This window comes from Amborella trichopoda, chromosome 6, assembly GCF_054954075.1.
Source record: "Amborella trichopoda isolate Santa Cruz 75 chromosome 6, AtrichopodaSantaCruz75HAP2 v2.0, whole genome shotgun sequence".
Lineage (NCBI taxonomy): Eukaryota > Viridiplantae > Streptophyta > Magnoliopsida > Amborellales > Amborellaceae > Amborella > Amborella trichopoda.
The window spans coordinates 32,087,081-32,159,169 of NC_142341.1; the positions used below are offsets into that span (position 1 = coordinate 32,087,081).

General features: G+C 33.3%; 2 long non-coding RNA genes across 5 annotated transcripts; one reads left to right on the plus strand and one right to left on the minus strand.

The window, feature by feature from the left end:
* Nucleotides 1–8,244: 8,244 nt before the first annotated feature.
* LOC148781697 (uncharacterized) lies at nucleotides 8,245–20,421 on the minus strand. 4 transcript variants are annotated; one of them, XR_016056747.1, is made up of 4 exons: nucleotides 19,538–20,421; nucleotides 19,324–19,383; nucleotides 18,703–18,754; nucleotides 8,245–8,487 (listed from the first exon to the last, which is right to left on the minus strand). It is a non-coding gene; the product is annotated as an uncharacterized LOC148781697 (long non-coding RNA). The 4 variants fall into 4 exon arrangements; XR_016056745.1 differs by lacking the exon at nucleotides 19,324–19,383 and adding an exon at nucleotides 14,076–14,155 and having other exon boundaries at nucleotides 8,245–8,552; nucleotides 19,538–20,420; XR_016056746.1 differs by lacking the exon at nucleotides 19,324–19,383 and having other exon boundaries at nucleotides 19,538–20,414.
* Nucleotides 11,687–19,050, plus strand: LOC148781698 (uncharacterized). Its single transcript, XR_016056748.1, has 2 exons — nucleotides 11,687–11,840; nucleotides 18,709–19,050. It is a non-coding gene; the product is annotated as an uncharacterized LOC148781698 (long non-coding RNA).
* Nucleotides 20,422–72,089: the final 51,668 nt, after the last annotated feature.

Consider the following 72,089-nt stretch of genomic DNA (forward strand, 5'->3'; position numbering starts at 1 on the left):
GCCCTCCGACAGGGGTCAGGGGGCAGTATCGTGACAGTAATAAGACATGCCTATGAAATGATGTGTGTGCATGGTTGTAATAAGACATGTCACATGATGAAAAAGTTGTGACGAAAGTTGAGAATCTTTCTCTTACTCTTGATGATAGGAAGGAAGCTAGGATGTGATGTAAATTTGGGAGGGTCTCACCCCCCAAAATATATGTGGGTACTACGTATTGGGTCACCCTTTTGGTAGTGTAACGCTCTCTCGCCAAAAGGCATAAGAAAAGGGTCGTGTTTTACAATGCCACAACCTATCAAAACCCCAAAACGTGTTGGGGACTGTGTGTGTGGGAGGCACTATGCATCGGCTCATCTGGTGGTGGTGCATCCCTCCTAAAGTGATGGTAGAAGTTCTATGCATCGTGATTTGATTGGCTTGATGGATAGAGCTTCTACTTCGGGAGTAGGTGAACTTGAGAGTGAGTTCGTATTTGTTGATCTTGTTTATGCTTCTTTGATTAAGTTCATTTGTTAAGATTTGCATGCTTAAATGATATGATATCTGATTTGTTATAGCTTCACCATGAGATGAATCACACACGGTACATTGTTAAATATGATTTGGGCACATGGCTACATGTTTGTAAGATTTACATGACATTCTGATTATTATTATGAGATAGTATTCATAGGCAAGAATGCATGGCACCTTGACCTATTTACTAGGCTTTACAACTCACTCTTTTAACTTTCCTCTATGTAGAGTGATAGTCAACGGGTTTTGAAAGGGCGTTCTGGTGATCGCAGTTGGAGCCCCGTACTCCCTTCTTGTTTAATTATATGTGTTAGATGGAAATTTGGCTATATTGTTCACTATGTATTATTGTTGGGCCTTTTGTGCCTTAGACTCTTTTGTAATATTTTGGAACTATTATATGTAATTTTGTGGGACTTGTTTTTCATTTGGTTTATGGTTGTGTGTTTTTTTGCCCGGTTTTCCCTTTCTTTCGTGGTTGGCTTTGATCCTCCTTTATGAAAGCATTGAGCGCACTACACTTGAGTGGCTATCGCTACCTGTGGTCGCGACCCCACGCTCTATTGCCCTCACTGCGGACCCGGGTTAGCCCTGTATGGGTCTTGCAAGGACGGTAAAGGCAGGGTCGTGATAGGAATGGAGCCACAGAAGGGGTGGGAGTGCCCATCAAAATAGTGTTAGCAGTGGTGGAATCTACATGTTGTGTGGTAGCCTTCTTCAGGTCTCCTCTAGCAATAACCGTATCACATCCCTCTTCTAAAACCTTATTTGCATACTCATATACACCCATACATAGAAAATATGTTGGCCATTCAAAATGCATTGAAATGCAATTGTGTGCATTGGGAAAGTGACTCCATATTCGTTCACACTAAGTGCATAGCACCCTATCTTCCTGTACCACTTCACAAATAAGATTGAAGGATCTCAAAAGCTCTGGTTCAAAGTAATCAGTAAAAATTTTAATGCGTAAATTTGACCCATTTGCCTTTCAATGCAAGTCCCAACTTTCATAAATGGGGTTTTATCGTGAGAATTGAAGTCTTCTATGTTTTTATTGTCAAACTTTTGGTCAATCAATTTTTCCATTTGGGCAACAAATTAGTCAAGTTTGGATGATAATTTATGAGTTCCTTGATTTCTCTATTGATTGATTCACTTCTCCCATTACTCCTATCACCTTAAAAGAAAGCATCTTGTAAATATACATCTATCGATTGATGTCGAAAATCAAATATGGACTACATGCAATCATTTTTCACTAGATTGTATGTTTTGAACATTCATGACCATCTACCTTCAAAATCCAAAATTATGTTACAATGGTCATTGCATTTGTAAAAATCTTCATGGAATGATGGATATCTATGCTTGACATGCCCAAATTTTGTCACAAACGTTTGGGTGCTATGCCACCTGCACAAACGATATCGGGACTTCGGGAACACTTTCTTGATTGCAATAGCCATTGCCTTGTCTTGGTCAGTGACAATCAACTTGGGTTGGTGTCTATACATAATCTCAAGCCATGTTTTGAACAACCATGGAAAGGACTCCTCATTCTCTCTAGGAAGCAATGCACATCCCAAGAAAATGGTATTCATGTGATGGTTTATTTCCAAAATTGGACAACATGGCATCGAATAAATATTGCTCTTGTGTATACTATCAAATATAATGACATCCCCAACAAACTCAATTGAGCTCCGCGATTTTATATCAACCCATAGTGCATTTGACAAGTGCCCATCTTGATCAACCTGCATCTTGTATGCAAATGATGGTTTAAGAGCAGACTTAGTGGTAAAGTATTCCATTGACCCTCTATATCCACTCCACTTAGTTGTGATTTTCTTTGGTTTCTATAGATTTTATTCTTGCAATCTTGGACAATAAAATTGGGATTTCTTCTCCCTCCAGCCTGTGTACTTGTCACATTCATAATCTTAAAGGTTTCCACACCACAAAAATCACACATATGGATCTCCTCTCTTGTGGCCTCTGGAATATTGCGATGTGACCTAAGGAGATGCGTTTTGGATGGTGAAGTCAAGGCGTGACTTTGCTCCTTCTCATGCTTTGCAATGAAACAAAGTTTGGAATCATCTTTTTTTTATTCTTAGCATAGCTTTGCACCCTAGCCTTGTAAGGGGCCGAGACCGATTACCCTCATATTTCTTATCCAGATGACCTGCTTTAGAACACACATATTCACGAGTGATAACTATACCATCTTTCTTCGATCGCTTTCATGAATAACAACAAACACTAAACCCTTTTGTTTTTCATATTCATTATAAAATTTATATGCAGCTTCAGGGGACTCAAACTGCAAACCCTCTCACGGTCCACTCCATTAGGTTCAAATATTAGGGAATCCACCAAACTTGCCTCACTCGGTTCAACCATGTCAAGCTCACTTGGCTCCACCACATTAGGCACACTCTTCTTCCAGCCTACGTCAACCTCACTACTAGATTCATCATCAACTAGAATAGTATCTAGAAATTCATCATTATTGCAAAAGCCATCCATCCCATAATCCTCAATTGGAGGGCTTCCAATCTTCTTAGAAGTTTCCATCTCACGATTACCCCAATCACTCCCCATCTCCATGTCAGCTATCAGCCTCAAGTCCATGTTCATGTCCAACTTCGCGTCCGTCCTATTTAGTGCCTCCTAAAGAGGAAATTAAATTATCAATAACTAATACAAAAAAAAAGCACAATCATACGTGATTTAACAAAAGAACTTGAAATCTATTAAGGCTATTTGAAACAATGTTAATTATAAAAAAAAAAAAAGTAGAAAATAAGCCTATATATCAATGTGTATATCACTAATAACTGTACATGTTAGTGTATAGATCCCGACGCCTTGGGGTGCCCACGGAAAGTCCTCTGCACTTGATTTGGCTCGGTTTGGAGTCAACTCCTTCACGACCTTTTCTTAATTGTACGCACTTAGATGATTCATGTCAAATGGACCTTCAGGCTTGTCTTTTAGGCTTTGAAAGGTATGTGCTTGTATGAGAGGCTTGGTTACGTTAGAGATATGCCTAGATTAAGTGGATTAAGGTTTTGGAAGGCTAGGCTAGGTGAGTTAAGGTTAGGGGGAACTACTCAATGAATCCACGAGCCTTCCAACGTCTCCTCCCATAGGAGACAATACCGGAGACGGGAAACGGTACTAGGCACTAGGCCGAAGTACCTCGTAGATGAGTCAAGGGTGGTAACTGGATCTTACCCTGACGCTTAACCCAAGAGCAAGTCTCCTTAAAGAGTGGGGGTGAAGTAGGAGAATGAGATAAGGGAGAGAAGTTAAAGAAGTGGAGAGATCGGCACCTTGAGAGACCAACCTAGATGGGAGAGACCCTTACGTTGAGCGACAGATACCTAAGTGGGAGCAACTAGCACCTTGAGGGACCTGCACCTAAGTGGTAGAGATCGGCACCTAAGTGGGAGAGACTAGCACCTAAGTGGGAGAAACCAGCACCTTCAGGGACCAACACCTAAGTGAGGGAGATCGACACCTAAGTGGGAGAGGCCAACACCTTGAGAGACCGGTACTTAAGTGGAGTATAGGTTGATGTGGTGTAGGGATTGGTGTAGTACTGGGAGTATGAGAGTAGGAAGTATGGGTGTAGAGAGTATGGGAGTCGGAAGTATGGGGGTAGGGAGTATGGGTTGGTGTGGTGTGGAGAGTATGGAGTAGGGGTATTTCTCTTAAATATAAATTTTTCTCTCTCCTCATTGAAGGGTAATAAATCTTCAAGTAACCATAAAAAAATCTACTCTCTCTCCTAGGTCAAGTACAATTTCAATAATTTCATAAACTTTTCCAACCAACCTTTTACAACTTTCAATTCATGGGTTTATATTGAGTTACCCCTCGAACATGAGTGTACACTCAAAACCCAATAGAATTGCTAAAAATGTGAATTAAAGAGCTAATCCTGAAATTGAAGAAAAATAACTAAATATGACCTAAAGAAATCATGAAAATGGCATCCAAGTCCCCAAAAAGGGGTCTCTTCCCATCCACATGGTTTGGGACCTTCCCTCGTAGTTTTCGACGACGTTTCAGGAGCTCTATCATCACTAAAGGGTAGATCATCCTGAGTGGATCATTTTGATATATGATTTGCATGGTGTTGTGAAGTTTGCTCATGTTCTTGGAAACTTCCACTTTTTCAGCCAATATACAATTTTGAACTTTTCATCGCTAGATCTTGCTCAAAATGTCACTTCTTTGGTCTTCTTTTTGTTAGCAAATTGAAAGCGAAGTCACTGTGGTCGTTTTTCATAAAAAGCCACGCGTGATTTGGCCTTTGATTGACCAATTTGTGATTTTTGGGAGTTGCTTGAAAAGTGGTTTTCCAACAACCTGAAAATTGTATCTTCTTATAAGCCTTGGTTAGGTACTTTCCTAGACCTTATATTGGGTGTATTTTACCTCATATCGAAGCTCTTTGAGTTACCATCCAAATGCTTCTATTTTTGGGTCGAAGGACCTTGGAGCTATGAGTTATGTCTATTGGAGTGAGAGAATGTCCTGCACACAAAAATTTGCATAATACAATTTTCGTGAGATTTTGTCTGTAAGATTTCTCTCGGCTAGTTGATTATCTTCACAAAAGGCATATGTCAAATGTTTCCTCTTGTCGAGGAGACCAAAATATTAAAATTTGAGCTCGATCTGCCTTGTGGTTGATGAGATCTAAGCGTTACAAGACTGTCCCATTTTTGGAAATGCAATACTTTTTTTTACTATTTTTAGTAAATGATTTTGCTGTTTACACATGAATAGTAAGCGGTCCACCCTTTTTGGAAAATAGGACCTAGAAAGGTCCGTTTGAATTGAAACATGCTAGCCAAGGTTTCTTGGGCCTTTTGAACCTATCTGTATTGGTCTAAAGACCATCTGAGATCAGCTTCAGTGAGTTCTGGCTATGTGTAGCTTGTACACGCTTAGATTGCAATACTTCAAACTTGAACTTCTACTTGTCCCCTTGTCCCTTTGTCTGGTTGGGGTGAAACTTTGAGAGGGACATTGGGATGTCAAAAGTTGCTTTTCACACACCTTTTGGGGTCGAGATGACACCATTACAAGGGCTCTTCAAAATTAGGCTTATTCCGCAGTCCCTAAGCATATTTGGTACTTATGGGCCATAGTCGCAACCGCCTCCTCTTTTATACGTATGGGGAAAGAAGTGCGTCAAAAATACCTGACAATAGTGGGTTGTATCAAGACTAGTTGAGGCAATCTTTTGACACTTTACTTTATGCTATATAGTTTGTGTTTTCTTGATCCCAAATAGTCTTATTTAATTTTTTTTTATTGAAATAAAAGATTTTTATTCAGTGGCAGCTAGTGAGAACTTTTTTGTCGTTCATCGTTGTTTATTTTAAGTTTTATTCTGTATTATTTGGATATCTATAAGTATTCTAGCCGATAGAAAAGAGAAAAATTAAAAACCGCATATAGCATGCTAGTTCACTCTGTCTAACTTTATGTACATACAACATCCTCAATGGTGTTCACTTCCCAATATGACTATCATATGTATATGCCATGTGATGGTCATGATGAGAATTTGGGCCTTATCCCTTCAGACGTACCAATCACATATAATGTCACACATTCTCTTGGCTAACCACCCTAGGCATCTCTTCGACCTAATCAAGGGGTAACCTTGCTAATCCTTTAAATGGCCATAAAAACCCAACATTATCTTGACCCGATTGCAAGCCACTAGATATGTAGTAGAATGGAATTTTTTGTGGAGTTAAATGAATTACGTCATGGCCATGTGACATTTGGAGACATATCAACGAGCCCTATAGAAAGGCAAAGTTAAATTTGATTCAAATGAAAAATTGTGGTCATCAATTTATTTTCGATGCATATTATGTGCTAGATATGAAAAATAACATTTTGAATGCAGGCCAATTCTTAGAGAAAGCCTATGATATTTTTATGAAAAATCTTACCCTTTTCTCAAGGGACCAAATAAATATGTGATTGCCAAAGTGATTATGACTAGAACATAATATTTTCAATGAATATTAAAAGTGAAAATGTGAAATGCCTTGGAATCTATTTTGAGCGATGATTTATGGTTATGGCATTTTTTACTTGGGCCTCTTTACTAGCTTGAAATTGTTATAAAAGGCAAAAAAGGGGAATGACTTGTCATGGATAAAGCAACCCGATAGTGCATGTGAAATGTGCATTGTAGCAAAGTAACACAGAGAAAGCTTCAAGTGTAGAAAATCAAGGCAATCACAAAACCCTCTCTAATTTGTGCATACGGATGTGTGTGGATCACTACCCACCACATTTGGAAAAAGTCAGTATTTTCTAACCTTTATTGATGATTATAGTGGTAAAACATGGGTTTATTTTCTTAAAGAAAAATCATTTGTTTTGAAGTATTAAAGGAATTCAAATCTTTTGTTGAGAAATACCGTGGTTTTCAAATTAAAGTGATAAGATTAGATGGAGGTGGAGAATACAATTCAAACACTTTCCCAAATTTTTTAAAAGAACATGTAATTTGTCACCGAATGACAACATCCTACACACTACAACAAAATATAGAAAAAATAAAATGATTTTGAATATGGCAAGATGTACATTAAAAGAAAAATAATTGCCAAAGAAACTTCGAGCTGAGGCAGCTGCTTGTGCGGTGTATTTCTTGAATACGTGTCTCATGGAAGGTTTGTGGTATATAATACCTAAAGAGGATTGGAGTTCCTACAAGCCAAATGTAGAGCATTTAAGAATCTTTGGGTGTCTGGCTTTTGCCAAAATTTTTGAAAAAAAAGGGCAAAACTAGATGACAAAGGAGAAAAATGGATATTCATAAGCTATTGAGAAAATATAAAGAGTTACAAGTTGTATAATCCCATCACTAAAAAAGTATTATTGAGGAGAGTAATAGAAATAAAATTCAAACAAGAAAGAAAAGGGCATTATTGTTTTCATTTGAGAGGAGAATGTAATAAGATAGCAAAATGTATATTACATGTACCAAGATAGAAAAGTGTATTTGACACTATTGTATTATTATTATATATACAATGAAAGAACCACCACAAGAATTATGTGGGGCACAATTATTTTCTCAAAAAGTTCCTCTCTCTCTCTAAAATTTCTTCATGGTATCAGAACAATCATCGATTCCAATATCAACTTCCATATTAGTTATTCCTCTATTGAAGGTACATCTCTCTCTCTAGACTTCATATTCCCTTTGCAAACTTTGTCTTGAATTTTTCCCTTTTTAGCCGTCATCGATTGTATGCAAGAGTCCAGCCATCCTCAAGTTTGTACAACCAAATTTCGTCTTGTTTGCAAACTTTTACAGACAAAATTTCGTCTTTTGCAAACAATTTTTCATCTTTGTTTGTCTACAAAATTTCGTCTTTGTTTTGCAAACAAAATTTCGTCTCGTTTGCAAACCAAATTTCGTCTTTTGCTTCTCTTGCATCTAAATATTCGTATGTCTCATTACGCTCTTTACATCTTTGCTATTATTTACATTAAAAAAAAAAAAGAAAAGAAAAAAACTCTAAATCCACTCTCACACCCTCTCTTCTCAAATACCTCTTCGCTTCAATGGATGCTTCATCTTCATTAAACAAATATTCCTATCCCTCAACCTTTAATATAAAAAACTGTGTCTATTAAGTTGACACAGAACAACTATCTACAATGGGAAATTCAAATGCTCTCTCTCTCATTGAGAGTCAGGAACCTTTTGAATTCATTAATAGTGATTGTCCTATACCAAGTCAAAACATGTCCTCTCCCGATGGTAAGAGTGAAATCGAAAACCCAAATTACAAATCATGGTTAAAGTCTGACCGACTTCTTAAAGCTTGGATCACAAGGACATTATCAGAAGAGTGTCTTAGCTTTGTTGTTGGCCTCAAGACTTCTGCAGAACTTTGGAAATACCTGAAGAATGCCTGTATAGTTAATTATCAAGCGATTGAGCTCCAACTTACCCAACAACTCCAACTCTACAAGAAAGGGAATTCAACCCTATTAGGATATATATGTAAATTCAGGAGTATTTGCGATGATTTAGCTATTATTGGCAACCTGTAACAGATGAAAACAAGGTGTTTTGGCTTCTTAATAGACTTGGTTCAAAATATGAGAGTTTTGTTACCACTATGCTTAAGCCTTCGATTTTTTTTTATTCTGAAATTATATCACTTCTTCAAAGCCATGAGATTAGAAATCAATCTCATGTCTCTACAAAACACACATATCCAAATGAAAATATGGCTCTTGTTGGACAATATAGAAATTTTGGACCTAACTGTGATACTAGAAATTACAGAGGTATAGGCATACACAACTTTAGTGATCAATTGTTTTTCAATTCTCGAGTCGTGGATTTGCTCAAACATGCTAGAACAATAATGCGGGACGTAATGTGCTCATAGAAACCAAAAAAGTGGTGGTACACATATGCAACACGTGAATCAAAAGTTCCAACAAGATTCATATATACAATAATTAGCGTAGACACCTCAGGAAAATTGTGAAATTTGTGGGAAATTTGGACATACTGCATTAAAGTACTGACATTGATTCAATCATATATACCAAGAAAAAACATTCCTCAAGCCCTTGCTGCAGTGACTATAACAAATTCCAAGACTCAAAATGGTTCCCAGACATTGGTATCTCAACTCATATGACAGGGGACCAAGGCAAACTACAAAACCTTCAACCTTATAGTAGTAAAGATACAGTCATGGTTGGCAATTGTGAGCAATTGACTATTTCACATGTTGGTAATGCAAATATTAATGTTGGGTTTGGAAAATTTAATATTCCTAATGTTCTTTGGGTGCTAGAGATGAAAAAGAATTATTTTTATGTTAGTAAGTTTACAAAAGATTTTCCCTGTATTTTTTAGTTCTTATCAAATGGTTTTTGGATTAAAGACATGAGTACAGGAAGAACTCTAGCCAGCGGGAGAAGATATGACGAACTTTATGCACTTGAAGATGTCAATAAAGCTTTATTTTTTGATCAAAATAAGAGAACATCAGAAGATGTGTGGCATCAATGACTTAGACATCCTCAAAATAAAGTAATCAGTTACTTAGAATCTAAACAGTTAATTAATATTGATGCATGGAATAAATCTCATTCAGTTTATATAAGGCCTCTACATAACTTTTTTTTTAAGATTTATGGGGTCCTGTTCCTCTTTTATGTAATCAGAGTTATCATTTTTATGTGATATATGTGGATGATTACATGTTTTTCTTGGATTTATCCTTTGAAAAGAAAATCTTAATTTTTCTCTATAGTTGTGAAATTTCAACATATGGTTGAAATGAGATTTGGTAAACGAATTCAAATTTTTCAATGTGATGGAGGTGGTGAATTTGCTAAGAAATAATTTATTGCTCATCGTAATGAGAAATAAAATTGCGCAATAGATATCATGTCTAGGAACCTCGGAACAAAATGGATTAACTGAAAGGAAATATAGAAATATTGTAGAATTGGGTCTTACAATGATGTTTCATGTAAGAATTTCTAAACGGTTCTTTCCATACTACAGTCTTTGTAATAAACATAATTCCCTCGACTAATTTGCTAATGGATTCACCATATCCATTATTGTTTGGCCGCCTACTAGATTATTCTTCATTTCAGGTTTTTGGTTATCGGTGTTTTTCGTACATTTGAGACAATGCTGCAGAAAATTCTATCATCATTATCTTCCATGTTTATTTTTTTTACAAAATTCAGCATAAAGGTTACCGATGTCTGCATCCACCCACATGGCAGTATATATTTCTAGGCATGTTGTATTTGATGAAAATATATATCCTTATGCTAACTCCAATTCTTTGTTTGATGGTGCTATGGTTCAAAGGGAGTTGTCCACCAATGCAGAATGGTCAGAGTGTTATGAGCTTGACACACATATTCCTTCCTCTTCTGGTTCATCACATTCACATCACCTACCCGTATGAGACGTCCTTGATGTATCTAGTCCCTCAGGTCTTGCTTTACCCATCACCAATGATAGCTCTCTAACTTCTCTTCTAGAAGAAGATGTCACCATTGCAACACCAATCCAAGATGTCTTATCTGATAATTCCATTTTGTTATATGCTTTCTTTGATGCAGACTAGGCTGCGGGTCCAAACACTCGCCGTTCAACCACTAGTTTCTGTACCTATCGTCGTTCCAACTACATATTTTGGAGCGCTAAAAAATAATCCACTGTGGTTCGTTTAAGTGCTGAAGCGGAATACCGATCAATGGCATCCACTGCTGCAGAATTAATATGGCTTCAAGATATTGGGGTGCCTCTTCTTCAACCACCAACACTTTTTAGTGGCAAATATTAATGCTCTCTACATGACAGTTAATCCTGTTTTTCATGCCCTGACAAAGCACATTGAGTTAAAGTATCATTTTGTATGTGAAAATGTTGCTCTTGGATTATTTATCACTCAATTTGTTACCTCTCACAATCAAGTAGCTGATATCTTTACCAAGCCTTTGCCACGAGATGGTTTTTTAGATCTTTGCTTTAAACTAGGGATTCAAATGCCTCCTCAATGGAGTTTAAGGAGGAGTAATAGAAAAAAAATTCAAACAAGATAAGAAAGTATATTACTCTTTCTTTTTTAGAGGAGAATATAATAAGATATGAAAGTGTATATTGCATGTAACAAAATATGAAAGTGTATATCACCATATTGTATTACCATTATATATATACAATGAAAGAACCACCACAAGAATTGTGTAGGGCATAATTATTTTCTCAAGGAGTATCTCTCTCTAAAATTTCTTCATAGAGATGTGTTTTTTGATGAAAATGGAGCATGGGATTGGAAAAATAATAAAGAAGAGAAAACTATTGAGGTTGCAATGGAACACAATGAAGAAGTTAAGAATCAAGAAGGTTCTTTGAGTCCTATTCTTGATTCATCTCCTAGAAGCCAATCTACTTCTTTAACAAGCAACAAGCCTTCAAGAAATGTAATTGGTTACTTGTAGGCTTCATGTTAAGAATAAAGATCTCATATTGCTTTGTCTTTATGCAGAGTTTGATCCTATTTATTTTGATGAAGCATATAAAAGTAAAACGTGGGGAAAAGCCATTGATGAAGAGATTGAAGCAAATGAGAGGAATGAGAGCCACAAAGCCATAGGTGCAAAATGGATCTCCAAGGCAAAGAGAAATGCTAATGGGCATATAAGAAGGTATTAAGCAAGGTTCGTTGACAAAGCCTACAAGCAAAGACCCGGAATTAACTATGGTGTGGTATTTGCCCCCGTTGCCTTTTTTGAAACTATTAGATTAATCATTTCCCTTGCAGCAAAAACTGAATGGAAATTTTTTAAAATGGATATAAAATCAGAATTTTTAAATGGTTTCTTGAAGAAAATATATTTATTGAACAACTATTTGGTTATATAATAAAAGGACAAGAAACTAAATCATTGCAAATTAAGAAATACTTTTTATGGTTGAAGAAGCACCTAGGGTATGGAAATGTATAATTGATAAATATTTTTTTGAAAATGGTTTTTCTAGTGCCCATATAAACATTCCCTGTACATAAAATAAAATGATAATGGAGATATTTTGCTTATTTGTTTGTATGTTGATGACTTGATCTATAAGAGAAATAACCTAGGCATGTTTAGATAATTCAAAAAATCCATGATTAGGGAGTTTGAAATGATGACATTGGGCTCATGTCTTATTTCCAGGGCATCGAAGTTGAACAAATAGATAAATGGAATTTTGTGTCACGAAAGAATTATGCAAAAGAAATCCTAAAAATTTTTAATTAGAGAATTGCATTCCACTAAATACACCGATAGACTATGGTTTAAAATTGAGGAAAGAAGGTGATGGAGAAGGGTTCATCAGTCATGGTAGAAGCCTTTGATACTTAATATGCACAAGAGCGTATATTCTCTATAGAGTTGGTTTGGTTAGCTACTAAGTAGACATTCAAAATTTCTCTCCCTTGCAAGAATTAAAAAAGATTCTCCAATATCAAGGGCGCATTTGATAATGATTTAGATAGATTAAAAAAAAAAAAAAAAAAGTGATATTAAATAAAAATATTTATATATGCACATGTCTCTAGAAAAGTGTAGAAAGAGTCTATAAAATTCTTCAAAGGTCTATATGTCTATGTCCTATGTATTTGTGGTGTAAGAGTGAAGAAATTTAGTTAATTTGGTATCTTTTGAATACATAATTACAAATTCATAAGCAAAACTTTCCGCCTTCCTACTTTCAGTAGTATCGACGTGGACTCAGTCTCGACCAAGTTGTTTGGAGTTGGCTACTTTCTGAGCCAAGTACTGAAGTGCAACTCCTTTCATTTGAAAAAATAAAAATCATAGAAATTATATAAAAATGTGGATTGATATATAATAAATATATGATCTCTTTGTAGACAGTTCATATATATGTGTGTGTGGGTTTGTCTAGAGTTAACAACCCACCAAAATACAAAGGCTAAAATTAGAATGGGTTGTGATGAGTCTATATATCAAAAAGATGATTACTTTTTGTTTAAAAAATTATTCTAATAAGTAACTTAAATATTAAGCAAACGCAAATTTGAAATTTTTACAAAAGTACAATAGCATTTTGAAAGTTAGTTTCCAGGAATTTTATTTGTAGGGTGCTCTTGTCATTTAGTAAAAAATTCAATTTTACTTTTTATGGAGATGACAAAAGTACCCTTTTTCCGTAGTAATATTTACAAAAATGCCCTTACTTAATGATGAAGATATCATAAAAAGTAACTTTTTAAAAAAACTAGATTAAAAAATCAGTAAATCCATCATTCACAACTCTCTTTATCTTTAATTATTGTAATTTGAAGGGTTGTGAAGTTTATATATATATATATATAGAAAAGAAATGATCTAATGCAACGACACTTCTAAAAAGCCATGGTTGTAGTATTTGTATTACCCAAAATTTTACACACTCTCTCTTCATCTCAATAATCAATCCAAAAAATAAAAAAAGTTCAATTTGAACCCCTAGATATGGTCAAAATGAGTCCCCTCCAAACATGAATCTAGACCATTCATTTGGTGAATTTCAAGATCTGGGCCTTTCTAAACTCAAAATCATTTTTTTTTATTTTTTAACATTATTCATCTAACGATTATAAAATCGTAAAAAAAAATTCAAAATGTAAAATCCTCCTAAGGCCTAGATCTAAGTATCTCACCAAAATGAACAGCCTATGTTAATTGGGCTAAGAATATACTTTCTAGGTTGTGTTTTCAATTTTTTCTTTTTTTACAATTGTTCATTAGAATGAAAAGAATGTATATTTCAAATTTTGGATCAAACAAATGGCCATAACATGGTTTCTGAAGGTTATTGCATTATATTACTATACAACAGTTGCATGAAATCATTGCTATATATATATATATATATATATATATATATATATTTGAAAAATACTACAAAACACCTATAAACGAAAATGAACAGTGATTTTGCCTACCTTCATCACCGTCCAAAGTTCATCGCACGATCACAATTGTCCGATAGTATTTTATTTTTCGTTTTTTTTTTCTGAATGACCTGAAATTTAGAACGTGTGTTCATCAAAAATAGGAAAATCTATGAAAAATATCAAAAAAATATTTTACATAAAAACAATTGATCAAAATACCCCCAAAACGGTTTAGGGGTATTTTAGCGAATTATTTTTTTATATTTTTATTAGCTACGCCTCACTATGATGTACACACGTTCTAAATTTCAGGTCATTTTGATTTACAGAAAAATAAATTAAAAATAAAACACTACCAGGTAATCATGACCGTACGATGAACTTTGGATGGTGATGAAAGTAGGCGAAATCACTATTTATTTTCGTCTATAGGCGTTGGGAAGACTTTTCCTATATATATATATATATATATATATATATATATAGGAAATGAATGACGCTGGATCACTAGCCTACAACTACATATAGGGCCAACGGCCTGGTCTGATGGACACAATTTCATTTCGTATTTGAATTTTAATTTCTTTTATAAATCCAAATTGTATGAAATTTTAGGCATATATTCTTCTCATAAACGCGCACCTAATAAAAATATTAAAAAATAATTCACAAAACATAAATAGACCAAAATACCTTTAAAATATTTCGGGGTTTTTTGGTCAATTTCATTTTCACAAAAGCTTTTTTTGATATTTTTATTGGATTTTAATATTTTTAAAAAAACACACTATCAAAGTTTCAAGTGATTTGGATTTATATAAAAAAATTAAAATTAAAATACTAAATACAATCGTGATCATTAGATCAGTCCAAATTGAATCTAGGTCGTTGGGCCTATATATAAGTTGTAAGTTAGTGGGCCAACAACAATGTTTCCCTAAAAAAAAAAAACACACACACACTCTAGTAAGCAGCCCGTCGTTGCACGGAACCTTAAAAGTTATTATTGAAAATAAAAACAGAATCTAACAAATTATATATACATATATTTTCTTAGATATAACATAATTTAATAAATCTTTTAGATATAAAAATATAATATTATCAAGTGAAAATAGAGTAGGATAAATAATAAAAATATAATTTATACTTATATAGATATGATATTAATCCATTTTATTAATAGAATCAGACGATAGGCATAAATGACTTGGAAAACATAAAAGTTAGTAATTGAAATAAATAATATAAAACAATCTTAAAAGACAATATAAAGAAGAGGAAAAAGTTTATATAAGGATGCTACCTTATAATATAGAACTACGGATGCCTCTAAAAAATTCATTGAAAAAGATAGTTTTAATGTTGAAAAACCCTTTGATTGATCGTCTTGATATCGAGATGTATGACTATCAAAAATAAAAAGAATTTAAATCTCAGAAATAGTGCATTTTACAATATATTATCTACACCGTCCATTTTCAAGATTTTCATATGTTTGTAGATCTACGTGATTTTAACCATTTTTGAATAATAAATTTTGTGATAATCCTAAGAATATTTTACATCAAAATTATATACCATGATAAAATTTGAAGGTGCATCTTACCTCTACACTTACGGATGCATCCGTATGCCAACTACACCCGAAAGAAAATAGCAAGCTTGACGAGATAGTAATTGAAATGAATAATATAAAACAATCATAAAAGACAATATAAAGATATGCTTGACGAGCGTAGAATTTAAAATATTAGTTATGAAATTTATTTATTAAATTAAAATTTATAATTAAAATAACAATTATTTGAGGTCTAATAAAATATAATTAATATTTAAATAAAATATAATATACAAATGGACAAAATAACATTCAAAATTACAAACTTATAACTTTAGAACCTTATAAAGTACTCGAAATTTTTATAACAAAACAATTATTATTAATTAGAAGTCCTAGAAAATTAAATTTAAACTTTAGATGATTCATATTAATAATAATTAATATAAAATTATTAGAGAAAATACCAACACTTGAAAATACTAAGCTATGCCTCGTATTATCCAAAGAAAGTGGAATTAGTTCTAAGTTCAAATAGAATAAATAGGTCAAAAATAAATAACCTCAAAAAATAAATTACTTAATAAAAATATAATTACAAATTAATAGCAAAGTATTAGAGAAAATACCAATATCTGAAATTACAAAGCTAGCTTGCCTCATGGTCCATTTACAAAAACATGGATAGAAATTAAGAAAATAAAATCAACATTTATCAATAATTTGTTTAATATTTGTAAAAAGAAAAATCACTACAATAATTTTCACTAACTTGAGCACTCTGCATATTATCATAATCTCCACAAATGGAATTATAATAATACATTTTTAAATAATAGTAAATATTATAAAGTTTCAATAAATTTACATTTATGCATATTAATATTTATGATCATGTTAATTATTATGAATATTAGTTTTCATTATAGTATATTATGTTTGTTAATTTCTTATATTAATTATAAAGTATAAATTAATATAATTTTATGCATATTAATATTTATGATCATGTTAATTATTATGAATATTAGTTTTCATAATAGTATATTATGTTTATTAATTTCTTATATTAATTACAAAGTATAAACTAACATAATTTTATGCATATTAATATTTATGATCACGTTAATTATTATGAATATTAGTTTCCATAATAGTATATTATGTTTATTAATTTCTTATATTAATTATAAAGTATAAACTAATATAATTCATCATTACCAATGAAGGATGCTAATATATTTAATTTATGTAAGTGTCATATATTATTATAATTAATTACTAACATCAAATGAATATTCTGCTAAGTGATTAATTCAATAAATACTTGCCATAATTCTATACAACACTAGAATTATGAAAGTAAACACAACAATAAGAAAATAGTATTAATCATTATTCAAATTACTCAACCACAATTACTCAAGTCAAATGATATTTTTTTTTATTTATGAATCACACAATAAATTAAATTTATAAATTTAATAGATAAAATATAATTAGGTTAAGTGGAAAATGACACAAATAAATGTAGTATATTATTTTCGTTAACTTGAGCACTCTGCATATTATCATACAATCCACAAATGGAGTTATAATAAATAATTATATAATAATACATTTTCAAATAATAGTAAATATTATAAAGTTTCAATAACTTTGTATTTATGCATATTAATATCTATTATCATTTAATTATTATGAATATTAGTTTTAATAACAGTATATTATGGTTATTCATTCATTATATTAATTATAAAGCATAAATTAATCATTTATAATTCGTCATTACCAATGAAGGATGCTAATACGTAAGTGTCATTATACTATTATAATTAATTATTATTATCAAAGGAATTATTGATTAATCGATTAATTAAAATATATGTTATAATTGTATACAACACTATAGTTATGAAAATAAACACAACAATAAAACAAAATATTAGTAACCATTATTCAAATTACTCAACCACAATTACTCAAGCCAAATGATATCTTTTGTATTTATGAATCACACAATAAATTAAATTTATAAATTTAGCAAATAAAATATAGTTAGGTTAAGTGGCAAATGGAACAAATAAATATAGTATCAAACTGCAATAAATAAGAGAAACACATTTTGTTACCAAATATTTTAAAAGGGTGTTTAAAAATTTGATAGCGTCTAGAGATCTATGATTAGCTAGTATAAAAAGACAACAATTAAAAAATATTATTATCATTATTCGCATTACTCAATTAAAAGTACTAAAGCCAAATGATATTCTTTTTTATTTCTGAATCACAAAAATTTTAAAAGAATGCTGAAAATTTGATAGCGTCTACATATCTATGATTAACAGGTATATTGGCTGTAAATTACAATTTGACAAAAAAATATATCAAAATTAGAATAAGACAAAATAAGATAAAAAATAAAAAGAGAGACTTTAGAAGGAAATGGGATAGATATCGTTACAAAACTTTGAGACAACGAGAGGGTGCATGGAGTGAGAGAGAGTGAGAGAGCGTGGGGAAGGAGAGAGGCGGAAAGGGAGGAGAGAGATTTAAAGAGAGATAAAAAAAATTATTTACAAAGAGATTGAGAAGATTTAGAAGAGCTGGATGAGTGAGAGCGGAAAGAAAATGAGAGAGGAAGGAAATTAGGGTTGGTACTTAATTTAAGGAGAGAGATATTGTCGGAGAGATTTTAGGAGCTGGAACATTTGGGTTTGAAATTTTTAAAATAAGAGTCAATAGTTGAACTGTTTTTTTAGAAAGAAAAAAAATAGGGTGAGGGACATATGTCTTAAAAACAGTGCAGTTTTTTTTTATCGTTGGGATTAACACACTAGTTCATATAAAGATCTGAATCAAACGGTTTAGATTAAATATGAGCCGATCTGATGATCACATATGTCCAATAGTATTTAAATTTTATTTATTTTTTTATAAATCCAAAGCACTCCATATTATTACCTTAAAATAAAACCTTAAAGTAAAGTACCCCAAACCCAAACTTTGACATAGCTCTAAAGGAAACCAACGCACGGAGTAAACTAATGATGAACAAGGCTGAAATAGGCATGAATGCTTACAAATTCCTCAAGCTCAAGGGTTTTCCCATACCTTCAGGAAAACGATAGCCCTTGCTAAGTGCTGGACGTTCATAAGTAGCCACCTGTAAAGTTTTTCAAGTGCATATTAGATCTAGATGAAGCTCACAGTAGGAAGAAGCGTGTTTCATGGAACAACAGCAGCACCACAACAAGACCATGTGGAAAACATCAGCAGGTGGACATTAATATAGATCAGATACATTTTAATAAAAGGGACTTCATGTGGAGTAAGTGTTTCTTTGCAGTTGAACAGAATAACAATCTACTCAAACTTTTCATAAGACTAGCCCTTGAAATATACTGTGAATTAGAGCATTTACCCATGCTGAAATGGTTGGTCTATAAGATGAATTGAGCAGATCTATGTCATTCAAATATTATTTGTTCTCTGCGCATAAAGTGCACAAAATAAACAATATTCAATTGTTCCCTTAAAAACGATTTCACGAGTTTGTTACAGGAAGAGAACTCTTCGAAGCTTAAAAAGAAATCCATCAATGGAAAAAGTGGAAATTATAGTTCCATGAAAAAACAAAGAAAGGCCGCAAAGATCCTCGTGCCTGCACACTTTTCAGTGAAAATAATAGCAGTCATTGCTGTATGAACATTAACCCATCTCTCTTAGATTTACCTCTGGTTCCTGTGGCCACGAAGGGTTTCCATTGCATGAATCAAAATTTACCTCTGGTTCCTGTGATCAGAAAGAAGATTTTCCTAGAGAGAAAGAGAACGCAAAATATTTTTCTAGAGAGAGAGTTTGTACATCTGGTTCCTGTAATCAGAGAGAAGATTTTCCTCGAGAGAGAATGCAAAATTTTTTTTTTAGAGAGAGAGAGAGTTTGTACCTTTTTCTCCTCTTCTTGCTTCGTCTTCTATGTTGAGAGAGAGTGGGAGATCAGGCTGCAGAGGGCACAAAGGGAAAGAGCGAGGGTAGGGCACAAACAAGAGGGGGCAGTAGAAGAGCGAGAGATTAGGGGTTTTGATTGAGAGAGAGAGAGGCCCGCTGCCCCATGACGCTAGAGAGATAAGGAGCAGCGGTCAGCTTGCTCCGATGCCACAGGAATCCGACAGTAGCAAGATGAGTCCCCTGTAAGGAATCGAACTACATGAAATCTTCGTGTTACACGTTTCCGATCAAAGCAATAATCGATTTCAATATGTTGGTGCGTAACAATATTTGCAGCCAAACATGTAGCACTTGTATTGTCACAAAATAAAATGGGAGGAGTTCTATGAAAAAGACCCATTTCAAAGTATAAATTAGATCAGCCGTGGAAATAAGTGAGAGGAAGGAAGCCGTTTTAGCTTTAGTGATTGATACAAGAGGCCATGGATGACATTCTAGGCATGATAACTTTATTGAGACTGGTTGATCACCTAATAATACTCGATAAACTAATTCAATTATTTGTCAAATTTGAAGTAAACTAGGACATTTAGCTCAAAATTGCTACAACTAATGGAACCAGAACTTTCAATCCAGAGATGTCCCCAATCATTTAAAGGAGTGAGTCTATTGTCTCCCTGTGATGATAGCTGTTGTCCAGATACCGGTGCAACAAATCACCTAACCTCTGATGCTACTAGTTTGACTTGAAAATTTGATTACCATGGCCAAGATCAAATCATGGTTGGAAATAGAGTAGGAATGTGTTGGTAAAATTTGTCCTCACACACCTAGTTATTTCTTTAAATTCTCTCCATCGAATTTTGTTACAAAACGCCCAAGAATAGGGATAACTTTGCTAGAAGGCCAGAGTAAAGGGGGAGTATTCAATTTTGCAAGCTATATTAAATGTTGAATTATTTACCTGAGATAGTTATTATTTCTTTAATTTCTCTCCATCGAATTTTGTAACAAAGTGCCGAAGAATAGGGATAACTTTGCTACCAGAGTAAAGGGGGAGTATTCTATTTTGCAAGCTAGATTAAGTGGAGCACCTAAAGGATTTCCTGATCAATTATAATTATTATTATTATTATTATTATTATTATTGTTATTATTATTATTATCATTATTATTATTATTATTGTTATTGTTACTGTGATTATTATTATTATTATTATTATTATTATTATTATTATTATTATTATTGGCTATAAGGACTATGTTGGGTCACCCAACCGTAACTTTGGATAGTTATTAAAATTAAGTGTCCACTATTTTCAGGCAATCAGAAGATTTCTAAAATTCGATCGAGTTGTTTAGTAGGAAAAACTTGTAAATTCCCAATTTATTGCATGCTGACTTTTGGGCATCTTTTACTATCTTATCTCGTGTCGGGTATAGATATTATTTTTAATTGTGAATGATTTTTTGAGATTTTTTTTATAATTTCCTTTGATTAGGATCTCACATATGCTTGAAGGTTTCGAATCCTTTAAGATAATTGTGGAAAATCAACTTGATTGTTGGATTAAATATTTTTAATGAGATGGGGGAAAAGAATTCATTGGACGATCAATTGAAAACTTATTTTATAAGAATAGCATATTTCAACGTGTTTCTTGCCCACATGTTTTAACTAAATGGCCTCGTGGAGAGGAAAAATTTGTATAGATTAGGATAGGCTTGCTTGATCAAGTTCACCTGTGTTTTTTAGTTGAGGCATCCAAGACTGTGACTTATCTTATTAACCACTTTCCAACTTCAGTATTGGATGAAAATATTTATTTGAAGTAATATTTCACAAAACATCACATTATGACTTTCTCTGGTTTTTGGACGTACATTTTAACATTACATTATTCCCAATTCCTTGGGTAAATTAGAGCCACAGACCAAAGCTTGCATTTTTATTGCCTCGAGTATTTAATGCTTTAAACCTTTGTCCTCAAAACCAAGTCATACCAACGCCATCACCATCCTCTACCACTATAAATCCTATTGACATATCTAGTGTTGCGGTGATTAAGAGGTCCAACCCCATAACAAGAAACTAATAAAATAAGAAAGGGTTAGAGAGAGAGTTTTTTTTTGGAGAGAGAAAACATAGAACGTGTTTTAAAAAGATAAAACAAAAGGGGGCTCTGTTTTAGTGAGACTTTTCACAAGCAAATATAGGGTTTTTCTGAAGGCTATGGGAGAGAGACAGTGCATGTTTACAGTAAGGTTATTGTCACCATTTTAGGCTATTCCAGAGGTCATTTTCTGAATCTCTCACGTTCAACTCTCAGCGGAAAAACCGAAACAGCTGGTGTGCTCTTTGGCTGCTTTTCCAAACCATTGGAAGATCATCTTTGGGGCTTTTTTGAGGTGGGAAAGAGATGACCTTGTTGGTGCTTGTGAGATAACTTTGTATTTTCCCCAAGTTATTGTTGTTCTCTCTTATTTGATCGTAAGCCTCAAGTTTTGGGCAAAAACTTAAGAAGAAACTCATATTGTAACCCTCATTTGATTTTAGTGGATTCCTCTCTCGAATTTGCCTCGTGGTTTATTTCTTCACATTGAAGGGGTTTTCACGTTAAACCTTGTGTTGTGATTGTGTTTGGTGGAACTTTCCCATTTTGTGATTTGTGATTTCTCTTTTTCTTGACACTTAATAAATTGCCCATTTTCAGTATTTGCACAAACGTACATTTTTTATCATTGAATCACACATAGAAGGGAAGGGCATTGCTTCCCAACAACTGGTATCAGAGTGTGGTTGGTTTTTTTTTATTCGTACGTGAATCAAAGATGGATGCAAATACCTCTATACAGATGATTAGTTTGAATGAGGGTAATTGGCCAATTTAGAAGGCCAAGATGTAAGACCTTCTCTATTCAAGAGACCTCTATTTGCCAATTGAGGGGATAGAGAAGAAGCTGGACACCATCACCGATGATGATTGGAAGAAGTTAGACCGAAAATCAATTGGTTGCATCCGGCAATGGTTGGATGATATTGTATTCTACCATGTATCAACGGAAACTAGGGCAATTTCCTTGTGGAAGAAATTTCATAATTTATATGAGAGAAAAACAGCTAGAAATAAGGCATTTTTAATTAGAAAACTTGTAAACTTGAAGTTTAAAGAGAACGGGTCAATTGTGCAGCACTTGAATGAAATGCAAAGCATAGTAAATCAGTTAGCGGCTATGAAGATGGTACTTGATGATGACCTACAAGCATTGTTATTGTTGAGCTCATTGCCTGATACTGGGGAGACCATTATTGTATTCCTTAGCAACTCGGCACCCGATGGGGTTGTTACCATAAGCCAAGTTACATGTAGTTTATTGAATGAAGAAGTGACAAGAAAATCTTCAGATTCCTTCCACTCACACACATTAGTCACTGAAGAATGGGGGAGACTGAAGAATAAAGAAAATCAAAACTGAAGCAAATCAAAAGGGAGATCCAAGTCGAAAAAATGCGTGACGTGTTACTATTGCAGGAATCCTGGACATATGAAGAAGGAGTGTCAGAAGTTCAAAAGAGATCAAAAAGAAGGAAAATATGGTGATAGAAATAAATAACATCAGGAAGCCACTGCAGTTGCATTCGGTAAAATTATAATCTTCTCGATGTGTGGTGAAGGTTGTGTTAGTGCAGCATGTGATGATTCAAATTGGGTTATTGATTCAGGAGCATCCTTCCATGCTACTTCACACAGAGATTTCTTTACCATGTACAAGTCGGGAGATTTTGGTTCGATAAGGATGGGAAATAATGGAGTATCTAAAATTATTGGAATGGTGATGTTTCCATTACTACCAGTACTTGTTACAAGTTGGTTCTCAAGGATGTGAGACATGTTCCGGACCTTAGATTGAATCTCATCTGAATAGGAATGCTTGATGATGAAGGGTATGAGTCACAGTTTAGCAATGGAGTGTAGAAGTTGAAAAAGGACTCTCTTGTTGTGGCAAGAAGCAAGAAATGTTGCTCTCTTTACAAGACCGAAGCCCAGCTATCCAAATGTGAGGTGAACACTGCCCTTGAAAAATCTCCGTCCGACTTGTGGCATTAGCGACTTGGTCACATGAGTGAGAAAAGTTTGGAGATTTTGGTGAAGAGAAATTCTCTTCCAAGTCTCAAAGGTACGTCCTTAACCAGTTGTGATCATTGTTTAGTAGGAAAACATCATAGAGTTTCTAAACGGATATTGACATACTTGATTTAGTCTACTCTGATGTATGTGGCCCTATGACTGTGAAAACTCTCCGTGGTGCTTTGTATTTTGTCTTTTATTGATGATGCATCCAAGAAAGTTTGGAGCTTTTCCATGAAGAGCAAAGACCAAGTATTTGAAAATTTTCAAAACTTCCATGTCATGGTTGGAAGATAATTATCAAAGTCCTTGAAATGTCTTTGCATAGATAATGGTACAGAGTACGCCTCAAGGAAGTTTGAGGACTATTGTGCCAAGCATAGCATACGACATGAGAAGACTGTTCCCTCCACACTGCAACATAAGGGTGTTGTAGAAAGATTGAATTGTACCATAATGGAAAGGTTAGAAGCATACTTTTCTTAGCTAAGTTACCAAAGGAGTTTGGGGTGAAGCTATGAATACGGCGTGCTACTTGATAAATTTATCTCATTCTCTCCATTGGAAGGGGATGTGCTAGAAAGAGTGTAGACCAGTAAGGATGTATCCTACACACTCTTGAGAAGTTGCATAGAAGCCGAGATGTAATCTTTCGTAAAAACCAAACACTTTCCGATATTGATAAGGAGGAATCGCTAAAGAGGCTTGTAGATGACCTGTCAGAAGCACAAGCCCCTTTACTCATACATGATGATGATGGGCAGCAAGTTCAAAATGAAGATGACCAAGTTTGAGGTGCTAAGACTCCTCAAATAGATGATGTGTATGATGATGATGTGCATGGTAATAATGATGTACATGGTGATATTAAGTTGCGGTAAAAGCCTCCTCAAGAAGAACCATCTATGGTGAGAAGGTCACAAAGGGCACGACAAGCCTCAACAAAATATCCATCATTAGAGTGATGAACCATAAAGTTTCACACTCACTGAACGCGATGAACCACAAAGTTTTAAAGAAGCTATTTATATGGAAAAAATGAGCAATAGAAGAAATCCATGCAAGAAGAAATTGAATCCTTGCATAAGAATAAAACCTCTGAGCTTGTTGAGCTACCAAAATGACGAAAAGCTTTGAAGAACAAGTGGGTATTTAGGTTGAAAAATGAAGGTGACAAGAAGAAAATGACGTACAAGGCAACGCTGGTTGTCAAGGGATTTTAGCAAAAAAAAGGTGTTGATTTTGATGAAATCTTTTCTCCTGATGTGAAGATGATTTTTATTCGCACTATTCTAGGTGTAGCTGGTAGACAAGACATGGAGATTGAGCAATTAGATATCAAGATAGCCTTCTTTCTTAGAAATCTAAAGGAAGAAATATATATAGAACAGCCAGAAGGTTTACCGTAGAAAGTATTATGAGTCTTCCTTTATTATTCTCATGTTATATGTGGACATATGCTCATCGTTGATCAAGATGCTAATTTGATTGACAGGTTGAAGAAAGAATTGAACAAGGTCTTTGATATGAAGGACCTAGGGGCTGCAAAACAAATGTTGGACATGACAATCAAGCGTGATAGGAAGAACAAAAAGTTGTAGCTATCACAAAAAAAATACATTGAGAAGGTACTTGAAAGATTCAATGTGAAGAATGTCAAGCCAATTAGTGCACCATTAGCTAGTCACTTCAAGTTGAGTGTCAAGTTATCTCCAACCAGCAATGAAAAGAAGAAGGAAATGGAGAATATGCCCTATGCATCACCCGTAGGGAGTTTGATGTACGCTATGGTAGGCACAAGGCCTGACATAGCACATGTCACCGACGTAGTTAGCAGATACTTGGCAAATCCAGGCACGCAACATTGGGAAGCTGTAAAATGGATTCTAAGGTATCTAAGAGGCACATCTAAAGTTTGTCTATGTTTTGGAAACTCATCACCCTTGGTGGAAGGCTATATAGATACAGATATGGCAGGAGATCATAATAAAAGAAAGTTCACTTCGAGTTAATTGTTTACTTTTGCAGGAGGAGTCATTTCTTGACAATCAAAGTTGAAAAAATATGTTGCACTTTCGACTACAAAGGCAGAGTATGTTGCTGTCACAACAGCCTGTAAGGAGATGCTATAGTTAAAGCGTTTTCTTATGGAGTTGGGCTTGAAGAAAAGGGAGTATGTAGTTAGATGTGACAGTCAAAGCGCCATTGATATGAGCAAGAATGATATATTCCACTCTAGGATCAAGCACATTGACGTGCGGTACCAATGGATTCGAGATGTCTTAGAAAATGGGTTGATGACGATTAGTAAATCCATACCAATCGGAATCCGTCAGACATGATGACGAAAACAGTGTCATAATGCTCAAACCTGAATTACGACTTGCCAATTAGTTTTACCATCTACTTAGCCATTACCTGCTAATCGATCCTTGCATTCTCGTCATCATATGGTTACTAAGACTTAGGGTGGCACCGAAAAACCAATGGAGCTTGTTACATTCAGATTTCTGGTTCAAACATACTATCTCTCACAAATAGATTGGAGAATTATCTGTTATAAACAGGTTGCCTTTTATCGTAGATGGTATTTCGTGATGACTGAGGAATATGTTACTCTTTTAAAAAATAATATGTGGTTTTTTAGTACTTCCTCCACTCTCTTATAATATCGTAGGGTGCTAATGGTATATAAGATCGAGAGGAATGACAATGGCATGATTGAGCAATGCAGGGAACCACTTGTTACAAAAGGTTTTACACATCAACATGGGATTGATTTTAGTGAAACCTTTCATCCTAATATCAAGTCCTGCATGATCCAAATTATACTTACTCTTGCACTTGAAATAGGATGATGATTAAAGAACTCGATGTCAAAAATGCATTCTTACAATGTGTTCCAGAAATCAGGTGTCTATGCAACAACCTCCATACAACTGCTTTTTTTGAAGCATGTCTAATCTTCACAAAGCCGGTACTAAACAAGCTCCCATGCATGATTTCATTGCTTTTGCTCATTCATCTTATAGTTGGAAGTTGTTTGTAGTCAATTGGATTCCTTAATGTTCATACTACATAATTCTTATGTTACTTTAATTTTCGACAATTGGAATCCTTAATGTTCAGACTACATAATTCTTATGTTACTCTAATTTTCGACAATTGGATTCCTTAATGTTCATACTACATAATTCTTATGGTACTCTAATTGTTTGGCGCTTGTGTTAACACTCCCATTAGACCAAAGATGACACCATGATCCATAAATCCACAAAAGAAGATTAAAAAGACCCAAAATTCAAACCAAATGGCAACAAAAATGACTGCCAAAATTCAAAATACTTGTAAGGCGGAGCTAAAACTCGATCAAACCAACTACCCGCGTACAACAGGGGGGTTGGTTATGAGAGACGCTAGCAACACAGTATGCCTTTTGAGTTTGACATATCAAGTCACCTGAGGAGATCAGACATGGCTGAATTAATCTATAAGTACCCCATTTGTGATGGTAGAGGTGAGTATTGGAAATTTTCCAAATTTTTGTACTTTATCGCACATTCATGTTCAAAACAGCCCATGTATACTACAATAACAATCCATATACACCTTCAACCACTTTCAACCTGAAGTATGTGAAGAGTCTCAGGTTTCTCTGAAGAGACTAAGTCTCCATTAATCATATGAATATAAATACTTGTCTTTTAAAGATAAATTACAAACGAGAAAACATAGAAATAAGTCACAGTTTCCTATACTTTACCCAAACTTACCATAAATAAAACATATTGTATCTACCCTTCCTAAATATACATATTACAATATATACCTTCCATATTAATTGGATATACAATATATACTTTCCTTTCACACTCCCCCTCAAACTCAAGATGCTATGAAAGAGAGCACCGGGAGATCAAACACTAATTGTAGGAACGAGTAGTTGGATCTTCAAGTACATACTTAAATTGCTTGAACAACAAGCACAGAAATCAACAATACTTAAATTGCTTGAACAACAAGCACATAAATCAGCAGGGGAGCAACGATGAATCAACTAGACTAAAAAACAGAAGGCAAGAACAGAGCGGCAAATTGGAGTTCAACAATGAATAAAAACTTCAGATCTTCACCAAGGACAACAAAACAGTTGAAATCCTTAGGAACTGACGGCCATATTAGAGTAGGCTCGAACAATCAGACAAAAATTCTAGACAAAGTAGTCGAGATAGCTGCGAGAACAAAATGACAATTGAAAGAGCCAACATAACTTGGTGCATATCCAAGAAAGATTCAACAGCTCGCCGACCAGAACAAACATGATCAAGCAACATACTCGATCATACAGAAATAGAACAGGGTGAATATGATCTTAGGAACATTACACGATTTTCTCTCTCGCGTTTTTTTTTTTTTAATAGCCCACTCGAATTTTGATCGGCTGTTTTGAAACAACCCCATGGTGGGGCTCAAATCAGAGGATTCAAAAGACAGAAAAAGAGGAGAAACAGATCAAAGAGTTGAAACAACTCGAAATAGAGAAATAGATCAAAGAGTCGAAACATGACTTAGCAGAGAGTCGAAACACGACTCGACAGAAATTGCACCAACTGGGTGAGAAACAGACTTGTCTTGAAAATGCTTCAGGGACGAGGAATGGACATAGTTAAGATGAACCTCGGTTTGATATCATGTGAAGAGACTCAGGTTTCCTTGAAGAGACTAATTGTCCATTTAATTGATATGGATATATAAAGTTGTCTTTTATAGACAAATTACAAATGAGAAATTATAGAAATAAATCACAGTTTCCTATACCATACCCAAGCTTACCATAAATACAAGATATTGTATCTACCCTTCTTAAATATATAGATTCAATATATACCTTCCATATTAACCAGATATATAATATATACTTTCTTTTCACAACGTACACATGGATCAACCTTGCTGCACCGATCTCTAGAGCTTCAACTTCATTTGACAGCTAAAGGGATACTCTTAGGAAATTCTTTTTGGCGCAAATCCTTATCAATTCGGTCTCTATAAATGAAGAAATTGTGTGGCATGCTGGTCCCCTAGATTTTATAACGCCTTTCATTTTATCTGATGTTGCTAGTGTTCCCATACCAAGAGTTGTATGATTTCCCATCCAATATAACTTTTTGGCTTCTTAATAAAATGAGTAGGGGTCGGATATCCCCATTGATTCACCCAAAAAAAAAATCCAAATCAATACACATTCAGGATGGTTTGATTCAAGTTCCTGACTCCATATGCCAAGCCAGTAGGACTAGCTGTCAAGTAAGAAATTATGTTATTGTTTTCACACCGTGATTTCTTTGTTTTGCCTTGTCTCCCGTCCTCTCCCTACTTGTTTTTACAAACACAATCAGTGGGCACTGCCATTGGCAAACTAATAGGCTATTTTCACCATGAAATCAACCTATCTCCGGGGTGTAATTTGATAAGGCTCGCTTTTGTTTCTCATTGAAATCAAAAGATTAAATGCGTATCACAATCCATCTGCGACCACTTTTCCATTATAAACATACACACACATATATTTATGGTAAGCTTTCTATGCTTCTCCTACAACATAGAAGTTCTATCCTCCCCCTTATTCAATTGTCTAGTCTGAATGGAGGGCTAAGATTGTCCCGATGACAATGTCACGTCTCTATACTATTTTGCTTTTAATGTTTTTTCTATAAACTATTTTGACACCAAATTTTGGATGTCCATTCCTCTATTAAAGTCGCATTAGCGAAAAATATTTTCAATAAAATAAAATGACCAAAATTTCCTTGAAAGTTTCAAGGGGTATTTTGGCTATTATATTTTAACAAAAACTTATTTTTAATATTTTCTATAGGTGCGCTCCAATGAGATGATGACACGTACAAAATTTCATATTCATACAATTTGTATAAAAAAACTAAAAATAAAATACTTGGAGACGTCAAATCTAAGATCAAATGGTGAGTGGCCCTCTTAATCAAAATTGGACGGTTGGATGGTAGGGGGAGGATAGAACTTCTATGCTGTAGGGGAAGCATAGAAACTATATATATATATATATATATATATATATATATATATATATATATATATATATATATATATATATATATATGTGGAAAAGTCTTCCCAACTCCTATAGGAGAAAATAAATAGTGATTTCGCCTACCCTCATCACTGTCCAAATTTCATCGCGTGGTCACGATTGTCCAGTAGTATTTTATTTTTCATTTTATTTCTACAAATCGGATTAGCCTAAAATTTAGCATGTATGTACATCTTACTAAGGCGCATCTAATAAAAATATAAAAATAATTATCCGTAAACAATTGACCAAAATACCCCCAAAATATTTTGGCGGTATTTTAGTCAATTGTTTTCATGTGAAATATTTTTTTATATTTTTCAATTATTCCCCTATTTTTTTATGAATATAAGCTCCAAATTTTAAGTCATTCTAATTTGTAAAAAATAAAATAAAAAATAAAATACTACCAAACAATCGTGACTACGGGATGAACTTTGGACGGTGATGGGGGAACGCGAAATCTCTGTTCATTTTCGCCTATAGTCATTGCGTAGTGTTTATATATATATATATATATATATATATATATATATATATATATATATATATATATATATATATATATATATATATATATATATATATATGTAGTTAACAACCCTTCAAAATACAAAGGTTAAAGTTAGAAAGGTTGTGATGTGTGTATTTATAAAAAAGATGATCATTTTTTGTTTAAAAAATTATTTTAATAGGTAACTTAACCATTAAGTAAGGGTAAATTTGAAATTTTTATAAAAGTATAATGGCATTTTGGAAGTTTGCATCGTGGAATTTTATTTGTAGAGTGCCCTTATCTTATAGTCAAATTTTCAGCTTTACCCTTTATGAAGATGATAAAAGTACCATTTATCTTGTAGTAATATTTACAAAATTGCTCTTACTCAATGATGACGATACAAAATTTTTTTTTTTAAAATATAAACTACAAAATTAGTAAATCCACCATTCATAACTCTCTTTATCTCTAACCTTTGTAAATTGAGGGGTTGTGAAGTTTAGATTATCCTATATATATATATATATATATATATATATATATATATATATATATATATGGAAAATGCTATGGTACGCCGATTTGTGTACCGCTACAGTAAACGTCGAATGACCCATATCGAATCTGAGCCGATTTAAAGATCACGGATGTCCATTAGTGTTTTATTTTTCATTTTGTTTCTACAAATTGGAATGATCTAAAATTTGGAACGTGTATTCATGAAAAATAGATGAATCTAAAAAAAATATCAAAAAATATTTTACATGAAATAAATTGATCAAAATAGCCCTTAAAAGTTTCAGGAGTAGTTTGATCAATTGGTTTTTTGTCAATTATTTTATTTTATATTTTTATTAGGTGTGCCTCACTAATATATACACATGCTTCAAATTTTAGATTATTCTAATTTTTTTAAAAAAAATTAAAATTCAAACACTCTCTGACAATCATTACCGTCAGATCGGCTCATATTCGATCTGATCTGTTGGGCGTACTAAAGCAGTACGCACATGGGTATACAAGAAATTTTTCCACACACACACACACACATCTATATATGGCAGTGATCCAATGCAACGGTTGGATCATAGTAGTATAATACAACTACACTTCAAGAAAAAACATATTTGTGGTATTTGTATGAGCGAAAATTTTACACACACACACACACTCTCTTCATATCAAAAATCAATTCCAAAAAAATAAAACTTCAATTTGGACCCTAGATATGGTCAAAATGAATCTCCTCCAACAATTAATCTAAACCATTCAACTTAGAAAGTAATTTTTTAGCCCAATTAATATAGGTAGTCTATTTTAGTGAGATGCTTAGATCTAGGCCTCAGAATGATCTTTTATATCATTAGATTAACAATATTAAAAAAAAAATATTTTAAATTCATAAAAGCCTAGATCTTTAAATTCATCAAATAGACAGTCTAGATTTATTGTTGGAGGGTACTCATTTTGACCATAATAAGGTACAAATTCCAAATTTTATTTTTAGATTGATTTTTGAAATGAAGAGAGTGCGTGTGCTAACTTTTTGGTCATATAAATAACACAAACATGGTTTTCTAGAAGTGTGCTTGCATTATACTCTGAGACAACCGGTGTATGAAATCACTATTATATATATATATATATATATATATATATATATATATATATATATATATATATATATAGGAAAAAGCTAAAGTGTGTAGCCTAGCTTAGATAAACTAAATGTGCCAACGGCCCAGATTGAAATTGGGCCTATCTGACGATCACAGATGTCTAGTAGTATTTGAATTTTAATGTTTTTTTACAAATTCAAATCACTTGAAATTTAGGTGAATGTTATTCTCATTAAGGCGTACCTAATAAAAATATATAAAAAAATTATCCGTAAAACATAATGGACCAAAATACCTTCAAACTTTACAGGGGTATTTTGGTCAAAAAGTTTCATGTAAAATATTTTTTTAATATTTTTTGAATATTCATCTATTTTTTATTAACACACTTAATATTTCAAATGATTTTGGAAATGTAAAAAAACAATCGAAATTCAAATACTACCAGACATCCGTGATTGTCAGATCGGCCCAAATTCAATTTGGGTCGTTGGCACATTTAGCTTATCCTAGCTAGGTTGTGCACCCTATCTTTTCCTATATATATATATACGGGAAAAGTTTAGATAGAGCCGAGGCTCTAAACAATCCAATTTGAGCCTAGCTCAAAAAGTTCACTAGAAGAGGTTGTTTTGATGCCCAAATATCTTCAAATTGATCATCGTGACATCAAGATGCATGGACATGAGAAAAAAATAGATTTCATGTTTTGGAAATAGTGTATTTTGTAACACATTTTTATACCGTCAATTTTTCAAGTTTTCATAAATCTGTCGATCTACACTATTTTTTAAGCTTTGAAATTTATAAATAAATATGAAAATATATTTTAAGGCTATCACAAAGATTTCCACTAATGAAACCACATTTCTCAATACTATTTGAAGGTAGGCTCTAATTTGATTGTTTAGAGCCTAGGTTCTAAACAAACCGCCCCTATATATATATATATATATATATATATATATATATATATATATATATATATATATATATATATATGAGATAATCTAAATTTCACAACCCTTCAAATTACGAAGGTTAAAGATAGAGAGAGTTGTGAAGGGTGGTTTACTAATTTTGCACTCTATTTTTTTTAAAAGTTATTTTTTGTGATATCTTCATCATTAAGTAATGATAATTTTGTGAATATTACTACTGAACAAGGTGTACTTTTATCATCTCCATAAAGGGTAAAGTTGAAATTTTTACTAAAAGACAAAAGTACTTTACAAATAAAATTTCAGGAGACCAACTTCCAAAATGTCATTGTACTTTTGTAAAAATTTCAAATTTGCCAATACTTAATACTTCAGTTACCTATTAAAAAAAATTTAAATAAAAAGTAATCATCTTTTTTATATATGCACCTATGACAACCCCTTCTAACTTTAATCTTTGCATTTTGAGGGGTTGTTAACTCTAGACAAACCCTATATATATATATATATATATATATATATATATATATATATATATATATATATATATATATATATATATATATATATATATATATATATATATATATATATATATATGCACATTCTAATGAACAATGACAAAAAAGAAAAATTTGAAAACGCAATCTAGAAAGTAATTTTTTAGCCCAATTAATATAGGTCGTCTATTTTGGTGAGATGCTTAGATCTGGGCCTCAGAATGATCTTTTGTCTTTCCGAATTTTTTAGCTAATTTTATTATCATTAGATTAACAATATAAAAAAAATAATATTTTAAATTTATAAAAGCCTAGATCTTGAAATTCATCAAATGGACGGTCTAGATTTATTGTTGGAGGGGACTCATTTTGACCATATATAAGGTACAAATTAGAAAAAAAAAAAATTTAGATTGATTTTTGAGATGTAGAGTGCGTACTTTGCATTTTGAGGGATTATTAACTCTAGACAAATCCTATATATATATATCTATATATATATATATATATATATCTAGGGGGTGTGGTTTCGATAGGGTTGCAACCTTAAACAATCCAATTAAGGTGCTCCTCCAGATTTTATCATAACATGGAAATTTGGTATAAGAAATTATTAGGATTATCTGAAAATCTATTTTCATATCTAATTATAAAATTTTAAACTCCAAAAATGGTTAAAATCAAGTAGATCTAAAAACATATGAAAATCTTGAAAATGGACGGTCTAGATAATGTGCTGCAAGATGCACTATTTCAGGGACTCAAAATCCCTTTTTGGTCATATTCATCCATCTCTATGTTGAGATGATCAACTAAAGGGTTTTTTAACATTAAAACAACCTTCTCTGATATATTTTTGAGGTGCATCCATATTTCTACATTTTAAGGTTGCAACCTTATATAAACTTTTTCCATATATATATATAGGAAAAGTCTTCCCAACGCCTATAGTTGAAAATGAACGGTGACTTCGCCTACCTTCATCACCGTCCGAAGTTCATCGTACAGTCACGATTGTCCGGTAGTGTTTCAGTTTTCATTTTTTTCTATATATATATATGGAAGATACTGCAAAATGCCTATAAGTGAAAAAGAACAATTATTTCACCTATCCTCATCACCATCCAAAGTTCATCGCATGGTCACGATTGTACGATAGTGTTTATTTTTTCACTTTTCTGTAGTATTTTGGTTAATGTTTTTCATGTAAAATATTATTTTGATATATTTTTTAGATTCATCTATTTTTTATGAACACACGATCCAAATTTCAGGTCATTCCGATTTGTAAAAAAAAAAATGAAAAATAAAACACTACCATACAATCATTACCGTGCGATGAACTTTAGACGGTGATGAGAGCAGGCGAAATCACTGTTCATTTTCGCCTATAGGAGTTTTGTAGTATCTTATATATATATATATATATATATATATATATATATATATATATAGAGAGAGAGAGAGAGAGAAAATTGTTTCTTGCAAGCTGGATGTCAATTCTACATATGTGGTCTTTAAATTATAAAGCATCCATCTTAAAGATGGATGCAAGTAGGTGTTCCATATAAAAATAATAGAAACTAACAGTTCAAATGTTTTCTTACTAGAATTATTATTTCTAATTTTTTAAATTTATTCATTTATTTATATTCATGATCCCCTAGGTTAGAGATGACATGTCTTTAAAATTAAGTCTTAAAATCCATCTCAAAAATAGATTTATTAATAGCATATGCAGGCTTGGCTGCATAAAAACCGGGTCATATATATATACACACATAAAGACAACCGTGTAGATTTATTTATGGCTTTGATACCATAATAAAGAAAGTGCTTGAGTCATTTCTATGGCTCCTAAAGTTTTCGTTAAATAGATAAAATTATATGGCTACAACAGATAAGATTATATGCCATGGATAAAAATTACATGTTTACATGTTGATAACAACTTTGGAGATAAAGGTTAGAAAACTGAGAGATATCTTTATCTTTGGAATAATATCATTGATGTCTCTCTCTCATCCTCTTGGCACTGGGGAGCCAATCCATTTGATCACTTGTTTTAGGCATGTGGGTCAGGTCATCTCGGACTCAAACCCGAATCCACCCACTAAGCTGTTAGGTCAAAAGTCTTGGACCAGAAAGCAACTTGTTGGGCCACTTTCATTGTGAGTAAACGAACTTGGCTCAGGTGGGCTCAGTGGGCTGCTTGATTGGCATCCCCATCACCAAGTCAAATTCGAAATGGTGGAAGGGATAGATGGTAAACAAGCACTTTTCACCATTTTATTCTATAATAAATACAATTAGTTGCAATCCCCTAAGTCAACCCGAATTAATTGAGAAAAAGCTAAGACGACAATGAATTACAATCCTATAAGTGGAGCTATTAAGTCCAAAGAGGGGTAAGTGGGTGTCGAGTCACTGTCATAGAAATTTTGTATGAAAATAATAATGAGTCACTTGTCACTACCAAATGGATTAACTGGAATCTCCAACCGCAGTCATGAAAGAGAAAGGAACCTAACCTAAGCAGCATTAGGATGAAAAAACATATGATTAAGAGACAAATGCTAGTGCGCCATCACAATCATTTAGTTTTCAGGTTGGATATTTCATTTCAGACTATGGCTGGTAAAACATCAACACATGCCACCACCCATTATCTACACGAAGTCGGCATCGGAAGCGGAACGAATCAAACCCGTTCTTGCTGGTTTGAACGTATGCAGACTCATTTAGAGATCAGCTTGGTTGGTCAAATCAAGTTAACATTCAGAAGAAATGGAGGTCCAAATCACCGTATATCTGTAATCCCTGTCTTAATTAGTAATGGAGTTAATTTCATTGGGTTTTATAGTGTGATGTGTGGTAGTGAATATTAGTTGAGGACACATCAATCAACTAATTCTCTTAGGTCGTTGTAGGAGTTCAATCATTGATTGAAAGAAAGTGTTGTCTCAGTTTGGCTTTGGAAATAAATTTTCGTTTTTACTAATAAAGTCATTTTTTTTATTAGGACTATTTATCTTTGGTATGAGGCGGTCACAATTACTTATAACCATCTGATAAGCTTGGGTGTGTAGCAAAATTCAAAAAATGTTTTTTTTTAATTTTGAGCATGGTCAATGGTTTAAATACAGCCACCCAATTTTACATCCACTGGTCGTGATTAATTGTGACCACCTTGTACCAAAGTTAAATAGTATCATTCTATACTTTTTCTTTTCTATTTACAAAGAGATACCTAGCCATTTACCTATACACAAACAAAATGTACTAGTGTGGAATATATATATATATATATATATATATATATATATATATATATATATATATATATATATATATATATATATATATATGTGTATATATATATATAAAAGGATGTAACCTTATAATGTAAAACTACGGGTGCTCCTCAAAAATCCATCGGAAAAGGTAGTTTTAATGTTGAAAAACCCTTTGATTGATCATCTGGACATCTAGATGTATGAATATGAAAAATAAAAAGATATTAAGTCTCAAAAATAGTGCATTTTACAACATATTATCGACACTGTCCATTTTCAAGATTTTCATATGTTTATAGATCTACTTGATTTTAACCATTTTTTAAATTTAAATTTATATAATTAGATATAAAAATAGATTTTGAGATAATATTAAGAATATTTTACATCAAAATTATATACCATGATAAAATTTGAAAGTGCACCTTACCTCTACAGCTATGGATGCATTTGTATGCCAACTGCACTAAAGAATATATATTGATGGTGAAATCAGTTGATCCCTTAATGCGAAAGCAATAAAGAATAACGGGTTCTGATTGTATAAGTTGTTAACTTTATTCAATCAGAGTGAGGAGTGTTTTGAAGATTTGATGAAACATATAATTTTGTAGTTGGAAATCCTTATGATGACCTAAAAACATATTTTCACCTCTAATTATACGAGTTAAAGCTCTTAAAATATTACGGAACGAACAAATCTATAAACACTTGAAAATCATAGTAACAAATCTATAAACATTTGAAAATCTTAGTAATAGACAATTTAGATAATATGTTCCATTATATATATATTTTTAATGTTGTCTAGGTAATATGTTTGATAAAGCATTATTTTAAAGACTTGAAATCCTTTTTTTATTTTCATTTTATATCCATATATCTTGAGGTCAAGATTGTCATTTGAAAAATTTTCTAGTTTTACAACTATCTTTTTCCATTTAACGAACAATCTTTCAAATGGTGGGAAATTAAACGGTTGAAAATGGCTTGAAAATAGGGACTTGTTACGAGATAGAGGGCCACGATAGGAGAAGTCAAAGGCACTAAGGATTGTTGTTGCAAATGTTGCGGGATCGAGGGCCACGATAGGAGGGCATGCAAAGAACCATCGATGGAAGGATGCCCAGCAAATCAAGTGAGCCTGGTCCTTCTGCCTAAAGAACTCCATAGATAGGACAAGTTTGTATGCAATGCAATGTTTGTAGGAGAGAGATACATGCATGTTTTTTTTGTCAAACATTATGTATGAGAAAGATACATGTTGTTTAAAAATGGACTTTATGCATAACATGAAGTTCACCTGAATAGATTTTACGATACAAATAAAATGGTTTTTAGTTTTTTGTGCATATTTATTTATATGTTATATATAAATAAGAGGAAGACTCCGCTTATTTTCACACCAAAGTATCTTTTCTTCTTCCATTCTTATCCTCTAAATTTTCTATTATTTCAATTTCGATTTTTAGTTCTTGTTGTTGATCACTCTATTTTAATTTATTTTTCCTCTCTCTCTCTCACTTTATGTATGACATGAACTCACCTGAATAGATTTAAGATACAAATAAAATGGTTTTTAGTTCTTTGTGCATATCTATCTATTTGTTATATATAAAGCAAGAGGAAGATCGCTCTTATTTTCATGCCAAAGTGTCTTTTCTTCTTCGATTTTATCATTTAAATAATTTCAATTTTGATCTTTAGTTATGTGGACACTCCAATCTCGATTGGAAAGGTTATTGATAGGTTGAAATGTCCCAGGAAAACTATCTGAGTATTTGGAACTATTTACCCCACCAGTACCTATTCTCCATAAACATAGCCCCCACCAAATCCTCACTGCTCAAGTGGGACCAAGGGTGTCAAGAGGCTGAAGAAGGCGAGGCAGACCCAGAGCGCCTTGACTATAAAGCATTCAAGAGAAAAGGCTCTGATGTTATCTCAACGGGCATCAAAGACATATCAAAACTCCAACAGCAAGGTACGGAAAGCACTCAAGTCACAACATGAGTGACCTGGGACACCAGAGGCCTGACGCCACTCCCATTGGCGTCAGCACCATTCCCATTGGTGCTAAGTCTCGGGCCCCCCATCTTCATGCCCCAACATGATCCACCTTTCAAGACCAGAACATAATCAAGATGCCTGGCGGCAGAGTCAATACCACCAGCGCCATTTCCAAATAGCATCAGGTCCAGAGCCCTTCAACAGTCGAGACACAGCCTAGCCCAAGTGACAAGCTGACATGTCAGTCCATACCCGTCACCGTGACAGACTCGCATTGACATGTCAACTGTCAGTACGGAGCGAGGTTGTCAATTTTCTATTGGATGATGGTCAGAGGTAAGTACAACCAAGACGGTTGGATAGTTGGTATCCGACGACATCCGGAATAGTTTCAAACTGTGATTGACAAAAATCAATGTAATCAGAGCATGCCATGTCTCTTGAACAGTACTGGGTAGCAGTCTGATTGTCGTTGGCACCATTGCTGATGGCGTCGGAATTTGACAGATCGTACAGATCAACATTAATGAGGAATTAATTTCTACTGACTGTTATTATGACAAGCATTAATGACTTGGCGCTATTCTAACCAGCGTTAGCGTCATTCCAAATGGGGCCAAAGCTTTGAAACCTAAAAAATTGCAAAAATTGGATATAGGTTGTCATGCGTTCACATTCGCTTATAAAAGCCCCCTTCACCTCAAGAAAAATGTCCTAGACCTTGATAATTTTTGTGCCTAGATTATGCCCAAAAATCATGAACTTTGCATTTATTTCTTTTAACTAGATTTGTTGTTTTCTTTCTATTTTTTCTCACTTTTTGACCCTTTTCATGATCATATTATTTAATGTAGTATTTATTGTAATAGGTTAGTTTTATGTACTCCAATTTTTCTTCTTAACACTTTAGTCATAGGATCTTTTCCCTTTAAAAGGATGTGCCTTTATTTCTCTTGATTTGGTATTTATTATTCTTCCTTTTGTTTCTTTTATTTAATGATGTAGATCATTCTCTCACTGACTTTCCTCCTCATTAAATAGCGATCTTCTAACAAATAGTCCTCTTGGTTTGATTATATTTATTCTTCTTCTTTGGTTCTCTTTTCTAGATAGCATAGATTATCTTTCCGCACCTTAATTTTTATTCTCTCTGTTTGATGATAATATTTTCTTACTTTGCTTCACTTATTTCTTCGATAGGTTGTGTTCATTCTTCCTTTCCTTCTCTTATTTATGCAATAATGTAGATCTCTCTCATCTCTCATGTGTTCTATCTTAATGCTTATTGGTTATGTTTTTTCCGTCTTATTTAGGAGATTTCGATTTAATCTCTTCTCTTTTTTTTTTTACCTTATGTTTTGAATCTCATCTTCTTGATTCTTCTCACTCTCCAGTCTCTTTTATATTTACTTCATCTTTTTTTCCTTATATTTTGTTCAATATACATTAGTATTCCTTAGCTCCTTCCTGTCATATCTAGTTTTCCAGCTTTTTAACTATTTCTTTATTAGTAGTTTGGGTTTGTTCAGCCCCCTCATCTCATATCCTCTCTTATACTTATTTTCTTTTTTCCCTTAGATTTTTTTAAATAGCGTAGCTTCTCCTCTTCTCTTCTTGTCATATTTGCTTTCCTTGATCTTCACTACCTCCTATTAAAGATTTGTATCTATCTATTTTCCTCTTCACCTTTTTAATGAATTATTCCTTGCTTCTCTCGATTTCATTCATCTTAATCGTCCTTCTCGTACTATTTCTTTTCATTTCTTTTTTATATTTATCCTTATTATTTTTGTTGCATATTATATATTAGTACATGCCATCTTTCATTTTCTTTTCTTCTATTTGAGTTCTCCTCATGTTGTATTTTTATCTTTACTTGTATTGTATACTTATATCTCTCAGTGCCGTCGATGATGATAATCTTCCTTCTTAGTAACCGTATCTCTATAGTAATATCTCTCTCTTTCATCTTATGTTATGCATGCTTAGATTAGCCTTATTTTATGCCTCCATACTTTCTATTCTTGCATCTAATGATTAGATTCTTTACTCCTGTTTACTTGTATCTGCCTAGTTCATTATGATTTTCTTCCTTTGTTCTCTTTTTCCATCTATTTTCTTAAAATCTTCCTCGTACCTCAAAACCCATTTTAAACCTGAAAACCCCTTTCAAAATCTTTTTGGTTGAGTTCCAAGGTTAAGATAGACGAAAGCTGGCTTTGTCGGCAATCAGAAAGAGATAAGGTCTTAAGACCCAATTCTCCCCCGGAGCATAATTTGACGCGACCCACATTCTACCAACTTATCGAATTTTTTGCACCCAAAATCAAGCCGGGGGCATAGTCCCCTAGACACAATTTCGAGTATAAACAAGTTCTGTTTTTTTTACTCTCCCTATTTTAATTTGTTCCTTGTCTCTCTCTCTCTCCTCCCCCCACATTTGAGATTTTACTCTCTCTTCTCTCAACGAACGTTCTCCCTCGCCTTTCTCTTAACTTTATTATCAGTTAGATATGCATGCAATTTTTTTTTTTAAATGATCATTTAGAAACCTTTCCCTTAATTAGATATGTATGCAAACTCCATTCTTTATTGGCTCTCTCTCTCTCTCTTCACATTTAAAACCACAATGATTTTCTCTTTTTTTGTAGCCTCTCTCTCTCTATCTTTTTTTCGACAAATGGATTCTCTCTAATTAAAATTTAAAGTCAGCTAAAAAAACTATAACAATTGTATGATATTTATTTATCAATAAAAGCATATAATTATTTTGATTAGTTTTATTTAAACAAATATTACAATTCCTACTTGTTTAAATGATATGAATTCATTTTTTACAATCTAATAATAAGAATTAGAATTTAATATTAAGAATTTATTCTCTCTCACACACACATACACATACATACAAATACACAACTTTAACTGTTAGGTCGATAGATATGCATGCAAATTTTTCTCTCTATCTCTTACTCTTAACTATAAGTCTTTTCTTTTCTCTCTCTCCCTCCCTCCCCCTTCTATTTCTCTCTCAACATCATTCATTAGATAGATACAATTCAATTATTTTAACGTGATCCTTTGTTAGATATGTATGTAAACTCCTCTTTTTATGGCCCCTCTCTCTTTACATTTAAAACTGCAGCCATTTTCTCCTTTTCTTGTAACCTCTCTATCTCTTTTCTCTCTTTCAACTAATGGTCTCTCTCTCTATCTGATTAAAGATTAAATTATTGAAAATTTTCAATAATTAAAATTTAATGGTAATATTTATATTAACTTGAACATATTTAATGTTATAATCATATTATTTACCCTCGTAATTTTTAAAATATATATTACAAATTAAAATGTATAGTTTTTGTAATTATTGGAACAATAAATAAATGGTCATATTTTCATTATATAAATAAAAGATTGAATAATGATTATTATGATAAATTTATAGTAAGTAATAACAATTGTATAGTATTTATCTATCAATAATAACATATCATATTATACTGAATTAGTTCCATTTTTATAAATATTATAATTATTAATTATTTAAATATTATGAATTTATTTTCATAATGTAATAATAGGAATTAGAATAAAATATTAAGATTTTACTCTCTCCCTCCCCTCAATGAACACACACTCTCTTTTAACTTTAATTGTTAGTTGATAGATATGCATATAAGATTTTGAAAATGATATATTTTTACTCTCTTCCATTGTTACAATTTTGTCATATATCTATTTTCCAATTTCTATCTTATAATATTATCTATATATAGCAATAGAAATATAAACAATTAATAAGCTAAATCATTTTTATGACAATAATCGCATTAAAAATTACAATAATGTGTTGCGTTTGTAGTTATTGGAACAATAAACAAATATTCATATTTTCATTATGAGTAATATAAAGATTGAATATTGAGTATAATGATAAATTACTAATTAGTAACAAACTATAAAAATACTTTATTCATCAATAATGACACATATTATTATATTTGATTGGTTTTAAATAAGTATCATAGTTATTATTTATTTAAAGGAAAAAGTTTATATAAGGTTGTCGCCCTAAAATATACAATTAAGGTTTACCTCTAAAATTCTTCAGGAAAGGTTGTTTTGATGATGGAAAGACATCTAATTGATTATCTCGACATCGAGATGTATAGATATGCAGAAAAAAAGATAGTTTAAGTCTTAAAAATTGTACATCTAGGAAAAATTATTTGGACCATCCATTTTCAAGATTTTCATGAGCTTATAGATCTTTTGGATTTGAACCATTTTTGGTGTTTAAAATTTTAAGATTAGAGATAAAAATAGATTCTCATATCATCCTAAAACTTTTCGCCACCAAAGTTACATCTCATACAAAGTTTGGAGGTGCACCTTAGTTTGATTGTTTAGGATTGCAACCTTAGGCAAACCACATCCTTATTTAAATATTATAAATTTATATTTTGTAATATAATAATATATTTAACACAACTCTCTCTCTCTCAATGAATGGACTTTGTAATTAATATTTAAATTATTAAAATTTATTTCAATAATTAAAATTTAACGCTAATCTTTATATTAACTTTAATATGATTATTGTTATTAGCATCCTATTTACCCTCTTACTTTTTAAAATAAATTAAATTTTATCATATGTCTCTTTTTTCAGATTTATATTATAATATTATTTATGTAACTATAGAAATGTAAAACAATAAGAAGAATAAATTATATTTATTGGAAGAATTGCAATAGAAAATGACAGTAAATGCCTAATATCCATAATTATTGGAACAATAAAAATATTCATATTTTTCATTTTATGATAAAAGATTCAATAAGAAATGGTGACAAATTTGTAATTACTAAAAAACTTTAACAGTATTATAATATTTATTCATCAATAATAACACATTTTTATATTTTATTATTTTTATAATGTAATAATAGGAATCAAAGTTAAATATTAAGAATTTATTTTACTCAATAATTGTAATTATGTCGTCATATGACGATGAAACAAAACAATAGTTTTCCAGCTCCTATAGAAATGCAAAAAATTAATAAGAATAAATTAGTTTCAATTAACAATGCAATAAATGTATCGTATTTGTAATTATTGTGATTTTATTTTACTCAATACGTATAAATCATATAATCAATATTATATATGCCTAATTATCACATCGTGGTATCTATTCCTACCGCTGACACCTTTCAATTAACACTTTTAAAATGTAACTCCCCAATCTATTGAAAAAATGGGTAGTAGCCTGTCTTTCCCACTAAATTACTCAAAACAGTAAATAAAAATATTATACACAAAAAAAGCACTACAGGTCAAGCTAGACAAAAAATATGAGTAGAAGTGGTTTTATAGAGAGAAAGAAACATGCAAAATTACAGATGAAGATAGGTGAGAAATGAATTAAGGAACTCTAAATTCCTTAGTGTAAAACGGACAAAATATCAACGGCCAAAATGACGAGAAATGATGACTCTATAGGGGAGCTCAATGAGCTCCATCTAATGTGACCCATAACAAGTTTTGAATATTATGCCATGTAAATCAGTATATGACTATAAGAGTCCATTGTGATTAAAAAGAGGATGAGGGTCTACCTAAAGAGTTATGTTATGCTTAGGAGTCCCATTAGTTGATAGGTGATGTACTCGGGAATTCTACTCTTTAAGGTATTAGTGTCACTATCAGTTAATAAGTGATAAGAGGTTAATGAGGGTTTTGAGAAGTGGAAATGTATTGGATTGAAGAGTTCAAACGCTAGTTTTTTAAGTGACAGTTGGGAGATACCCCGATAGAGGTAAAAGAGGGCAGGTATGAGGGTGTAGAGAGAGAGAGATGTCTTGAGAGAAGGGTAAGAGAAGCAGCCACTAAATTAAGTTTGAAAAATTATCACAATTATATCTTAATTTTTGTTTATTTAGAAGGACATTTTAGTTTTTTTTTTACCAAAATAACTTTTATAGTAGTCCATAAAGCACAATTACGGTACTTAGAGTACTATAAAAACTAAAATGTTATACCGCATTTTAAATACTGTAAAAACTAAAATGTTATTCGAAATTTTAAGTACTGTAAAAACTAACCATGTTATACCACATTTTAAGTACTGTAAAAACTAACCTAATGTACTCAACTCGAAATGCGGTAAACCCTTTTCTACTATTTATATTTATCTTTTTTATCCTGTTTATATTTATCTCTTTCAGCTATCTTTTTATGTTATCTTTCTTTTCTCTCTCTAATTCTTTTTAATATTTATCTCTTCTTTCTCTCTTTAATTCTTTTTTATATTTATCTCTTCTTTCTCTCTCTAATTCTTTTTAATCTCTTGTTTCTCTCTCTAAATTTTTCTCCATATCTCTCTCCAAGAATATTTGTATAACAACTTGTCCATACCTTACCATCCCTACAAAAATTAGACAGAGTCAGATTTGTATCTCCTTGGAATCATGTTTGTTGAGTTGATCTAGTCAGTATTGAGAGAAAGAGAGTTAGTGAGAGGAAAGATTTAGAGAGGGAAAAAAGAGATAAATATTAAAAAGAATTAGAGAGAAAAAGAAGAGATAAACATAAAAAAAGTTAGAGAGATGAAATAAATAAATATAAATAGGAGAAAAGGGTTTACGACATTTTGAGTGCGGTATAACATGGGTTAGTTTTTACGGTACTCAAAATATCGTATAACGTGGGTTAGTTTTTATGGTACTTAAAATGACGTATAAAATAGATTAGTTTTTACAGTAATTAAATTACCGTAATTGGCTTCACGGTAATACGACTATCCACTCATAATTTGCTTCACGGTAATATGACTACCTGCTCAAAATTGAAGAAAGAGGGTATGGGCAAGGTTTGTGAAAGTTGAAGTTTTTTCTAAATAGACAAAAAGGTATATTTGTGATAATTTTTCGTTACATTTCCATATATGTAACGATAATTATATATAAATTTTTAAGGCTTTGTATGAGAAATATAAATTTTAACTTGTTTATGTCATATTGTTATAACTAATTTAATTAATTTTATTAATATCAGGAATCAATAACTTTAAGTTTGTAATTATAAATTTAATTTAATTTTTTTGAAATTGTATTTTCAACATTAATAATTAAAGGATAATTATTTCAATGTTTCGAAAATTACTTATATTAATAAACTTATAGTAACTATGGAATAAATTATAAGGCAATCATATTTTTTGTACTTGAAAGTTATTAATTATAATTATATGTCTATCTCATAAATTTTTTTGGTAAGGGATTTTTTAATGATATTATAATATGGGGACACTTTTTGTAAACAGAAATTATTTATAATTTTATTGAAATTAAAACAAATAGAACATATTTTATAAACTCTCTCTCTTTATATATATATACACATGCGCGTACATACAAACACATGATCCCATAGGTACGTGTCTCTTTCTCTCTCTCTCTCCCCCCTAACAATCTAACGGCGCTAATTTATATGTAGTATATAGTTTTATATTTAATATATATTCACATTCTCATTGACATGTATTATGACGATGGTATATCATCATTGCTTTTTGATCGGGAATTTATTTTAGTTATTAAGAATTAATCATGTGCAATGCACGTTCATAGCACTAGTAAAATATAGAGCACCCCTAATTTGATATAAATAGATTTCAAATGCTATGTGAACTTAGCTTTAGAGTACACCCCTCCACCCATTTTATAAAGTACCCCCATCCCTCTCTCTTTTCTTAATGTGAAGGTTGTTCGATGTCTGTAACCTTATACAACTCTCTAGATTTTAAATGCACAATTCACAGAGCAAATTGATGTTACAAACATCATAGAGCGACCTACTCTCTTTATTAAAGAAAATGTTGTGGTTCAATGTTTGTAATATCAAATCACTCTCTAGATTTTATATACAAATTCCAGGTAGCAGTTCGATGCTAGACACATTGGCAGCAATATGCTATTTTTTCTTAAAGCAAAGGTCGCACACCAAAAACCGCTTAATGGATTTCAAATGCATAGGCCAAATAGTGGTCCAACATTACAAACATTGGATAACAACGTGCTCTATTTTTTAAGGAAAAAGTTGCTATCCTAGAGTTCTAACTCGGATAGCTCTTTAGAGTATGTTTTTCAATTCTAGAGAGCAGTCCATTTTGGAAAAGATCGAGTAACAAACTTTGCTTTAATGAGCCCAAGTTGGATTTGATGTTTTGTAACATCAGTCCACTTTCTTGATTGAGTCTTTCAATTCTAGAGAGCACTCTGATGTTAGAGATGTCAAATTACAGCCTTTATCTGAAGAAAAGAGGGTAGTTTGTCATCCCATGTTTTGAAAATTGGAAAGCTCTCTAGACTGTGTATTTAAAATCCAGAGAGCGGACCAATGTTGGAATGATCCGACCACTAGGTTTGCTTTAACAAAAGTGAGCAGGTTATGTCTAATGTTCGTAACATCGGACTGTTCATTGGATTGTGTTTTTCAAAATCCAGAGATTAGTATGATATTAGAGACACTGGACTATAACTTTTGTATTAAGGAAAGATAGGTGGTTCCGATCCGATGTTTCTAACTTCTAATAACTCTTTGGACTGTGTATTTAAAATCCAGGGGATACTCAGTTGTTAGAAACAACCGACAAAAAAATTTTCTTTAACAAAAAAGAGTAGGTTACTCTTTGATGTTTCTAATATTCGACCACTCTCTGAATTGTGATTTTGAAATCCAAAGAGGGGACCAATGACAAAGACATTGGACCACAGCCTTTGATTTAAGAAAAGAGAGCAAGTTGTGGTTTGATGTTCATAACATCTGACCACTCTGTGTGTTGGATTTGGTGTTATCTAAAATCACCCACATAAGAAAATCCCCAATTTTATAGGAATAATTGAGATATTTCCATAATTTATGGGATTGAGATATTCCCCTATTATGTGGGATTGAGATATTCTCATTTGTGGGATTGAGATTGATATTGATAAGTCTCCTAAATGAAATAGAAATCCAAAAAGATTAGTATTCGTGGATATATCTATTGGTTTGAAACATATGTAAGATCTATAGGAAGTTTCCTATTTAGTATGGACTCCTAATCTTATATATGTGGGATGAAAGTGCAGAGAATTTTGTGTGCCCTATTTGGGTCACCATATGGGAATGGTGGTTCATCTAAAGAGAGAGGGAGCTAGAGCCTCCTGTACATAAGATGAAATTTCCTCTTAGAGAGAATGAAGCTTCTTACGAAGACAAACATTGATGATGCCTCCTAAAGACTTTTGTAGAGTGAGAGGTTGATTTCTTATAGAGAAGCAGTTCTCATAGAGATTTTGGGTTGTTCTTTTTCTTAGTTAGAGAAAAAGTAAGTTTCTCGTTGATATCACATCTCTATTTGGTGTTGTTGGTAATGGTTGTCAGAAGTAAAGAGAAGGAATTGAGAGTGGTTTAAAAGGGTTTGTTCGACTTGGGTTTTTGTCGAGGTTTGTTTTAAAATCTTTTCTGTAACTTTCATTGGTGTAGTGGATTTCAGTTTACCATGCTCGTGGATGCACCCTTTTTGGGATGAACCACATAAATCTTTGTGTTCTTGTTATATGTGTTTCACGCTTTATTTCTCATACTTTACTTTCCAAACTATTAACCCATCGGGTTTAGAACTTCCGCGCATAACAAGTGGTATCAGAGCACAACACTGTCGATAGCATATTTCAAATCTAGAAAGCAGACAAATTTTACAAATCATCGGATTACAACCTATGATTTAAAAAAGGGATAGGGGTGATAACTCCACACACTAACAATTACTAACTCAATCATTTATACCTATGGTTAAGTTAACACCCAAGATAGACCCATTAGATCTATAAAAATTTGAAATTGTCAACATTAACAAAAGCTATGAATACATAGCTCGCTTTGGAAAATGAGTACGTGCATATACCTCAAATTAAGGCCATGAATACATAGCTTGTTCTAGACCATGCATACATGCATATACCCCAAATTTAAGCAAAAAAGAATACAATGTGTCTTATTTAATAAAAGTTTTCCAAGTCAACGTTCATGAGGTGATTACAAGAAAGTAGTTGTATACACCTATTCTTTATTTTTAAAAATGTAATTACTAATTTCATTTATGCCTTGACTGATAAGGTCTTTTTTCTACTCTAGTTGATTAGTATGCCCCTACTGGAATGTTGATTAGTATGCCACTACTGGAGTCATTGTTGTGTCTGAGTGACTCCTTAATGGGCCTACTCACCTCGACCATCACATGTGGGCTCTATACCATCCCTTTCATGGTCAGTGATGAAATCGATATAAAAGCATTTATTCCTCGAGTTATTCCTCTGCTTCCTGCAACTCTGTCGCATGTGGCTCTTCTGTGAATACATTCTTTCAAATAATAGCTTTCACTTCTGCTCCCTTCTCTCGAGCTTGTTGCTACTCCTCATGAGCAGCTAGCACGTGCTCATGCGCATTAGGTCCCATATTTAGGGCAGCCAACATAGACCTTATGATAGGTACACTAAACTCTGATCCACTGCAACAATGCATTTTAGCCAATGAATTAAACAAATAGGGGTTCTTTGTCAGATGATCTGAAAATAAAAAGCATATGCATCAAATGAATAAAATGTTTACCATACTGACAATGTTGCCCTAACCTTAGTGGGTATATACTTGAGTCAACTCGTGACGGGTTATGAATCATTAGTTTTAACACTCAGGTGTAACTACATGTACTCCGTTGAGGGCAGCCCACTATATGTATCCTCCTCACCCACAACGAAGAAAATATGTCCATTTTACAAACTTCGACTATGACCAAAATAATTATGCCAAGGGCAGGGTCCTTAGGCTTACTGCCTTGCCTAATCGGAATCCTCAAGAACATCAAGTATTTTGTTATCATTTCATTCCCTACCAAGCCAATGACAATCACTATGCCAAATTGGTGTAGTAGGTAGGCCTCATGTGGTGATGTAACTCCTTTATAGTTCGATTCTCTGGAATTTGCATGAATTTCGTCCTCAACCATGTGAACTTGGTTGTCACGTCTCTCTTAATTAGGATAATCTCATAGCAAATGGTGGATGTGCACGTGATGAAATTGGCAGCTCCCTATCATGACAAGAGATTGCTTGTCATATTAAGCCATACTATCACCCACATATCATACACATTAAGCCATACTATCACCCACATATCATACGATGTGGGTGTTATCTCCCCAATACTCTTAGGAAGGTGGGTATTGTTGATCTCAGGGCTTTCACGTTTGGACCAGTGTAGGTGACTGATCTATCATGGTTAGAGATCTGCCCACACCAACAATCCCACTCTATCAATGAGCTCCCTCTTTGGTAGTGTCGTAGGACACGAAGTGACAAAATTAAAGGCCTTGTTAATAAAAGTTTTTGGCCTCGACTACCAGAAAAACATGGACTGAGGCGTGGATCATTAACAAATATATGCTTATTAATTCAATTACATAGATTATGGATAACTTGAAATGAATTCAATTATGTAGATTATACTTGGATAACTTGAAATGAAAGTATGGAATAATATAAACAAGGAAAATGTATATATGTTTGGGTCTTTATATATTATATAAACTACTTTCATCTTTGAATATAGAATCTAGAGAGCAATGAAATCTTTCAATTGAGTTCCTTCTATCTTAATCTGGGATGTAGTTTGCTCAGGATTTGAGGTCTTCTTAAATCTCTTTATCAATTTTAGAAAAAGAAAAACATAACAGACTATAAATAGAATCGTCAATCTCTTAAAATAACTCTTACTCTTGCATAAGAAATTTATCATACCACATGAATATTTGATGTATATTCAATGTTTCAGAAAACGGTCTGCTCGGCGCCTAGGCACCCAGAAAAAAATTTCCACACGCCTCGACCTGGGCGGCCCTACACAGGTGGCGATACCTGGCCGGCCCCCAGGGCACTTGGCATTTTTTTTTGTATTTAAGTTCGCCCAAAAGGGCAAAGGGGGTCATTTTAACTCCCAAGTTTTTATAAAAGAAGTTTTGGGGTTTATTTTTGAACCCAAAGTAAAACAAAACAAGAAACCCTCAATCTTAAACTTATTTATGAGAATCTAAAATAATTTATGAGAATCGAAAGTACTTTTTGTGGATTGAAAAAGATTGTTTTTTTCTCATTGAAATTTTTTTTAGGGTGCTATTGGTGGTATTGGAAGACTTTTTAGTTGATTAGTAGCTCGATTGAGGTAACCAACATCGAAGATCAGAGATTGGGTAGAGAAGATCAGTCTGTAATCTTTATTTGAGTTTTAGTTTTTCAATTTGAGATGTCTTCTGCGGGGTCTACTAGAGGTGGAGATCCGGAATGGAAATATTGTGTTAACCCTGATAAGAATGACAAAAATAAAATTATGTGTAATTTTCGTGAACATGTTTCTAATGCCGGCATAAATAGATTTAAGAAACATCTTGCTGATGTTGCCTCATGTAAAAAAGTCCTAGATCTTTAAAGAAAGAATTTTGGAATACATTGAAGTTGAAAAGATTAAAAAAATTGCAAAAAAAAAAGATAGAGCAGAATTAAAGTCAGAGATCCATATTATTTATGATAATATTGACATTGAAGAAGAGGATAAAGATAGGGAATAAGAGGTAGTCATGGTTGGTACTCAGAGCTCTAAGACTAAGAGAGCTTTTGGGTCTAAGAAGGCTCGTACGAGAGGGCCTATAAATAGGTTTTTTACACCTATATAAATAGTTTTTTTACACCTAGCCCTGAGACAATAATTGAGAAAAGAAAAAGAGGAAAGGGGAAAAAACAAGTGACAATTGAAAATAAGTTTAAGAAGGAAGATAGAGCCAAGGTGATTCAGTATATTGTCCGGTAGTTTTACCATGCGAGCATTTCTTTTAACACTGCTCGCTTAAATAGCTTTCATATAATGTTGGAAGCAATTGGGCAATTTCGACTAGGTTTTAAAGCTCCAACTCCTTATGAGATTGGAGAGCCACTATTGAAGAAAGAAGTTGAGTACACTAATGAATATCTCAAGACTCATAAGGAGGGATGGGCTAAATTGGGGTTTCTTTAATGACAGATATGTGGAGCAATAGGAGGAGAAGGAGTAACATGAATTTGTTAGTAAATTGTCTCACGCGTACAATTTTTTACACTCAATCAATGCTTCCAATAATGTTCATGATGCACATTATATATATTTTTTCATTGAGAAAGGCATTGAGAAGGTTGGGGAGGAACTTGTAATACAAGTAGTCACAGATAATGCTGCCTCCAATCTGGCTGCAGGTCATTTACTTTGACAGAAAAGGACTCGTGCATTTTAGACTCCTTGCGCTGCATATTACGTAGATCTTATGCTTGAGGCAATTGGTGAATTGCCTATTATTAAATGAGTTATTTTTAAGGCTAAGGAGGTTACAATCTTCATATACAGTCATATAGTTATCCTTAGCATGATGAACAAGTTTACAAAAAAGAGAGAGATAGTGAGGCCTGGGGTCACTAGATTTACCACTGCCTACCTTAGTCTACAGAGCATGTATAAGAGTAGGATCGCATTAAGGTTTATATTTATTTTAGAGGAGTGGAGTAGGTGTAAGTGGTCTAGAGATGCCAAGGGAAAGAAGGCACGAGATGTTGTTCTTTCGAAATATTTTTGGCGTGGGGTAAAGCATGCGATATTAGTATTTCTTTCCTTGGTGAAAGTCTTGTGCTTGGTTGATGCTGATAAGCCCTCCATGAGATTTATGTATGATGCATTAGAAAGGGCTAAAAATGAGATTGCGGGGAATTTGGACAATGATGTAGCGAAGTATGCCCCAATTTAGGAGATTATTGATGACAAATAGGATAGGTAGCTCCATAGACCATTGTATGCAGCGGGCTACTACTTGAACCCCAAATTCTTTTATGCAGATGCAGATATTGAGTCAAAAGGGGTAATTATGTATGGTTTTAATGAGTGCCTTAAGAAATTAGTTTCTGATCCACATATTCAATATAAGATATCAACTGAAGAGCTAATTTTGTACAATCCAATATAAGATATCAACTGAAGAGCTAATTTTGTACAAGTGTTCTTTGATGTCATTTGCATTAAGACAAAAAAACAAAGACGAACCAGGTAGTATTCTTTTGACTTTGGTGTTATAAAATATAAATTTTCTTTCAAGTTCTAATAATGTTAAATACCTAAATTAATTATAAAGGTTGCCCACATATTACAACCCAATGGTGAAGACAATATGGGAGTAGCGCTCCAAACCTCCAAAAGATGGCTATACGGATATTGAGTTTGACAACTACCTCTTCTGGTTGTGAGCGCAATTGGAGTTCGTTTGAGATGATATTTTACTATTTTACAATTTTATATCCTTTTTTTGTTTATAAGTTTATTTTGTAATATAGATTTATAAAATATAAGAAGGTCATAGACTCATAGTAGTTACTTATACATTATTTTTCCTTATATGTGCATACAAAGAGAAGAAATAGGCTTGAGCAAAAGAAGCTCAATGACTTGGTTTTTGTTACAGAGAATCAAAGGCTCAAGGAGAAGAAAAACCACCCAAAGAAGGACCCTATATTTTCGAAAGACATAGAGAATGCTTCAGATTGGCTAGTTACTTATCCTGGTACTGAGGAGGTCTTCCCTGGAGAGGATTTGTCATGGGAAATGGTCAAGGAGGCTTCAGGACAAGCTTTTGATCCTAGGAGGGCCACTCGAGGAACTTCTTTTGCTGGGACTTCGTAGAGGGAGACAAAGGAAGAGGAGGCAGATTCAGAAGAATCTCTAGAAGGAGATGAACATGTTGAAGAGGGTGATGATTCTGATGATGACGACTTCAATTCTAATGCAAATGAAAACAATGAAGATAATGATTCTGATTCTTATTGATGACTTGATGTCTTGATTGTCTTCTCACTTCTTTTGTAGTAACTTTATTACACTATCTTGGTTTGGGCTTTAAACATTTGGACGATTTTTATTTAGTTATGTGGTTTGTAATTTTTTTTTTTCTTTTTGGACTATTTCATTGTGTGGTTTATTGATTTTTTATAGTTTTGGAAGTCAATTTGTTGAAGACTTGGAGACCTGGATATTATTATGGTTTATTTTATGGATATGTAATATGAAGAATATGAGAGTTGGAGACCTTAAAATAGCCTATTAGATTTTTGAATGTTTTGTATGGTTTGATATTTTGAATAAGTTTATCCTCAACTTGACTACCTAAGAGGCTGACATGTGATATGTTTGTACATAAAAATGTATGTTGTGAACTTACGATATTTTCAAATGGAATAAATTACAAAATTAGACACAAATATATACATATATATGCATTTGGATAGCAAATATATAAAAAAAACTAATAATTTGTACCACAGGGCGCCCAAGGTTCAGGGCACCCGCCTAGGCACTAGGCGCTAGGTGCCAAGCAGGCTGCCTAGGGGCCGCCTAGTGTATTTTGAAACCTTGTGTATATTATTGTTCAATACCTTTGAGCAACAAAATTTGTGGTTATAAATTGATCAAAGACCTTTTCATTACCATGGAATCCATGATGCTTCTTTTTGAGTTGGACTGGCACAAGCTTTGACTGATCTAGCATACCCAAAAGAGGAAGCTAAAAAAGATAAAACGCACACAAAAAAAAAAAAAAAAAAGAAAGAGGGAAAACATGAAATTCATAAATTGAGAATTATTCAGAGGAGTTTCAACTTTCACATAAACAGAGAAGAGAAAAAAAGACAATAAAGTTCATTATTCACCTCTAAAAATAAGACAATGTCACAAATACAACTCACAAGCCATAAAGATATTTACATGGGGTAACCAGATCATCTATTACAAACTTAATTAAGTAAAGGAAAACTACAATAAATGGGAAGCAGAAATGTCAATTTCTAACATATATATTAAACTTATTTTGTAAGGAAAATGTATTAAATCAAAGAAAACTAAAGCAAAATGGAGAAACCCAACTTTTTTTACACAGTCGCATTGTATAACCAAACACCCAAATGAACTACTAAACAAAAGAAGAATGAAAAAAACCCTACCAAACCACATCCGCCAGCAATTAAATAAATAAAAAAAGAAGTTAAACCCAGCATCACAAAACCTCTCTCTTTAAACAAAAGATCCAACAAAATAAGGAACTAAATTACCTGATGTGGAATCCCGACACAATGCAGATTTGGGAGGGTCTAGGCAAGAGAGAAACGGTGAAAATAGAGGAAAAAGGAGATTAGAAGGGTTGCAGTTGAGGGGGAGGGGAGATATCAGACTAGCAGTCTAATTTTGGAGATTTAAGACAAGGCCAATAAATAGTAGGCGTATTAAGTTAGGGAAGTCGGATATTCCCAAGATAAATGCGAACCACAATTTGGGCTGCTCGATATCTGGGGTATCAAAATGACCTAGAAATAATGTGAAAAATAAATAATAAATAAATAAATGTTGTTACGTTAGCAACATTAAACGTCTGAAAACGGTATTAAAAAGTATACAAAAAGAAGGCATTGGAATAAAATTTCCAATAATTTGGAATAAAGTGAAATTATGATAAGTATATATGATCCTAACAAAAATTTTCCTAGCACTTTTATTTTAAAATTTTGGAATACCCTCTAGAGTCCCGCGATAATTATTTTCATAAAAATTGAAGTTTTGATTGGTTAAGCTAGCAATGTGCTACCACAGGTGCACACCATACCTGCTTAATTTGGGGGCTAAAAAGCACAACATAGGATGTTTAATATTCTAGAAATTTTATTCTCCGGAAAAAAAAAAGTGACCTCGTTCGTAATTTGATGTTCGGGTTCGGAACTTCAAATTTCAAACCGATTCTTTAGGGGCGTGTATTGGGATCATTATGCCAAAAGTCAAACGTACTTAAGGGATTCGTGACCAACGTGGATGAGTAAGGTCAAGTTTAAGATTGACTTTGTTCCAAAAGCACATGTAATGATCCCAAACTCGTAGGAAATAGTGTTAGATCAGCCCATTTGACCAATAGTGGTCACATTAGTTCAATATACCTATGTCCGCACTAATCAATAACATCCTAAGCTATAATCCAATCCCAAGGATTACTAGATATACCATATATCCTAGATATCTTTAGCTTAGGAAGCCAAATTGCCAAATTATTCAGAAATGGCATGTTTCAGTTCAGTTTTGAAAGAGAATATTCTAAGAAGTTAGGAATGGCAATTTTCAAAGAAGAAATGACAAGGAAGTACACTCAATCAGAATCCTGAGAATTTGTGTCAGCTGAATCTGACAAGTCGTCAGTGACATTGGGTGCGTTACTAGACCAGAAAGACTTAGCATTAAATGATTGTCGTTGACACAGGGAAACTTAGGATTGCTTGTAGACAGCCACCTTTTTTTAGGATGATTTCTTGCTTTAAATAGATTTTTTTTATTTTTATTTTTTATTTTTTTATTTTTTATTTAGAGAAAGCTTTTATATTTCTTCTATCATATATATAAGAACTACGCTTTCCTTACTATCCAGCCATCTAATTTTGATCAAAAGAACGTTTGATCGTAGATCCGACATTTCAAAATATTTTATTTTTAGTTTTTTTTATACAAATTGTATGAAAATAAAATTTGATGCGCGCCATCTCCTCATTAGAGCGCACCTATAAAAAATATTTAAAATAATTTTTAGAAAAAATATAATTACCAAAATACCCCTTGAATATTTTAGGGGTATTTTTGTCATTTTATTTTATTGAAAATATTTTATATTTTTTCACTAGTACGAATATAATAGAGGATTGGACATCCAAATTTTGGTTTCAAAATAGTTTATAGAAAAAACATTAAAAATAAGATAGTGTAGAGACGTGACATTGTGATTGGGGCAATCTTAGCCCTCCATTTGGAATAGAGGGTTGGATAAGGGGAAGTATATAAGTTTTATGCTGTAGGGCAAGCATAGAATGCTTGCCCTTTCTTTTAACGTTTTGGAGATTTAAACCGATAGATATTCAAAATGAAATTGATGAATCCCAAATTTCCAGACCTTAAACCCCAATTCAGCTTGTTCATCTCCTCCTTATAGCATTTTTGAGATCATTGTGTTGTTTTACAGCGAGATTCTTCCTTGCCAATGAAGGATTGGCGTAATCTTTATCGAGCTTCTCATTAACAACTTTCGCAATCTTAAGTGTTTCATATACAAGAACATAGGAGTCTTCCATGGCCACAAGAAGATGTGAAGTAAAGATGTTTTTGTGCTCCTATTGAGGATAAGCATCTCTCATAGCCTAAGATGTATTACTTTTAGGCTCCAGAGGGGAATTATCTATGAGAATCTGACTAAGACTTATCTCATAGAGAACATAAAAATCCTACATTTCCATGATGCATAATTTATCCCATCAAATCTCTCTGTCTTCAATAGTTTAGCCATAAAAACTTTGGCTGCCATGTTCTTGATCGAAAAACAAAAGAAAATATTACTAAATATGGAAGGAAGAGATCCTACTATGATATAAATGAAATGTGGCAATGTAGAATAAACACGCTCTGTATGTTCAAAATTTTGTCTTTATTAATACTAGCAAGTCAACTTATATGAGCCACTTACGATGCAGAAATTTAAAATATGCCCATAGTACAAACTAAGGATCATTTTTACTGCATGAAAATCTTTTTATTCATAAAGGAAGAACAATTATAAAATAAAGAGGAATTAAAAACAAGGGAAACCTCGGTACTGGAAACAGATATACCTCAATATAGCTTCAACAGCCCACACTGGATAACTAAACCAATGTTGTAATGATCTTAGTTCCTGCTGGATCGTCTTCAACATGGGAAGCTTCTATGGAAAAACCCTAATGTAGTTGGTGTAGATAGTACTGAGAGTGTATAAAAACCAAATCATATAGACCTGCACTTGAACTATGTAAAAACTACTAGACCATACAACTCAAATATTGTACAATACACCACAAATTGAGCTTACGACTTCAAAATATAGAAACATGACTGTTAATACAGTGAAAAAAACTCTTTTTAAACTTTCAGAATAAAAGGATACAACTCAATTTGGATCCTTTGTCTATCAACAAACCAAGGTAAACATTGAGATTATCAAACTAGACAAGTATGCTTTGCTTTTAAAAATTCTACAGCATTCAATATTCACAATGCAAAATTATGCATCAAATGACTTTACAAAACTCAAAATAACATGATCACTTACATTATAACACACATGCTCAAGTGAATGATGCAACATGTCCATAAGAAGCCGATTAGAGCTCTGGGAGCCCAGTTTTTGGATTTGGGTCTTAGATATGTGCCTTAGGGTGACATGCGATGGCATTACTCAGAATTCGGCAAAACACGTCATATCAAAAGTGAGAAGCCAAGATCTACTGATATACACTTGAAATAAAGAAAGATTTGCAGATATCAAATGATCAGAAATCAAGTGGAGTTCGGGAAAGAAAACATGGCACACAATCACAAGACTGGTTCAATGAATTCACATATTGTGCCACACAAATTCGGCATAATATTCTCTTATGAAAATAACAATTTGATCCATCAAATTAATGATCTAATGGTTGTGAAAATTTTTTAAAAATATCAATAAAAAATACTCCAAATATCTCATGAAAAAGCTTACGGAAACTTGATCAATTTGTACATGGAAGACACCTTCAATTATATGGATCATATAAGATTAAGGAATCCCTAATGAAGAATAAATATGATGAAAGAACCTTGCTTTGACTGAGAATTTATTGGAAGAAAAAAGGACTAAAATAATTAACAAAGAATGAGATCTTACATTAATATAACACTCACTTTGAAAGAGAGCATAAGGGAGAGGAGATAGCATAGGCATGCCACTCAAATGAGGTTAGAGAGAGAGAGAGATATGAATGCTTAGGGAGGTATTTAAGGCTTCTAGCCACTAAGTGTATCGATGTTTCTAGATTGATAAATCTAGGCCCCTCATGTCATAATCATATGGTTATGAAGAGAGACTTGATCTATCCCACCATCCATATATGGATTTACACGTCAATATCCTCATCTTTTTAATAACCATAATTCATTCTAATTTCCCTTGTTTCAAAATATCCATGTTTTTTGCATATCATTAAACTTAAAACCAAGTTGGACGGCATATCCTTAAGTCAATTTGTTAAAATTCTAGCAAAAATCAAATTTGAAAATTTCCCTCCATTTTATAAGAGCGTGTGCGTTAATCAAATCATTATGTATAAGTTAGTTGGTTAAGTGCACAATTACCGCACCCAAGTTGAAATATCAAATCCTATGGCTCTTCTAGAAGGCTCATTTATGTGCACAAAATATTTTCTTCACATTTACATATTCTCAAATTAAAATTTCAAATTCACAAAATTATATAAAGTAGCACAATTTAATGCCCCTTACGAAAATGAACAATATCGCAAAAGATAACACGTCCCATGGGGGTGGTGTCACGCCATGTCACCCTCCACATGGAGCTGATGTAGGACCCCCTAGGCCTCCCCGTGGACACCTATTGGCCATTTGGGTGTCCCATGTGAGTCCCAAGAGAATGTCTTTGTTTGTCACTTTGAGAAAATAATACCGAAAAAACTCATTTCCTTGCTCAAACAAATTTGGAAAAATTCCAAAACAATTCACAAAAATTATTTTAATCATTTTTCATCAAACTTAATTATATTAACACTATTTAAAAATTATTTACAAGGGAAATTAGGATCTTATGAAACTGAATTAGGAATTAGAGCATTCCACTTGATTGAATCCAGAATCCAAAGCTACCTTCTTAGTATGATCCAACAAACTCATGATGCACATTGTGTAATTAGAGGACTCATGATATAGCTTATCAAATTCAAACCAATGAGTGGCCTTGAAACTCCAGGCACTAGTGGATTTTAGGAGAACTCCGAATAGGATATGCAACACATTGCCCAAGGGTTCCTCTCTCAGCACATGTGCACACCTTTGACCAGTGGATCCCTAATATAGTGGCTTCCCATGCATTGCGACTGCTTAATGCACATGCTACAAGAAGGTTTTAAGAGTCAGAGATTTAGGCCAATGGATTTTGTTGGACTTAATTTTCTACACAAGGCCAACATATATCAAGCTCATATCACAGAATCATATAAACATATAAATTACATGGTCCTGGCCCATCACACAATCATGAGGCTCAAACAAAACTAAGAAGTAAAACTCAACCATCTCAGTACCTTCTACACGTACAAATCAACCTAATGACTCACTTAGGGTTCCATTATTCTTGGTCCCAGTGCACCAAGATCCTAGAGTCATGTTTTTTAATTACTCCCACTGACGTTAAAAGCAATTTAAATGTCAGAACAAGTACAACCATGATAAAGGCTACTCGACCTAGGGCTATATGGGATGCCCACCCTAGTCTCACTGATAGATGTGGGTGTGCTATGTTATGAACGTCCTAGGTAATGTTTGCCCTAAGGATACACTTGCTAGGTTGCGCCACTGTAAACCTAGAGAGATAGAGGATAGAGAGTAGGATGTAGAGAAGAGAGAAGGATAGAGAAAATAACTTCTATGAGATGGTATGGAATTGGGGTTGAACCACCTATTTATATTGGTTCCATGCCTAGGGTATGCTATCTTAGATTAAGAATCAATTTGGACCATTGTTCTATGGTGTTGTGGGGTGAAGAGAGACTTTTAATCTCTACCCTCCATCCCTTAAATTGGCCATCATAATAGAGGAAAGTATTCCTTATCCATTGGCTTCCTTGATCCTATCCTCTACTAATCCGAATAGGATTAGCTTAATCCAAAATATATTTGAATTAGATTTATAATAATTTTTTAGAAACTTTATTTAATCTTGTCAAAAAATCCAATACAAGATAATCACAAAATTTAAAACGATAAAAACATTCTCCAAGAAACTTAATCCTATCATACAACCTAAGTTGGACCAAGTCAAACTTACCCAAAAGAGAAGGGAAAGAGGGGCGTGTGGGCCCTACAGACCCCTTGTGGACCCCACGTCCCATTCTTAGAGGATACCTCCATATATGGGCCTATGCAAATTGGGTCCCCTGGTTGTCCTAGATACCCCAAACAATTTTTGAAATACTTTAGAGTATTTTAGAAATTGTTTCAATTTTTAATTCTTAAAATATTTATTTTGAATTAAAATATCATTGTGCAAAAATTGAATATGTAATTAAGTTTAAAAATCATTTTTTTGCTTTATAATTGTTTAGGTATAATTTTAACTGAACCTAACTTTGCCTTAATACATCTTTGGGAAAACTTTATTTCTTATACTCTTCTTTAAATCACGCATGATAGATACTACATCCGAACTAAATTGTTATACTCATGAGATTTGATTCCATACTTCGCTGCATTCAGGAAGCATGGGGGAGACACCTAATATATGACGCCCAAGTCTGAGTATAGTTTTAAAATGTGTGTTGGCCTAGTTTTTCCTAATTCCAAGACTCTGCGATGAATTTGCACCAATTACAAGACTCTTTGGTGAATCTACCCCTCATTCTGTCAATGCCCCAGTGGATATGAAAATAACTCTCCAATTATTCTATTTTATACTTTCGAACACAAACATTATTTACCTTCAAAGAGCATTATTGACAAAATACCCTTGGATTGTTACCCACATCTTCTAAAGCCTAGAGGTCCGAAGATTTGTGAACACATTTCAGAAGACTACATGCACTAAACTTGTTGAAAGAATGAAAATTTTCATCCATGTCACTTATGATAGAAGACACTACATCGTTTTAAGATGACATGCCACATGAAGATAACATAGCACACTTTCAAGAAGAGACAAGGACTCCATAACCCACAATCAATCGTGCAAAACCATGTGTTATCATCAAAGTAAGACATGATGACTAGTACATACACTACATCGCAACTATCTAGCACGATCGAGAGCTAGTACTCAAAGTATCTGATGAATATAAATATATCAATCAAAGACATCAAAAAGGAGGAAGCGAAAGATTATTAAAGAATTACAAATACTTATAGATTGCAGGCGCATTTAAATGTTGATGAGTACTTGCCGTTATATGTGTATGAATGAGTTTATACAAGTAGTTGTTGAAGCAAGACTTACTTGCTAATTCTTCCATACTTCTCTGATCAACGACTTCATCTATGATTGATTAAATAGAGGTATTTTACATCTCCATTGTATGAGAAAGTGAATGTAATTAATGAGGCATCTACAGATATCTTGGAATTGCTCAATCCCCATATATAAAATAAATTTTTGTTCAATGATGTACCTTGACATAGTAGTTGTTGAGGTACTTTTGGATTTGCTTTGTGTTCTTTGCACATTTCAACTTGAAATTACCTCAGCAATACTTTTCTAAAACATAAACAAACTCAATTAGAAGAGTACTAGATCCATTGACTCTTGAGTATATGAATTATTAAGGTAACCCACCTATACTAGTACTCGTGGCCGATTATAAACTACATAGTTTTTACCCTAGACTCTATGACTTTAAATATTAGCTACGTGTACTCTTTATTGCATGGGTGTAGAAGGCTTCCCCTCAAAAAAAAAGAAAAAGACAAAAGAAAAGAAAAAGAAGAAAAAAAAAAAAAGTGAGAAAAAAAGGAAAAAAGGAAAGGAAAAGAAACGAGAGAAGAATGAGTCTCTTTCATGAGGCTGCTAGTGAAATATCTTTGACTCACAATGCTGGTACCAAGTGATGTCAAAGACCTAAGACTGAGAATCAGTACGTACTCTCTTATTGAAGTTCATACAAATGGAATATAATGATGTAGCAACACCATATGTCTAGACTCAAGATGGTTCACATATCCCTTGGTGGTGTCTTAATTAACAGGCCATGCCCGAGATATGTCTACATATCTTTTGATACCTTGGGCAATGGTCCATGTCCACTATATGGCTAGATCAATAAATCCTAATTCAGAGTTCTCGTACATTATCCTTTTAAGTGTGTAAGTGTGAGCAATCATCCATGATATTGTCAGAATGATGTTGTAGAATTTGCAATAAAAGAAATAGTGATGAGAGAGAGAGAACAAATCATCTATGTGGTTCAGCAATGGTGCTTACATCCACGGAGGATAAACTAATATATCATTTATAAGGGATTACTCTGGTTTACTAAATATTTATAGCGTTGTAATGCTTATCTTTGAGGAAACAAATCTCATTACAATTATAATCACACAAAATAGGAAACCCAATATATGCAACTTAATATCCTGTAATATACAATATAGGAAACTCAATTTCTGGTTTCTGTAACAATCAACACTCCCCCTCAATTTGGCGTGTTGATATCAATAGAGCCCAACTTGGATAATATTTGATGAAACTTCATTTTTGCAATATCTTTGGTAAACATGTCCCCAAGTTGGTCTTTACTTTGAACATAAGAAGTACTAGTAATTTTTTACTAAGCATTTTATCTTCCAAAGTGACAATCAACTTCTATGTGCTTGGTTCTTTCATGAAAGACTGGATTGGAGGCTCTATGCATAGCTGCTTGATTATCACAAAACATCTCTATTAAATTGACCATTGGGAACTCCATATCTCGAAGTAGGCATTTTATCCACATCAATTCAATTGTGGTTGAAGCCATAGCTCTATATTCGGCCATTGCACTAGATCGAACAACTACATTTTGTTTCTTACTTTTTCAAGTAACAAAGTTTCCTCCGACCAATGTACAATAGCTAGTAGTGGACCTCCTATCAATTGGACTATCTATTTAGTCACCATCATAATAACTAATAATATTAGTGTTACCATTCGGTTTCAACTAAACACCTTTGTCAGATGATGACTTAAGATATTTAAGAATACTATCGACTACCTCTATATGACATGATCTAGGAACATGTATAAATTGGCTCACAAGACTAACTGCATACACAATATCTGATTGTGTCACAGTCAAATAAATTAATCTGCCGACAAGTCTCTGAAAGAGGCCCACATCTTCGAAAGGTTTTCCATTTGTTGAATTATACTATGCAGGAGGTAATTGTTTAAGTACATACAAAGCCTTCTTTAATTTGTATACAAGATCTTTTTCCTTTTCTTTAGAATGGCTTGGAGAAAAACTCATATAGACATCTTCTTGAAGGTCACCATGTAAGAAGGCATTTTCAACATCCAATTGATGCAGAGACCATCCATAATTAACTGTGATAGATAAAAGAACATTGACAATATTATTCTTGACAATTGGTGTAAAAATCTATTTATAGTCGACTCCATAAGTTTGGGTAAATTCTTTGGCCACCAACCTGGTCTTATATCTCTCAGCAGACCCATCACTAATATATTTAATTTAAAAAACCCCATCACATCCAATTGCTTTCTTCCCTTTAGGTAACTTGATAATATCCTAAGTATGGCTCTTGTCAAGTGCTTGAAGTTTCTTTTTCATGGCCTTCGTCCACACAGGTTGAGAAATGACATCTTGAAAATTAATTGGCTCAAAATTCTTAGAGATGTAACTCAAAAAAGAAAAAATAGCTAGGAGAGATACTTTTATAGGAAATATAATTTTGATTAGGATAAGAAACCACCTGGTAAATATAAAAATTTTAAAGTCTAGAGGAAGGTTGAGAAATATGAGAAGACCTGCACAAGGGGGATTAGGTGGGGCCATGATGAAGTATTTTTCTTCTAAACTAGCTTGGTCAGTTTCAAAGATATCTTTATCTTCGGCTTGATCATCATGACTTTCTTCAACTTCGGCTTAACCATCATATCTTGTTCCAGGCGTATTGGACACATCACTGGTACAAATATTAGCCAAGGGAAAATTCCTTCTTAAACACTCTCCTTGAGTCCTACTTTATAAATCACTCTACAATGTGCCATGACAATATGACTCTATTTCAACAAATTACACATCTCTGAAAATATGTATTTTTCTGATTGTGGGATCATAACATTTGTATCGCTTTTGAGTAGAGGAGTATCTAAGAATGATACATCTACTGGAATGCTTATCAAGTTTATCCCAATTGTGCCCAGCCATATGAACATAAAACACTCATCTAAATACGTGCAAATGGGACAAATCAATTTTTTTGAAAAAAAAAACTTCAAGGGGAGATTTATCCTTAAGAATTTTACTTGAAAGTCTGTTAATCAGAGAGCAAGCAGTTAGAACATATTTAGATCAATAAATTTTTTGAACATACATTTGAAACATCAATGATCTTGTAGCTTCCAAAAGTCGTCTATTTTTTCCTTAGCAACTCTGTTTGGCTGAGGTGTTCTAACACATGATGTTTGGTGTATAATACCAATATTAAATAAATGGTATAAAAAGCTTTAATCACATGCTCTGTGCCATTATCAGTTCGTATAATTCTAATCTTGCCATTAAATTGATTGAAAATCAGTTTGAAAAAATTCTCTGAACATACTAAAACTTATGTTTTTTATTCAATAAAAATACCTAATTAGCACGAGAGTAATCATCAATAAAAGTAACAAAATATTTAAAGCCAGCATAAGAATCAACTAGAGCTGGTCTCCACAAATCAAAATGTATCAAATAAAAGGGTTCCTTTGAAACATACATTGAAGACTGAAAATGAAGTGTCTGTTTTGAGAATTTACCAACTTCACAAGAATGAGAGTTTAAAGATAGAAAGGGCATTAAGATTTTCATAACTTTATCTGAAGGATGTCCAAATCTCCAATTCCACAATTTATTAGTGTCAAAATTATCTTGACTGCCAACCAAAGCCTTATTCTCTTAATTGAATAAGTATAGCCAATAAGAAGATCTTCGCTCACCAATCTTCCTCCCCGTGGCCCAGTCTTGGAAAGCCACAGAGCTAGGAAAAAAATAATATTGCAATTCATGTTTTGAGTAATTTTACTAACAGACATCAAATAAGACAAAAATGATGACATAAAAAGTACTTCATAGTTTTGGGACTTGGAGAAGAAATTGGTCTTACCAACACCATGGATATGAATCAATGAACCATTAGCAATAGACATATTATATTTTCATTATTTTTTAAGTTAAATAGAGACTGGAAGTTACCAGTCATATGAAATGTGGCCTTTGAGTTTATTATCCAAAGAAATGTGCACAGGAAGACATGAGAATTTAGCGGTTACCTGAGAAGATGAATCATGTGTGAAGGAAGAACCATTATTATTACTTGATTGCTGATAATGATTACAGTTGTAGTAATTGATTTGAGTGGTTGCAGTCTGAGCGGTAAATCTATCTACTGTCCTATTACCACTATTTCAGAAGCATTTTTGTTTCATATTTCTCATTAGTAGCAACTAAAGAAGATTTCTTAACATGTTCTTCAAATGTTCAAAAATCAAGATTCATGATTTCTTCCAAGTTTAAAATTTCTAAAGAGAGAACAAGAAACAACTTTCGACCAAGCAAGATAGTTAAGCTCATTCAAAGAGACAAATGAAAATTTCATGCAAGAGTTAGGTTTCAAATCTGCCATTACGAGAGATAAAAGGAACTGGAACACTAACTTGATCAATAGCAAAAAAGCAGCTGAAAGAAAGGCAAGAAATGACAGTGGGGCAGTTATTGTGTTACCCTCAGGAGAGGAAGAATAGAAAATAGTGAATGTTCCTAATACCTTCAGGCCCTAGCTGAGGTAAAAGAGCTGGGGGATCTAGTTGTAGGGGACCACTCGAGCCTATTGCATGGTGATGGAGTTTTGAATGGTGTGGTATAGCAGGAGTTGTAGAAAATAAGGGGTTTCATCTTGGTAAGTGGAGGATAGTTTGCCTCCCTCAGGAGGAGGGAGGCCTGGGGGTGAGGGAAATGACATACTTCAATATTGCGGGTATGATGAAGCTGGCATGGAGGATTTTAGCAAATCCATCTTCGTTAGTTGCTTGGTTCTTCAAACATAGTTATTCCAGATTGTGTTTCATTTGGAATTCTATAGCTAAGAGGGGCTATTCTCATGATTAGATGGGCATTCATATTGGTTTATCACAGCTAAGCGATAATGTCCAGTGGTATATTGGGGATGGGCAGACGGAAGATTTCATAATGGATCCTTGGCTATCAGTGCAGTCAATCCGGGACTCTTTAGATGCAAATGGACATATGGATTTGAAGGAACTTGAAGAGCGAAAGGTTTCAGAGTTTATTGATAGTAACCCGCAATCATGGACATTGCGTTTACATCGTTCAACTTTACTGAATACTATATGGGGTAATGTTGAGCATATACTCCTCCCTTCCTGTCTAAAGATGATTCATTGGTATGGACTCATTCTGTCAATGGAACTTTCTCAATCAAATCAACATAGAACTTCATTCGATATAAAAGCTCATCTCAATCCTTATTTCATGCTCTTTGGTCTTCAAAATATCACCCTCGGGCTAAGTGGTTTTCATGGTTAGTTATGCATAGTCGGTTGCCGAATTCATCTATATTTCAACCGTGAGGTATACATATGGCTACTATTTTCCTTTTAGTGGAAACATTGAGGACAATCTATGTCACCTCTTATTTCACTGTCCCTTTTCCCTAGCTGTTTGGAGATCTTTAGCTTGGAGGTGTTGCAAGAGATTTGTGTCTGGTATTATGGTCTTGGATACTCTTGGCCGATGGTCAGCCTTCAAATTCAAATCACAGGGGTACTTGATATATGGACTGCTATTTTTTTCACAAAAATATGGTATCTGTTGGAGGAGTGGAATAAACAACTCTTTAGATCTAACGCTCTGAGGAGGGAGCCGGTTATAATTCGTATTACTACACATGTCAAGGCTCTAGTAGAAGTTAAAAAATGGGCCTTCTATTTGTCAGAAAAGGCGATTGTTGAAAACTTGCGTATTAATTGGTGCCAGCAGAAGCCAAAATTCTCAGTCCTATTGGCATGGTCATTTCCTGAGGTTTAGTGTTATAAGTTGAATATTGATGGTGCATCCTTGTACAATCTTGGTTTCGCAAGATGGGGTGGGGTCATAAGAGATAGCAATGGTGGATTTGTGGCAGCGTTCGCTAAACACTTTGGAGTTGTGTCTAATAATTATGTAGAATTTTAGGCTCTTGAAGAAGGTATTATCTTAGTTATCCAGATGGGCTGCTTCCCGATACCAATAGAAAGTGATTCATCTTTACTAGGAGATGCTATTTAGGATCGTTGCAGTGCCCCATGGAAATTATGAACTATAGTTGACAAATGTTGTTCAAGGCTCTCAACCCATATATGGACTATTGCTCATGTTTTTCGCGAGGCGAATATGGTGGCTGATGCTCCAGCTAAGAAAGCATAGGCTTCTGCAAGTGCAACAATTTGGTGCCATCGTCCGCCAGACTTTCTTTCTCTTCTAGTATTACATGATTTGGCGCAACTGCCTTATTATAGGGTAGTATAATAATGTATTCTTCTTTTTCCTATTAATAAAAAATTCGGGTAGGGAACCTTCTCCCCCATTGACTTACTCAAAACATACAGCAAAAAAGAATGAGAAACGCCTCAATTGAAATCAGCCAAAGACCCAACGATGCTTGAACTTGCAGCCAATCCTACTTTATAGTGCGTGTGATGAACTCCTTAATACTTGCTTATATTCCGGTGGACCCAATCCTCGCTAGAAATCACATATTAGAAAACTTTGCAACATGCTCAACTTTGCAACAAGGCTATGGCGTGCTTAAATCTTGGATTTTAAAAGGAAATTGCAACATGCTTAACTTGCAACAATATGGGGTGCTTAGATATAGGATTAAAAAAAATTGTACCATGCTCAACTTGCGACAAGGTTATGACGTCGCAAGCTTTGTGCACAAGGGTGACGAGCTCAACGAGAAGCAACTTTCTCTCTAACGTTAGATCAACCGACCAACAACTTCCAACTTTGCAACGAAGGTGACCAGCTCCACCGACCAGCAACTTTCTCTCTCTAGACAAAGGTTCGATATGAATAAATCTGGCTATGGAGCTATCAATGGTCAATAATAAAACAACCTATTATGATACTATGTAGAATTTGCAATAAAAGAAATAGTGATGAGAGAGAGAAAAACCAATAACACATATACGTGATTCGGTAATGGTGCCTATGTTCACAGAGGGTAAACCAGTATCTTATTAATAAAAGATTACTCTGCTTTAGCAGAGACTTATGGAGGCACAATTTTTGCCTTTTAATAAGCAAATCTCAATACAATTGTAATCCCACAAAATAGGAAACCCAATATAAGAAACTTAATATCTTGTAATATACAAGATAGGAAAACTTAATATCTTGTAATATACAAGATAGGAAACTCAATATCTTGTTTCTATAACTGTCAATAGACACAACCTATATGTTTTAAGGGAATGCACCAGATGGACGATCATGTTGTTAATGGACGATCATGTTGTTAATGTACAACAAGCAGAACAAAGAGAAAGGAAGATTTGAAAGTCCATGCAAATTTTTGAATTCTATAGGCTTTGGTATGCGTCACATGTAGTATTTAGAGCGACATGTAGTATTTAGAGCGGTTTTGTTGGGTATTAATTTTGGGATACTCAAAGGTTTAAAATCAAATGGTCAAGATTGATTCAAGGACCAGGAAGATCAATATCTAATGGTTGTCAAGCACATACAAGCTTAAAAGACAAAGAGACCGAATTAGGGGTCAATAAATATGATTACAAAGATGTGTATGCAAATATACATGTAATATGATATCGAGAGGTCTAATATAATAAGGACTTTGCCATCTGAGCCTTGATATGCTTCAAAAGCCCTGACGGTCGGTCACTATACGCTTTATTGGTCGGACCAATTAAAAGACTGTGAAGACATCTCAATAGAGAAACAATAGAGAGAGTTAGAGAGCGATTTTACATACTTTAACATTTTTTCCAGCACACCTAGAGAGACAAAATCCATAACGTGACTGTCTCAGATGTGTGTGGACATCAAAGAGAGAAAATCTTGACAACCAGGCTCACAGAAGGTCCAAATTCAAAAATGAGTAGAGATAGGTGGCATTCCTGTTTATGGTCAGGTATGCGGGCATATGCCCCCTTGTTGTTCTTACTATATTTTATATTTTTTCATTTCTTGAGTTTGTATATACCTTGAGGCCGGAAGCAAAGGCACCTGGGCATGTTCTTATGGATAAATTATAACGGAGATTGAAAGAATCCGGAGTTCCTCACGAGCCTAATATCATGTAAAAAATTGCTGTATTTCCATTATATGAAATACATTCGCGGAATAGTTCCCTGAAGTTGCGAGTTTTCTCTGGTTATTTCACTTGCATTGGACTCATAATTTTTCATATTCATCTACGCACATTAAGGGAAACAAGCCTCTTGAAGACATAATTCAAAAAGTTTGAGGTCATGTTTCTCCCAACCTTAAAAAAAGATATAATGAGTTTTTTTTTTTTCATATTTTCATTTTATTATTTTTTTAGATTTTAGGTTTGGGATTATTTTAGATTTTTATTTTTTTAAAATTATTTTTATCTTTTCTTGTTGTAGATAGATTATTTATAAGATGATAGATTAAGACTAGATTAGAGTTTTTAGGAAGCAAGTTAAGTTTTAGGTTTCTTTCTTCTCTAACTGTGTAACTATTCTAACAGAAAAATAGAGTAAAGAGAAAAGAGTTTATTTTTTGAAGTTTTGAAGGGATATTTTTGGAGTGGGCTCTCTTACTGACGGAGGGTTTCATCTATCGTCATTATTTTTTTTGTCTTTTATTCTTTATTTTTTACCTCATTTTTTACTTTATCATTCTCCCTACATCATCCATTACCTCTATTTCATTAAAAAAAAAAAAAAAAAGCTGACACACAACTTTGAAGTTTGGAGCCTCCACATAACATTAGTGGTATGTTTTAATCCAATGTGATGTGTCACCTGTCAATTGGATGCGTAATGTGTCTCTAACCTGCTTTAGATCCAAATCTTGGGATCCTACCCTGGATATCAATTTCTACCTTGTGCACGATAAAATTAATTGATATTGTTCCTTTTGCTTGCCAAAAATACATTACACCACAAGCTTGCTCGTTGCCTTCCCCACACTACGGATCTTTGCACATGCTAAGAGAAAATCTTTGAACTCATGATTCAATGTTAACATTAGAAAGGGCACCTAGATCTTAGAAGAAGGACAATTGGGAATGTTCATCATTAAGGTAGCACTAGCCTAATATCTCCTTACTCTAGAGCATCTTACTTTAAACAAGACCTAAAAGCTGCCATTAGGGGTTGGTTTAGTCCAACCTTTTTGTAGATTACCCGTGGCAAACTCATTTTAAATCCTTTCCTAGCTAGAGAACTTGAAGATAAGCCGTAACATAAGGATGTAGGGTAGATATTTTCATATATTTATTTGGTGCATTTAGTATGTCCTTTGAACATAAGATATAACAAGCACCACTATGTTGGGCTCACCTAGTTAGAGTCCTCTCGCACGAATGCTGAAGCGCGCAGTGGAACCAGGATATATGTGAAACAAAATTAAGCCAAAAACGCTGTGTGCGAGTATGATTGGAAAAACATGCAATAAAACGAATAAAGAAATAAATCTTATTGGTACCGGATTTACGTGTTTCTCCTTTTTAGGCTATATCCAAGGGAAAAAGAGACGAATCTACTATAAACTCAAAGGTTACAATAGTCTTCTAAGAAACCAACTTTCTGAGGGTCACCAATTTCATCAAAGAGACTTCTCTTTCTCTAGGATTTTCCTCTTTGAGATTCTTCTCTTTCAAATACTTCTTTTCTTTCTAGAAAGGATTTTTCTCTCTAAAAGAAAAGGTTATCACTTTATCTCTTTTTCTTCTCTTCTCCCACTTTTTTCTCTCTAAAAGAAAAGGTTATCTCTTTCTCTTGTTTTCTTCTCTTCTCCTACTTTTCTCTCTCAACAAATAAAAGATTTAAGAAGAGGATCACTGACTCTTTTTCATCTTTTTGTTAACTCTAAGAAGAAGGACAACTCTTTCTATTGTAGGATTGTAAAATAGTGAATTGTAATTTCTTTTCTTATTATTTTAGTGAAAAATAGGTAGGGGGCCTTGTCTCCTACTGACTTACCCAAAAAGAGAAAAAGAAAGACAACTCTCTCTCTCTCTCTCTCTCTCTCTCTCTCTTTCTCTCTCAGATAAAGATAACTCTCTCTCATTCTCTCACAGAGAAAGATGAATCTCTATCTTCTTCTCCTCTCATAGAGAATGATGAATCTCTATCTTTTTCTTCTCTACAAGAGGAGGCTTCCTATATTCAGAGATATGCATGCCCAAAATGGCTTAGAGAGGTTCACACCAAAAAATAGCTCAAAGAGGTCTATGCCCAAAAATTTCCCGAAGGGAT